The sequence below is a fragment of the Mustela erminea genome, chromosome 7 (genome assembly GCF_009829155.1).
Source record: "Mustela erminea isolate mMusErm1 chromosome 7, mMusErm1.Pri, whole genome shotgun sequence".
NCBI classification, from domain to species: Eukaryota; Metazoa; Chordata; class Mammalia; order Carnivora; family Mustelidae; genus Mustela; species Mustela erminea.
Genome location: NC_045620.1, coordinates 10,307,011 through 10,378,569, shown reverse-complemented (window position 1 = coordinate 10,378,569; position 71,559 = coordinate 10,307,011). Strand labels below are relative to the sequence as shown.

The 71,559-nt window shown below is 43.0% G+C and overlaps 3 protein-coding genes across 9 annotated transcripts in view; 1 reads left to right on the top strand and 2 right to left on the bottom strand.

Moving 5' to 3' along the window:
* The window catches only part of ADNP (activity dependent neuroprotector homeobox), a 32,410-nt gene extending 10,378 nt beyond the window's left edge, over positions 1-22,032 (bottom strand). For 2 of the 7 annotated variants that reach the window (XM_032350347.1, XM_032350348.1), the window contains exons 1-3: positions 21,941-22,032; positions 19,750-19,923; positions 18,328-18,399 (exon numbers count right to left, since the gene is read on the bottom strand). The gene's annotated coding sequence lies outside the window, so the exon portion shown is untranslated. Of the gene's footprint in view, positions 1,480-18,327; positions 18,400-19,749; positions 21,480-21,940 lie in introns of those variants that run through there. The other 5 variants (XM_032350349.1, XM_032350345.1, XM_032350351.1 and 2 more) reach the window with 4 other exon arrangements.
* A 2,442-nt stretch (positions 22,033-24,474) lies between these two features.
* On the bottom strand, positions 24,475-43,713 carry DPM1 (dolichyl-phosphate mannosyltransferase subunit 1, catalytic). Its single transcript, XM_032350353.1, has 9 exons — positions 43,262-43,713; positions 40,593-40,692; positions 35,373-35,406; positions 33,753-33,829; positions 33,642-33,667; positions 31,268-31,363; positions 28,743-28,811; positions 26,822-26,936; positions 24,475-25,929 (listed from the first exon to the last, which is right to left on the bottom strand). The coding sequence occupies exons 1-9, from the start codon at positions 43,420-43,422 to the stop codon at positions 25,825-25,827; spliced, it is 783 nt and encodes a 260-aa protein (XP_032206244.1). The 5' UTR covers positions 43,423-43,713; the 3' UTR covers positions 24,475-25,824.
* On the top strand, positions 43,706-46,031 carry MOCS3 (molybdenum cofactor synthesis 3). The gene has a single exon (XM_032350352.1). It carries the CDS (start codon positions 43,746-43,748, stop codon positions 45,120-45,122), a length of 1,377 nt encoding a protein of 458 aa, XP_032206243.1. The 5' UTR covers positions 43,706-43,745; the 3' UTR covers positions 45,123-46,031.
* The last annotated feature ends 25,528 nt before the right edge of the window (positions 46,032-71,559 follow it).

Sequence of the window (71,559 nt, the reverse complement as noted above, 5' to 3'; positions counted from 1 at the left end):
GGCAAACCCAAAAGCCAAAGCAATAGGAATTAAAGTTTAATACACACAAATCTGGTTTACTGATTAATAAAGACTGTTACTCTATGATACCACTACCATTTGTAAGTACAACCATAATCAACTAATCCAAATGTAATACAGTACCATGTTACCTCATTTATTATTCTAATCCAAAAATCAATATTAACTATGAAAAATGGAAAAAAGAGTAAAGCCTACCAAAACAAACAACTCCTACAAATTCTGAATTTGAATGTGTCTCAGTACTGAGAAGTTTCAAAATATTCTACATGAAGTACAAAGTATAACTGAGGCCAAAAAAGAAATGCATTTCACTAAAAAACACTGCTTACTCTCCCCATCCTCAGCAGCTAAGAAGCAGGACTGTGTGTCCTTCACACTTTCTGCCATCTGACAATCTGCATATTACTTACGAGTGGACTCAGAAGTCACTTTGGTTACAAATTTAATGTGTATTCAAAGACAGATCCATTATTCTTTGTGGAAATTTTATTGCTAAATTGTTTTAAACCATCTTTTTGAAAGTATTAGATCAGTTGCTGCTTAATGAAACGTCCCACAACCAGGTCACTGAGAGAGAACCACCCGACAGCAATGTTTCAGAAATACAGCAAATGTTGCAGGCTAGTTCTGAAGAGCCCAGGCATCAAAACAGATGCCCACCAACGCCCAAGTCTGAGAAGAGACATCTTGTTTCTCTATTCATTTCATAAACTCTTTGTGGGCCCAAATCCAGCAGTTCTTTTGGAACTTCTCAAGTCAGTCCTGCTTCACTTAAGAGAGATGAGCCCAGAAGGCAGCCACTGGTTTTCCCCGCCTTCTGGTTATATGCAGCTGAGTATCTCAGCAGAAACAAATACACAATGATTGGGAAATGTCGCCACCACTGAAGACACCAGTCTATACAGAAAGCACCCAGGGAGTTAAACTGCAGCCAAGGATAAAGGAAAACTCATTCTCCTATGGGCAATACATCAGGCTTTCTCAGTGCCCACCACCCACGGCTAAACAAGTTGTCTTAAGCACCTCCCTGCATGGTAGGCACCCAGTTTATATACCTACAGTTCTGGAAATGTCAGTATGTTCATAAAGGAGCTTCGTTACAAGAAACTTGTAATTTATAAAATGTGGTATTTCAGCCATGGAGTAAATCTCAAGTCTACTTAGGCTGAATTAAACAGGCATATAAATACTGAACACTGCTTACCAGAAAATGTACAAAAATGTGTTTTTTTAAAAAAAACGATTAACAACTAGGAGGAATCTAAATTAAAGTTTACACTGAAAGATGTAGAATTAAATTATTGGCATTGTTATTGGATCTGGGGACTTCTCTTTGCCCTCTCCCACAGATGGAGGTACCCTCTCTGTATTTGCTTATGGAGGTCACTTAAGATTTTGTCCATCTGGGGCGCCTGGGTGGCTCAGTGGGTTAAGCCGCTGCCTTCAGCTCAGGTCATGATCTCAGGGTCCTGGGATCGAGTCCCGCATCGGGCTCTCTGCTCAGCAGGGAATCTACTTCCTCCTCTCTCTCTCTCTGCCTACTTGTGATCTCTCTCTTTCAAATAAATAAATAAATAAAATCTTAAAAAAAAACATTTTGTCCATCTGGAGCTAGAATAACTCATTCATTCATGTGTGTTAGCATCATCAAAAGCATTTACAAAGACTCCTGTTTTTTAAGTAAAACTTCATAGAACAGGTACACAGTGTTAAAATATAAGCAAAGAAGGATCCTTCCTGCTCTTATCCTTTTGCCATGGAGCTCCCCTTCTGTAAGGGGCCACTGTTGTATCAAGCTTTTCTGCAACAAGCCAGAATTCAACTCTGTGAATGTTAGCATAATTATGGGTGACAAGATAAAGAACTAAAGGGCCCTACAGGTTGTTTTCCCCAGCCTCTTGCTTGCTGTTAAGAAAGAACTTAGGGGCACCTGGGTGGCTCAGTGGGTTAAACCTCTGCCTTCAGGTTAGGTCATGATTCCAGGGTCCTGGGATGGAGCCCCGAATCAGGTTCTCTGCTCAGCGGGGAGCCTGCTTCCCCCTCTCTCTCAGCCTACTTGTGATCTCTGTCTGTGTGTCTCTTTCTCTGTCAAACAAATAAATAATCTCAAAAAAAAACTTCAAGGGGTCCCTGGGATCAAGGCCTGCATCAGGAACCCTGCTGAGAACGGAGCTTGCTTCTCCTTCTCCTGTTCCTCCTTCCCCACTCTTTGTTCTGTCAAATAAGTTTTCTTTTCTTTAAAGAAACAACATCAAATCAACAGCTGGCTTCAGGGTTCATCAATGTTATCTATTTGATTCATACTTACAAGCTTTTACAAGAATTACTCCTGGCCCTGAAAAGTCCTCTGATTTAGAAATGTGTACAAGGGGCCCATATCATAAGTGACTGAGGGGCAGGAACCGACCGAGTAAATAGGAAATCAACTGTTTGAGATTAAGGGCTGATCCATCATTTCTGAATAGAAAGAGGGCAAAAAACAGAGTATTTAGAATAATTACTCTTAAGCAGGAAGAGCCTTTAATGTCAAAAATTGCCAGAAGATGGGCTTTCTCTCCAGATTTGTCCCCAGGTGGCTAGTCCTTTCTCTTAAGCCTCCTTGTTTGTCAGAATGGCCATTTTCACCAGGTCAGCACCATTATCCCAATACCAAGGGGAGCTCCTCCAGTCAAACCAAAAACCTTTCAGCTCATGGCAAAAAAGGGGAAAATATCCAATTTAATAGACTGGAACCACTATTCTCCTGTTTATCAATCATTTTTGAAGAACCTATACTTTGTCACTGTGCCGGGAACAGAGAGATGAAGAGGACACAGTTCTTCCCTTCCATACCCCATCATGTCTAAGGGCCAGGAACTAGAGCACACAGCAGGCACCTGGCCACTGGAGTCAAGAAGATGGCTACTGCCTGCCGAACTGCCTCTTGGAGCCACCTCCTCCATCAGCAGTGTGTGTCTGACTCAGGTCCACCAATCGGAGTGTTCTACCTCTGCCGACACTGAGACTAGTAGAACTGGATGTGTGCCCCAAACACGGCTGATAGTGATGCTGAAAAGGACTCAGGACCTGCTACTACATGGAGAAAGCAGAGGGAGGGAAAGACTCCCATTTGACAATACTTAAAGTCCTCAGTCCAGCTGTGCCTGACAGCCCCTTCCAAAGACTCTTCTAAACAAGAGCCAAATACATGACCACTTTTGCTTAAGCCTTGGTTCATGTTCCCTGCAACCAAAAGTCTTTGTAGACCCACTGGGTAGTAGGACACAGAAGAGGAAGTGAACAAGAGAAAAGATGAAGAACTTTATGTCAAGTAATTACACTTATTTATTAGGTCTAGGAGAAAGAGTAAGTTTGTTAGGAAGACAGAGTTCTTCTGAAAGATGCTTTGGATCCTGGTTTCATGAATCAAAAACAAAAACACCGAATGGTCAAACACCTCCACCATTTTTTTTTAAAGCGACAGGGAGATAGGTGTGGGTGGAGGACCAGAGGAAGAGAGAGAATCCTAAGCAGGTTCATGCACAGTGCAGAGGCCGACATGGAGCTTGATCCCACAATGCCAAGATCATGACCCAAGCCGAAATCAAGAGCTGGATGCTTAACTGACTCAACCACTCAGATGCCCCTCTCCCCAATATTTTAGAATATTAGAAAGGGAGTGCCTGGGTGGCTTAGTCGGTTAAACGTCCGACTCTTAATTTTGGCTCGGGTCATGAGATGGCCCTGCATCAGGCTCTGCACTTGGCATGGAGACTGCTAAGATTCTCAACCTCACCCTCTGCCCCTCCCCCACTCTCAAAAATAAAAATTAAAAACAAACAAACAAACAAACAATGAAAGATTTGGGGGAAAGCTCAATGACCTATTAATAACAGAGTCAACATTTGCAAGTATTTTATTAACAACTTAAAATGAGTAGTGTTTGGGTAAGCATATGCCATCTGATGAACAAGACAAAAATATCAATTTTTAAGAATGATTTAAATTCATTGCTGAATGATTCAGCCACATCCCTTCCTATTGATCTTTGTGAATTTTACCCACACCTACTGATTGGGTCCAAAACATTAAAGTTTTACTAATAATCCTGGCCAAACTTCTACTCATGTGCTTTCTTAGAAAGCAAGAGTCAGATGGCAGAAATGAAAAATCTGAGATCTGTACCCCTAGGCTAGAGATGAACTGAATACATACATAGAAGACTGATCAAACAAAGGTTTCTTTCCCTTCCAAATACCAAAACTAAAATACTCCTTTACTCCACATACCAAGAGAGAAATGAGGCAGATTGAGCCTGTCTCATGAGGAAGGATCTATAGGATGAACCTGTACAGGTGAAGAATAACAACATCTCAATGACTAAACATCACTTAAGCAAAGAAGTCATCATCTGAGAAACACAATTATAATTATTTATGAAACAAAAGCTCTGCCAAAAGGCTTGGATCAAATCAGGTGTTGTATTGACATTCTTCTGGGTCAGGAAGACAGGGGATCCCGACAGCAGATGGTTCTAGTTTAGCCCACTCAAGGCAAGGTTTGCAAGACCTGATACACCAAGAGTCATGAGGCCTGTCTATGTACACGATAAGGTTCCTTGCAAAGGGATGGAGGATGACATCACTTTGTCTGTTTTTTTTTTTTTTTTTTGGAGTAGGGAAAAGGCAGGAAAACATCTGTAAGTGTGCCCACAGAAAGTAACAAAAACAAAAACAAAAATACCCCATAAACTTTAAACCTTTGACCAGGCACAGTTAATCAAACAAACCAGGAGAAAAAAAAAAAAAGCCTCCAGATCAAACTTTTCCAGATTATCTTTTAAGCTACCACAAGTGTGGATGTTAACATGACATTTTCCAGGATATAATTCTTCATATTTTTATGTGCCTTCTTAGGTTCCCAAGTTCTTCATAAGAACATATGGTATTAATTTAACATACCAGAAAATACAGAAGTAAATATGATAGCATGCCCTAATTTCCATCACTTGCAACTTTCTTATATCTGTGAACCAAAATCTGCAGAGTGACAGCTAATGCATCAGTTGTATCAGTGAATACAAATTTACAATTTTCTTAAGAAAACGTTTCTAACACTGCACTGACAGCTAGACAGGAATGGTTACTTCTTCCTGAACACAAGCTGCTTGGCCTAAACAAATGGTTTTCAACAAGCTCCCACCCCCCCTTATAAAGAGGAAACCCTTGTTTCTGAACAACTCTTAGCTGACTTATTTAAAAAAAAAAAAAAAAGAAAAAAGAAAGAAAGAAAGAAAGAAAAAAGCGGAGGGGCTCAGAGGTTGAACTGGCCGGAAGGAGGAGGAAAACTTCCCAGTTACTAAGTATCTCCTTGAAATAGTTACTTGTCTAAATTAAGCTTCTAATGAAAATTTATGCCAAGGTGAGCTGTCTGAAATGTAGAATGAGGACCTAGTGGACAATCAACCAAAGCAGAAGTTTGATGGCTACAACAGAATTCTAAAAGTTTACTGAAAATCTCCCCTGAGTAAAATTACAGCCTGATCAGAGTATGGCTGTCAGAAGCCCACAATAAGCCTAAGGATTAGAATACAGTTTATACTTTGGTGGTGTCCTTTAAACATTTCTACATTAAGCTGTAAAGAAAAACACACATCGGAGAAAATCTTTTAGTGGGGGTGGGGGGGGTGGGATCAAAGGCTGGAAATAAGTCCATTACTAGTGAAGAAAAACAGCAGTTGTATTTTCTATGTTAATAAAAACTAAGAAGACATTTTAACTACTACAATATAGACAGTTTCATTTTTGGTAACATCATCAATCCAAATTAACACAGAGGAAATTCAGATCTTTGATATTAAATCAAGAAAACAGAGTATTCTAATGTCACACAGATGCAAGTGTTTATATAAAGATCTTATAACCTGTGCTGGGATTTAAGGATCAGATATATTTGAAGTTTCTTTAAACCACTAACTAAAAAGTACTGTTTTGTTAAGATGCACAGACATTTTAAGAAGACTGTCATAAATCTTCATGCTACCCAAGATCATACTTTTTTTTTTTTAAACGGATTTTGTGATGTCTCTGTGGAAACATTTAGGACCCATTAAAATAAAACCACGCAGAAAGAAAACATCATTTCCTTATTTATGTGCTCACTTTTCCTCCTACCACCCCCTCAACAACATACTTAATACCTGTCAATATCACTGAGTAAAACTGTGGTCACTGTAAAACACTGTTTCTTTTTATAATCAGTAAGTGCTTATCTTTCCTGACTATTCTGGGATCAGAAATAGTAAAGAGAGATACCTTATTTGTTTTCTAAGGGTGTCACTAGGTCCTACATTTAAACTAAGCCAGTTGTAAATAGGTTTATATGTGTGTATTTTGAAAAAAATAAACCCCAAAAAGCGTTTTTAGAATAGCCCTCTGATGAGTGAGCATGTTGAGAGCCCAGAACCTACATTTGGTCTGGAAGAAACCATCCTTCTCCTTCTTTACACAACAACAACAAACATAGTCCCAAACAGAAGCAACTAATCTTTCAATTTCCTATAAGCTCGGGTAAAAGTCATTGCAGATGCCAGAGGCTCTTCACAGAAAGGCAGATCTAACTGTCTCCTCTCTTTCTCAATCCCAAATACGACAGAACAAGTAACTGACAATCCAGGGCAGAATGCTCTTCTGGATTAGCAGTAAAAGTGTGCAGCATGACAGAGGTGAGAAAATAAAGTTTAGACTCCTTTCTCCTTAAGTAACAGAAAATGTGCAGTAGTGTTGAAACTAAAAAAAGGGGGGGGGGGTTATTTGTAAAGCCCAGGAGGATTAGGAAAACTACTTGCAAATGAAGACACACTTGTACTAAAAGCCAACTATGAATAATGAACACCAATTATTTTGCAAAGGTTATTGTATTAGAACACTGTTAATAAAGACAAGAAGCCAACAGAAAATGTAACCAACTTCTGTTTTCTTCTATACTCATCTACTAACTGCACTTTTACTATTCTCTAATAAAAAAAATTACAGTGGAGTTAATTGTATCAAATACAAAACTGCCTCCAGAAAAAAAGACACTTTGATTTTGAAGTTTTTACCAAATCAGTGATTAAATTCCGCAGTTTTTATACTTTTTTTTTGTGGTAAGCAGACTTGTTACTTATGAAAGGCAAAATGAGTACATTTCCCTAAATATAGCATCTGGTACAGCAATACTTCTGGCCACAGTCTATAAACAATGTGTGAATCCCTTCCACAAGGAGCCCCGCTTTAATCTAAGACACTCTCTCCGCCTGATCACAAGTGAGCGGAGCACAAACCCCGCTAGGCAGTTTGTTCCATATTGGACATCTCTGTTCACAAGCCCACAGTTCTCAGTTCAGTCTACAGAAATCGAATTCCCTAGCCACAGAACAGCCTTTCACATTTTTAAGACCCTTCCTCCTTCCCTCCTCCCAAGTCAAGCATGCTCAGTTCTTTTCACCATTACTTCTGTTATCACAGGAGCCAATCACTAGTGGATGGGCTCCAATCTGTCAACCTCTCTGGTGCCCTGAATAAACGTATTCCAGATGTGACACCATCAGAAGTCAAGTGGGACAACACTTCTCTAGTTCTAGATATTTTCTTAAAAATTGTATTATTTTTATTGTTAGAGAGAAAGAGAGAGAGAATTCCAAGCAGATGCTGCGACTGGTGGAGGGCCCAATGTGGGGCTTGATCCCACGACCCTGAGATCATGAATGGAGCCAAAAATAAAGAGTTGGGTGCTTAACTGACTGAGGTGCCCAGACAGACGCCCCTAATATATTACTATTTTTAAAAAAGTAATCTCTGTGCCCAACACGGGGCTTGAACTCATAACCCAGAAATCAAGAGTCACATGCTCTACCTGAGATATTATTTTTAAATTACTGTTCCGAAAAGGTGCACTGTGTTGGTGGCAGCCACTTTACACATATTACAACAATCAACCAAAATCTTTTATTTTTTAAAAATACATGTTGTGCTTCTCAGTATTAGGTAGTTCAGTTGGTGGGAACAAAAACCTGTACAGAATCCAAGTCTGGTTAAAGGGAAGTTAACTATCAAGTTTTTAAGTATCTTCTCAGTTAAAGGGACATGAACATTCTGATTCCAAAATGTAGCACTGTGAATCACTGAAAGAACCGAAGGGTTGCCTCATCTATACTCTTCTCATTTTACAGATTAGCAACTGAGGTGAAGCAACTGGCCTAAGGTGATCAGCTTGTCCGTGACAGACCTGGGTCTCAAGGTTATCTCCAGATCTAAAATGCTGCGCTCCTCCCACTACCCTTTTAGAGGAAGTTCTTATCTCAGACATTAAAGGTAAACAAGAGCATGTTAAATACATACACTGAAAGTGCCAGAACTTCATACTCTAAGTTGAAACAACCTCAAACAAGTTCAACCAAACTAGCTCAAGTGATGAAACAGATTAAGAATACACACACATCTCAGGTCAGATGGTCCCGTCAGATCCTGAGAAGAACTGAAACAAGAACCTAGCTCTGAGCCCACTTGCCTGAAAGTGCTCTTAACCATCACCATGGATGCCAAGAGTCAACAGATCGTCACATCAGGAAGATAATCCCGATGTATTAATATCCTGCAAAATGAAAACCACAACCTTGGTATCCCTCAACAAAACACCAGCATTTCAAAAACATATGTATCTTTTGTCTCTCTTTTATCACCTCCCCATTATCTATACTCAAAACATGCTATTCCAAAAATTGCTTGGGAAAGCAGAGGCTTTAATGATCCTTCTTTTTCTGGACAGTAGTAGGTTAGGCAGGAGGGCAGTCTTCTTTCAACTACATTTTAGGCTCCTTTTTGCAAATAAAGTTCCGTTTGTTTTTATTACAAAAGCAACTGGGAAATAAAAACATATATACACACCAAAACCTGTACACGAGGGTGCCTGGGGGACTCACAGTCAGTCAAGCGTCTGACTCTTGATTTTGGCTCGTGTTGTGATCTCATGGGTGGTGAGACAGAACCCTGCACGGGCTCCGCCCTCAGCTTGGGAGTCTGCTTGAGATTCTCTTCCTCTGCCCCTTTGCCCCCAGGCTTACTCTCTCTCAAGTAAATAAAATCCTAAAAAACCAAAACCACCAAAAAACCCCCACAAAAAACCCCAAAACCAAAAACCTGTACAGGAATGGTCTCACAGTAGTCATTAATACCCAAGAAGGACAAAGAACCCAAATCTCCATAAATAAAATGTGGTCTATTCATACAGCAAAATATGATTCAGCCATAAAAAATGAAGTACTGCTATATGCCAGAACATCGATGAACCCTGCAAAATTATACTCAGGGAAAGAAGTCAGTCACAAAAGCCCGCTTACTGTATGATTCCATTTACATAAAAGGTGCAGAATAGGCAAATCTAGAGAGTAAAGGGTAAAGTTGCCAAAGGCTAGAGGAGCCGGGGTACAGCAGGTGGCAACTGCTCATGGGAACCAGGTTCTTTGTGGGATGATGAAGATACTGCAAAAAACGGACTGCGGTGTTAGCTGCACTACTCGGAATACACTAAGAAACATTAAACTGTATACTTTAAAGGGGTGGACTGTATGGTGTATGAAGCACCTCTCGGTAAAGCTGTTACAAAAGAAAAAAGCAATTGGGCCTAATAGAACAAATACGGAAAAGGCAAGGAACACAAATAAGTATATGTAAAGAGTTAACTCAGGGCATACTTACCCTTCCAGCTTTTTATGCACATCTAATTTTTCTTTTAAAGGGAAATGAATCTTTTGTATCTCAGCATTTAGTCCTGCAGCAAGAAAACTAATGCTGCCGGAAAAGTTTTTAATTTTTAAGAACTGTGCTTTCCTTCCAATAGGTAGATGCTAGCCACAAACAGCTATTCATCATGTAGAATACGGCTAGTCTGAAGTGAACGGAGATATGCTTTAAATTAATTTATTTTTATTGTGGTAAAACACACATAAAGGAATTTACCATCTCCAGAATTTTTAGCACAGAGTTCAGTGATACTTAGTCCTAATATCATGCCACCATCACCACCACTACCCGTCTCCAGAACTCTTTTCATGTTGTAAAACTGAAGCTCTGTACATTAAATACTAACTCCCGCTCTTCACTGGGCAGCCACAATTCTACTGTCTCCTTGACTCTGACTACTCTAAGTACTTCATGTAAGTTGAACCACAAAGTACTTGTCTTTTTGTGCCTGGCTTGTTTTACTTAGCATCATATCCCTTCCCTCCAGGTTTATCCATGTTGGAGCCTGTGTCAAAATTCCCTTTCTTTTAAAGGCTGAATAACACTCCACGCTATATGTGCACACATTTGGCAGGTGATGGGAGGGACACTTGGACTGGTTCCATCTTTTAGCTATTGTGAATACTGCTGTGAACATGGGTGTACAAATATCTCTTCACACAGTAATTTTTTGGTTCCACAGTGGTTCTTCATTTACATTCCCATCAACAGTGCACAATGCCTCCTATTTCTCCACATCCTTACCAACACCCGTTAAATGTTTTTTTAATACTAGCCATCTTAACGTGTATGAGATAGTATTTCACTGTAAGTGTGATGTGCGTTTCTCTAATGATTAATGGATACTGAGTATCTTTTCATTTGTTAATTGGCTACTTCTATGTCTTCTTTGGAGAAAAATCTATTCAAGTCCTCTGCCCATCGGCAGTATGCTTTCACATGTAAAACATACTTGGGATTTCCAAGGCTTAGTATGAAAAAATGCAAAATACCTCATAAATACCTTTTCAAAAATATTGACATGTTGAAGTTATACTTTGGATGTACCAGGTTAAAGATATGTTAAAATTAATTTCATCTTTAAATTAAGTGTTCGGGCTCTCTGCTCAGCAGGGAGCCTGCTCAGCAGGGAGTCTGCTTCCCCTCTCTCTGCCTGCTTGTGACCTCTCTCTCAAATAAATAAAATCTTAAAAAAAAAATAAGTGTTAACATTAAATGAAATTAAATGTTAAAATGTGGCTAGTGGAAACAGACGAACCTTGAAGACCTGCTAACTGAAATAAGCTGATCGCAAAAGGGCAAATACTTTTTGTGCTTCTACTCATATGAGTACTGAAAGTGAAATTCAGACAGAAAAATGTGGTTGTCAAGGGCTGGGTAGAGAGGAGAATGGAGACTTGGGTGTTTAATGGGTATAGGATTCAGTTTTGTAAGATGAAAAAAGTTCTGGAGATAAACAGTAGTAAAGGCTGCATGACAATGTGAGTGTACTTAATGACAAAGGACTTTACACTTAGAAGTCATTAAAACCGTAAATTTTGGGGCACCTGGGTGGCTCAGTGGGTAAAAGCCTCTGCCTTCAGCTCAGGTCATGATCCCAGGGTCCTGGGATCAAGCCCCACATCCGGCTCTCTGCTCGGCAGGGAGCCTGCTTCCTCCTCTCTCTCTGTGTACTTGTGATCTCTGTCAAATAAATAAATAAAATGGTAAATTTTAGGGTGTATTTTACCACAATTAAAAATATTTTTTTTCAGTGTGGCTCCTGGAAAATTTAAGGCAACAGTCCTGAATATGGAACCAAATAAGGTTTGCTCGTAGTTTTACCAGCAGGATGGAGTGGGTTCAAAATGAGAGGCATTTATCATTGATGACTCTGCCAAATCTATGAACATTAAGCATCTGTTAAGACTTTTTTTTTTTTTGAACAGGACAGATCCTCTAGAGCAAGACCTGGATGTAATACAGGAACTTTGAAGGACTTTATAATTTCCAAACCATTCTGGACAATATTAAATGAAAGACTCTATGGTAACATTATTAATGGCCGCCAAACTGTTGGATATTTAAAAAAAAAAAAAAAAATCTTAGAATTCACTTTCCTGGCAGATCTGCTCTATTCGAAGACGCCAGGAAGAGAGGAATGTATCATTTCTGTCAATGTCAAAGGCTCCAGTTCACTCGGCCTTAACTAAGAGTTAATCCAGCTGAGGTTACTTTAATAAGTTCAACGGTTTTTAAAGATTTTATTTATTTGACAGACAGAGATCACAAGTAGGCAGAGAGGCAGGCAGAGAGAGAGAGGGAAGCAGGCTCCCCGCTGAGCAGAGAGCCCGATGCGGGGCTCGATCCCAGGACCCTGAGATCATGACCTGAGCCAAAGGCAGAGGCTTTAACCTACTGAGCCACCCAGGCAGCCCAGTTCAACTGTTTTTTTTTTTTTTTTTTAGTTTTGCAGAAGGGAAATGATTCTGGAGAATGTAGTGGTACAGAAAAGATTTTCAAAGAATTTCCATGTATTAAATTTTTAAATAACCCTTAAGTTTCTTCCAAACAGTTTTAAGGATAGAACTGTACAAGGGGAAAGGTCCTAGGAAAAATAAATTAGGAAACCTTTTCAAAGGTAACACAATGATGGAAACTTAATTTTAACAAGTTTTGTTTTCTTTCATGTGGGTGGCTCATTAATATCAAACTAAGAATTTCATGGGAAATAAACAGCCCCATTCACCACATTACCAATCTCCAAAATTATAATTACACTGTGATTTAAAATTTGTTTTATTTTAAATGCTTATCACAAGTGATTTCAGATTTATCAGACTATGACCTGAAATTATGATTGATAGTGTGGTAAAGAGGTATTTATGTCTGTAAATTATATCCACTATGAATTATTTTTCAGCAGAGATTGATTTTTCTGATTTCAAATGATGGAATTACAAACTTAAATATTCAGTAAGACAAGGGTGCTATCTCACTATCCAAAGCAAAGAAGAGTCTATTAAAAAGACCCTGCTTAGCTTTTTTGTCTTTTTTCCCCTCTTGCTAGATACTAGATATCTAGCATCTACAGCAGTGGCTGACACATAGCAGGCACTTAATAAATATAGACTAAACACCAGCCCCTGCCTAGAAAGGACTTACAGAGATGACACCCCATAAACAACCACAGGAAAAGCAGCAAAGTGTCAGATGTATCATGAAGTAAATGCTCTGAGGTTTTATAAGAGGGAGAATTCATTCTCCATAGGGGAATGCAGGAGAAGGTGGAAGCAGATGCTAAGCGGGGCCACTAGTTTAGTTGAGAATCTGCATTCACTGCAAACAAAACAAAACAAAACAAAACAAAACAAACTTGCTGGTACAGTTCCAGAAGTGGGACAGCAAGGAGTTCTAGAAACTATGTAGAGTCCAGAATGGCTGCTATGCCAAGCTTCTAAGTAATAAGGAATGACAGGGTTGGAAAGGCAGCTTGGGGATAGGACAGAAGTCTTGAGTGTGACACCAGAGCCTGCAGCTGTATCTGGTAGGCACTGAGGAGGTGCTGCAGTCAACGAAGCAGAGAAAGGATACAATTCTATGGGCACTTGAAGAGAATTAAATCCAGCCGTTTGGCAGATACTATTACAAAAGGTCTAGGAGAAGTCCATGCAGAGTGCAGTATCGGACCTCGGCAACCGTCAGAATCACCAGAAGGAGTTGACAACCACCGCAGACCCACCCAATCTGAAAGGTCTGCACAGAGCCTTAGGTGTAAGACAGTAAGATACTGAAATGACGGCAAAAGGAAGATGAAGTTCAAGGGTGAAGCCTACAGCCTACATCAACATTTCTGTTTTCCAGTAAAACTATACTGTTTTCATGAATAAAAATTTAGCTGACCTGTTAGCCACATGTAAAATTTTTACCTCACAACTTCAAATTTCTATTAACAAGTAGGGGGACACAACACACTAAAAGCTTTCCTCTGCTCAGAAGAAAGACAGTACAATGTAGTAATTAAGAACACAGTTGCAGAGCTGGGCAGATCTGTGTCCTTACTTAATCCTCACTCTGCCACTTACTAGCTTTGTGAACCTAAAAAAGTTACTTAACCTCTGGAGGTCTCCTTCCTTATGGTATATGTGGAAGGACACTATTCTATTGTTCAATTCCAATGTCAGAAGGATTAAATGAGATGCTGCCAGTTAACACTTAAAGCAGTTATTATTTTAAACCACATCAGATACTAGTCACTTTGAAAATCATAAGCTCACACTGTTATAATCTTTTAAAAAATATGGACTATTAATCCTGATCATCAGATGTGGTTGCTATATATCTGTTCTAAGACACATTACAATGTGCATTCACACACATAATACTTTACATTTGTGATTAGCATATTCTTAACCTTATAAACTCTGTGGCACTTAAAATGCACATGCAATTTAACATCTGCAAGTACCCACAATAAACCTAGTGACTTACAGTCACACAGAAACATAAAGGTATGAGCTAGATTTTGCATAAAAAAATATGTGGGTTACTTCTCTTCTAAAGACTTTTCAAACTAAAAGACTAGTGTCTACAACCAGAAACTATTATGTTGCGGTTTATCCTGTTACTTGAGAGAATTTAGAGGAGAATCCTAGTGGTGACCACCAGAATTTAAAGAACACTAATGGAACCAAAGGCTTTCAGGGTTTTGAGAATGTGCTGAAACGATGACAGAACACATGCATGGAAGGAAAGACGATGCTGGAGAGACGAGATCAAAGCCGAGGAACTGAAGGTGTGCTCCCTAACCCTTTATTGATTTTACATACTGAAGTTCACAAAGAATTTTACCTGAAAGGGAGAAAGATGCCTCACAGCTCACCAAAAAAAAAAAAAAAAAAAAAGAGAGAGACTATTTCTAACAACTTCATCTAGCTTTAGAGAGTATGAGATGGGGAGCATTTCCCAATTTACTCCATTTTAAACAAGCATTCCAGCAAGGCAGAGACACACCACAGGGAATGACTGCAACCCTTTGCTGCCCACATACCCCACAGCTGAGCACTGTTGCTGCCAATACAGGTGGACAAACTGGCTTAGGAGAAACGTGAAAGTGGGAAATCAATTCACCAGTAGGCCCAAGAAGACATCCAGACATATCCATTTTAATCATTCCAGGAGCATGTCACTGGTCTGGTCATCTAAAAGGTGTAGGACACAAAGTAGTGGAATTTTCAATTCCTTAATGAGAAAACTTCCATGCTCTATCACAACTACTCGGAAATAATTTTCCTGGAGTAACGGAAAGGAACTTTTCTCATTCATGAATAACAGAATTATTTACCCAAATCACCTCAAGTTTTTCTGAGCAATCTCCTAGAAGTCAAGGCCTAATAGGCAAAGCTTTCTCTGTAGCAGAGCTATTATTTGTGCAGCAGTCTTTGCCACTTGGTGGCTCGACTCTTACGGTTTCTGCAGAGTAGTTTTTCTTGGGTGTTGTTTTTAAGCCTACCTGATTTTGGACCAGGACTTTGAGCCAACTGCATAGGACACTCCCAGTTCTAGTTCACTCCTTTCACAAGAGCAAGAATTGCAACTGTTGACCTACGTTTACAACCCCTACCCCCAATTTAAAACTTTAATGCCTTCTTCCATATTTCTGCTAGACAGAAGTCTCTTCAGATGTAACAGATCTGAAGAGAAACCACTCATACAGGTTCTCAATTGTTGCCAGTCCCCACCAGAAAAAGCTGCATGTTTCAATGCAAGTACAGGCTTCCACTAACTCTTAAATGGAGACCAGAGGGTTCAGAAAATGGAAAGGCAGAAGGGCAAAAGCCAACAATTATCTGTCTAAACAAAAATGACTGTCCAGAGGAAAGAAAGAACAAGACTGCCCTCAACCAAAACATTCGAAAAGCAACAGGACCATAAACAAACTTACTTTCTTTCTTTCTTTTTTTTTTTTTAAGATCCTTGTACAGGCAACTTCAAACCAGACATGTGCTGCTTCAAGTGACCACCCCTAACACAATTTTGCTGGTCCTCTCTTGCTCGGGGTTTGGTCAGCCTCTCTGACTGTCAAGCGCACGCAGGATCCTTGGGTCTTCACGGACACAGAAGCATGAAGCAGCATTATCATTACGAAACATTCATGTGAACCCTCATTATTAGCCAAAGAGCACATGCGAACCCTACAAAAGCCTGTGTCCAAGCACAGGCCTGGCATGGACACCCTCTGTGTCTCACTTCAACACCGCAAGCTGAAGTGCCTTGACTTCCCCACTTGTGAAACAAGGACGATCTTGAGAAAAATTCAGAATGGTTTATAAAATGTTTGCCAAATAAAATGGGCATCATTTATATTACCCTAAAGGCTAGCAAAGAGGCCTTTACACTCATGGTTCTCCGTTCTTAAAGGCATCAACCAAGTCATATGAGAAGTGACACATAAAGACAAACAACTCATAGCTGAGTGACTCAATCACAAATCTATATCCTTACTGGAGAGGGAGTTAGGATGTGTAGGGATTTATTTTTAATTCTAAGGGATGGTCAAACAATGCATGAGCCTCCTATAGATTATGTGCATGTTTTGGAGTTAAATCTTAAATCTTAAACTGTGGTACATGTTCAGGGCAGTCTTCCTTAGTAAACTCTATCAAGAGCACTTAGGCTTTCCTTTTAATTTCCACACCTTTATTTCAGGAACATTGCTGCAATTCTGGAAATGTTATTATTTCTCAAGCTGTGGTCTTAGAACTAAGCTAGGGATCAATAAAAGCAAGGAAGCTTGAGTGTGCATTTCCAAAGAACTACAACCAGAGGACAAGTGAATGCAAACATGGAGATGAGAGAACCCAGAACTGAAATAGTGAAAAGAACTTTGCATTTTACACTGATTAGAAAATGTGTGCTCTCAATCAAAACAGTTCCTGTATATAGTTGGCGCACATTTTATCTGTGACTTCCTAATATAGACAAAACATCACATTATAATCAAGTTGATATATATATATCCCAATCTGAGAAGCCTGATAATATATGAGGAGAGCCTTCTTCCAGTGGAACAAGAATATGGATTCTCATTTAAGATGACTCCTTAACTGCAAGATAACAAAGGTAGCTCACAACCAAAACACAGGTCTAAGGAGTACTAAGACACAGAAAGACTGAGGGAGCACAATCATCCTTCCCCTCACTTTGTAATTAGCAGCATCAGGCAAACAATATAAAAATCATGAAGTCACGATGAACGGTGGCCACTCACGCTGGGCAAAACAAGGATGGCTTCTTTTATAAAGTATCTCAATGATTAAGGCAGCAAGTACCAATGAGTAAAGAAGAAACAACTTCTGCATTCAAAGTATCAATTCAGTTAGTGTGGGGCTTTGGTTCTCACCAGTTTCAAATGTCAAGTATCCAAACTAACAACATAAAATGTAGAACTGACAGTGATACACATCAGCAAAATATGGCGTTTGTTCTAGACTTAACACCACAAGCTCACTAGAAGTGTGCACGATGCTAATAACATGTCAAGCTCTGTGAGTCTAACTATAATTATTTACTTAGCGTAACAACATTGGACTTAATGTTCATGCCTTTTAGGCAAATAAATGGAAGTTAAACTCCCATGGGAAATATTTTATCTTCTAGAAGACATAAGACTTTAAAGTAAAAGCCCTTTTGGAAGTTTAGGATGAACATGTAGATTATTACACAGCAGTTTCGGGCATTTTGGTGTAAACTACAAATTAGTTTCTAATCTCACAAAATTTTCCATTTTTTGGCTACTTTGACAACATTTTGTAAGTTATCTAAGATTTTAATAGGTTATTTAAAGAAAAACTACAATATCTAATTCCGACGTTTTTTCTGTAGTTAAATGTACTGTTTCCCAACCACATTTCTGATGGTGGGACTTTGTATTTAGTTACAGTTACTTCCAACTCTAAAAAGTCAGTTGTATTTTACGTGTATATATGTCCACACCAATTGATGGAGTCAACCTGCCGAAGTCTATTACAACTTATGCAATTTTGTTATTTATATATAGTTCCCAAAAGACAAAAATACTACTGATACTGAGATTTTTCTTTTCTCTCTCTAGCCAATTATTGATCCCTACTTGCTCCTTTGTAACTCATCAGCTCTATCTTCCTCATTAATTTCCACAATTAAACATGTAGCCAGCATGTGTACATCACCTTAAATGTATCAACCAACAGATTGCTGAATACTTAAAATTTTCAATACTAGAAATTATGCTTAGTAGTACTTTTCAAATTTTGTGAAGTTACAAGGAAAGCAACAATTTAACACATTGTGCACTTTACTTAATTATACTTTTAATAATCAAATTGAAGTAATAAACTTGTTCATATATGTTAGAACAAAAAACAAGTCATTTTTACTTGGTAAAAGCCAATTTAAGCTGATTATCTGGTAGCAACTACATGTTCATGAAAAGGCCTATTCTGATCAAAGAATCTTTAAGGTTTTTAACAGCTTAGCAACTCTTGAGATTGGGTCATCAAAATAACAATAATTGAGAACTTACTTGACACTTAATCTGTTCAACATGGTGACGTTTTATTTTTAATATAAATAGTATTAGAACTTTTCCTGCACTCTGGTTTAAGGAAAAAAAAGAGAAATTTAAGCAAAACAAATTCACAGTGGGTATGTTTACAACCAATGACCTCCAGGACAGGCAGGGCCAGATGTCTTTAGAGATTCAGAGCCCAATCTCCTATATTTTCGATACAGAGACATTAAGAACCAAAATCAAAGATTTAATTAGTTCAATGTCTAGTAGCCTCTGATAAGGTAATTTTAGGAAATTTTCAACAATGGCCAAGATAAGGAAGGAACTTCTACTTAAAGTTTAATTAAACAGAATACCCATCCCCACCCTCTGGTTAGTAGAGGCTTTTTACCGTTCTTTAAATGAACTCTCACAGTTTACCTAAATTCCAGCTTTCAAGCCCAACTGTTTCACTATTCATTCATTCACTCACTTTGATGCCCAAACCAGGAAACCTTGAAACTGCAAAATACATGCTAAGAGCTCATAGCAAGTTTTCCTGTAGGGGGAAAATGGCTATTACCACTAAGGATATCAGTTAACACTGTATCTTATGTATAATTTGCCGAATCAAACAGAAGGACCTTCACAAATTTCATTAATCTCAAACGCACCTCAAATAAGTTGTTTCCAAATTACTCATTTAAAAACTCATATAACTATATATCAAAGACCAAGTACAGGTCAAAATTATTTCCATTTAACATATACTAAACAGTATTTAAATATTATAAATATCACCAATTAGATTTAAAATCGGATTCTTGCATTTACTAAAAAACTTCAAAACCAATATAGTTAAGTCTCCATCGGAATACCTGAACCAAGCTGCCTCCTTTTCACTCACCAAAATGTTACTTAATAGCAAATGTTCCAGGAAAATTCTCCCTTAAGCACCAACTGGTTAACTATGTATCAAAGAATACACCCATTCAATTCCCCATAAATTTACCTTGGTGTTATCTATATAAAATACTTGCAACAAAGTCTTACAAGTACCCCAAGTATCAACAACCACTGTCAATCATTGGTAGCAAGTACATGTTCATGGAAAGGCCTGTTCTGATCAGAGAATCCGTAAGATTTACAGAAGCTTAGCAACTCTTGAGATTGGGTCATCTAGATAACAATAATTGAGAACTTAAGATACTTTATACACAAGAGTGCAGAATGTAAATGATTAAAACAGTATTAGCAACTTAAATTTTCTCTTAAACAAGCCGTAAGTCATTTCTCTGTTCAGAACCCATGACTGCAACCAGCTCTAACCGGTTCCTTGAGGAATGTGGCTAGGCTGAAATTTTGGAAGTGTTGGCTTTGGTGGTGACCAAGGAGGAAGAAGTCTCTGGATTCCCTGTTGCTGCAGTTCCCACCCTCCAAAATGAATATACCCACCGGTGTGAATTGACAATGTGGTCCAAAGAGCAAGGCAGGAACGGAGTCCAGATCCTCAAAATGGTAGTACAGGGCATAACCACTAGGCCACCTATCAGTTCAGTACAAAAAGTACAACCCTGTGCATCATGGTGCAAAAGCTGGGGCCTAGGTTTCGCATTGTGCATCTCACACCTATGGAAATAACAAGAGGAGTAAAATCTATAGAAATCAACACTCCCTAAGAAGGTGGGTGCTCACAGAAGACCGGTGTCAATGCTTTTGCAAAGGTGGCTGGCTACTAAGAAAATGAATGGCAATTGCAAGTCCAAAGTTAGAAGACGACAAAATTTTACAATCAACTCTGTTGAGTTTGACCATGAAGAACTCAACGTGGGTTTAATGTTTACCAACAAGGCTTTGCAAATCATGACACCCATCTACATGCTTATGAAAATTACTACCCCACTAAAATCTAGCATCTTTCAAGAATGATTTTTAACTCTCAAAGAGTTGGAAAGATGTGGGCCATGAAGAAAGGAGGTAATCAGCAATACCCCCAAACCCGTAACTCTCAGGTTTTAAACTTTCCCCTTTACCATCTGACCTTGGAAAGACATGGTGACACATTCAAAGCTTAAGGTGGAAGAATTCCAGAATTCCAAAGAATAGGAAATCTTGTGTACCAATGATGTGCCAAGAACAAATGTGGATTGTCTGAGGGTCAACAGTTTTGAAAAAGTAAAAAGAGAACTTCTAAAATGCAGGGTGGATTCTTTAAAAGAAATAAAATCACCGCTCTTGACTCACTTAATCCTTCGCCATGTTGCTGTCAGCTCACCAACTAAGAGTGCGAGAGTGTGTGTCTTGCTGGGTCCATTTTCCCATGGTCTGTAGAAGGCGCTGTGAAGCACATCCTGTTCTAGCTCTGGGGCCCTTCCCCCCTCTGCAGCCTTACCCAGTGCAGGGAATGCGCCCCCTACTGACTCCAACACTCATCGCCTTTAGCCGACTTGGCTGCGGTGCATTTTGGGTGGGGGCTGGTATTTTCTTGATGGCCATAAACCAGAAGCAACAATGCAGATTTATAAAGAAACTGTATCAAGCTACCCAGGAGTTTCCCCTCCTCCCCTCTGAAGGTTCAAGACACTGGCACGAGAAGCATCAGGGATAGGAATTGGGTGTGTGGGGATGGACAGCATTAAAATGGCAAACACAGGAAACAGTTTGGTTCTTTTTCCCTCCTAAGCCTTTGTCTGAGAAATGGGGTTATGGCAAGAACTGCTCAGAGGAATTGGTGAACGCAAGAACATCAAGAAGACTTAGTGTGGGTACATGTGTGGCTAAAAAGGATATTAGACCTTAGCGCCTGATCTTGGGCAGAAGAGGAAGAGAAGCAATCGCGCCTTTTCCAGCAGACAGGCATCCAGGTTGGGGGGGAGGGGAGGGCAGGCAGCCCAGAGGAAAGAGAGGTGAATAAAAGGGTGCTCAAAGAACTCCTCCCCATTCATTGCATTAAAAAAGAAAATCTTTTCGCAGCTTTCTGGATTTCCATTTTTTACCATCTTATTGCAAAGTTGGGGCTCAGAATGTTCATAAGAGGTCGTGCTGACCAGGCAGCTGCGACTGAGAAAAAGGGGTGGTGGTGGACTCCGTGCTTAGGACAGGAGGGTAGCTGGCATGTTGGGGAGGAAGGGTTGCACGGCGGAGGCAAAGACTTTCCACTCCGTGCCATGCATGCTCCCCGCCCCCCAATCCGTCCCCCCCTCCCCCAGCTAAGGGTGGGTAGACCAGGCAGAAGGCTCGTCCTAGGCACTGGGGGTGTGCGTGGGGGGCTCGTTTGGCGGGGGGGGGGGGGGAGCGGGAGGAAGGGATTAGTTCCAGGGATGGGAGCAGCTCTGTTCTTGCTGGGGGCGGGGTGGAGGGAGATGCCATCAGCGGCACAGGCTCCGGGGGCCAGGCTGGCTGCTGGCCTCGGCGGGCTCACGGGGCGGGGAAGGGAGGTCGGGCTGCAGGAGGAGGCGCCTGGACCCCGGAGCAGAGCCCGGGTAGCGGTCCGCGCCGGGGCGGGCGTGCCGTCAGCACCAGAGTATGCAAAGGAGCGTGTGCGGCTGGAGGGCTGGCAGTGGGAACAACAATGCGCCCGCGGGGCCAGCTCGGCGGGAGCGGGGCCGGGCCGCGGGGTCGGCGCGCGGCGGCCGCCGGGGCTTACCTTGACTCGGCCTCGAGGCGCGCGCGGGGCCGGCGTGCTCGGGGGCCGGGCGGCGGCGGCGGCGGCGGGCGGATGGCGGCGGCACGGCGGTGGCGGCGGCGAGGGCGCGCCCGGGGCCTCGTCGCGCTCTGGCTCGGCGGGCTCCGGCTCGCGCCGCGGCCGCGGCTGCTGCCGGGGGGCGCGGCGGGCGCAGCAGAGCGGCGGGCGGCGGCAGCGGCGCGAGCGGCTCCCTCCAGTCCCCGCGCGGGCGGCGGCGGCAGCGTCGTCGAGCGGTGCAGACAAAGGAGGGGCGGAGGGAGGAGACGGAGGGTGTGGGAGAGGCGGCTTCACCGGCGCGGGCAGACGGGCGGCGGCGGCCGCGCTCCTTTCGCTCCTCAGCAGCGGGGACCGAGAGAGGGAGCTGTGTCTGAGGAGACGCCAAAATCCCCCTTAGCGCTGCCCGCGGGAGGGGGAGGGGGCACAAGATGGCGGCGGCCGGGGGGGCGGGAGTTCAGCTCATGGATCCCGGCGGGCGGCGGAGGGGAGACCGGGCCGGTGGAGGCGGCGGCGGCAACGGGCGGGGGAGGGGGCTGATCCCGCGTCTCCCCTCAGCAGACAATACAAGCGCCTCGGAGCGAGTCCCCGAACCTGCCCTAGCCAAAATGGCGGCCGAGAAAGAGCGGAAGTGACGTAAATACCTCATTAGCATAAGAGGACTCATTGTCCAGCTAAGTAGGGGGGGTAGTGGGGGACAGTACCCCTTCCCCCCATGTCCCCCAGGGACAACTCTCTCACTGCTACCTGTGCTCGCACCTAACTTTTTTGGGGGGAGGATGGTCCCAGTACCCCCACCTAAGGGAAATTATATAATCCCCACAGAGGGGGAACTCTCGCGAGAACCAAGAGGATTTTTGCCATTGACCCACTAGGAGGCGCCGCGGATAATGGCCGCAGTGCGCTTCCAGGGCCCGTGTGCACGGCGGGCGCCTTCCTCTGGCCGCAGCGCCGGCGGCGGAGGCACCAGCAGCGGGCCGCAGCACGCCCTGCACTCAGTCAGGTGGCCGTGCTGGGGATCCCTGCGCGGGCCCAGCTGGGCCTGGACTACATCTGGCGGGAGGGGGCGTGCGGGCAGCCCAGCCGCTCCACGTGCTGGGAGGCCTGCGCTCTCACCCGCCGGGCAGCAGCGGGAAGGGCAGGGACACCTGGCCGGTTATGCGCGATGCCTCCTGCCTTATATGAGGTGTGAGGGCCTCGTGCTTCACACACCGACTGGAGATAAGCCACGAGCTCATGGAGCCCTGGTTCCTTCCCGGTGGGGCGGGTTACTTAGTGCACAGGGGCTGACAGTCTTCCAGGTTGGTGATGGGCTCTTCTCTTTGGCCTGAAGAAAACAAATGGGAACCCTAGGGTGTGGGGCCACCGGACTTGTGAAGCCGAAAGATGAGAAATGATGTTGCTGATGGGCCTCCACAAGATGCTCAAAAACTACACTTCAACTGTGGTCCCAGGGACACTTCCAGTGGTACCACAATCTGGACAGCACAAGATAGCACATGCACAGTCTGTGCAAACTTAGGTCAATTCCAACCAACACATTACCTCGTTTCTGAATCCACCTTTTGGAGTAGAGTGCATCTGAGAGTGTGTCATTAGCTAACCATACTGAAGAGTCATGAACACCATCAGGAAGGATTAACCAAGCCTGTTTTCTTAAAGTGTGTGCTCTGTAAATACACTGATCTTTGGCTGTTTCTCTAAATTTCAAGTTAAAATAGTTTCAAATCATACTTAACATCCCCAAAGATTCGGATGTAATTGAAAGTAGTACTAGTTGTGGTTACACATAGCTCAGTGAAGACTTCAGTTAGCAGGTTTAAACAAGCCATTTCATCCAACACAGAATTTCATTAATTTCTGAAAGCCAAATCAGTATTTCAAGGGGAAACAACAACTGGAGAAGTTAAAAGAAAAAGGGTGGTGGTGGTGGTGGTGGTGGTACCAAAGCATTTGATTTAGAGAAACAAAGATGAAGAATCTAATTACATGTTACAGAAGACAGGCAAAAGCAACTATGAAATAAGCAAAATTTATCACAAGTTCAGTTGTCCTTAGATATACTTAGATTTCATAGAGTGGTAATACAAATAAATACAAAGGGAAAACATCTGGATTTCATCCTTGACCTAATTTAAAAATTAGAGATGCTAGGTTCACATATAAATGTTTTAAGATTTTTAGTGCTTAAATCATCAGATTTACTAAGAAAATACCATCTAAATAGTTCAGATCCTTTTCTAAATAACTGCTACATGATGAAAGTCTCACTGTTCAAATGCTTTCTCTACTATCAATTCCAGTAGTGACAGTGTTGTGACTGGAAGAATCAAAAAGATTAAAAAGGCAAAAGATAGCTATCTACTCTCCTGGGGTTTGAGAAGGCAATACTTCTAGAGAGTTCTCTGAGGTATTTACTTAATCTCTGCTCCACGTACTCGACAATAAAAACTTTGGGTTTAGATGAAGAAGAAGAGAATCTAAACACTCAACAACCAAAAAAGGGTATTATATTTCTATTATGTTCGGTAATTCTACATCAAACAGTGATGAATTTTCTAGTTACTATTAATGATGAAAGAAGTCATTTCCCCCAGGAAGGTGGGTCCCTGGTGTGCTGGCTGACTACACAGCTCTGTAAAAGGGAAACAGAATAGTAGAGGTCCTTATTGGAATGTGTCCTATGGATTCAACTATGGGAGTAGGTAATGTTCAAAATGACACCAAAGGTTTTATAGTCTGGTATCAATTTCTGGTAGGATCTGTTAGAAATGCAAGGGAAAAAGCCGATTTTAAATTTCTTTAGCATCCAAATTAAGCCAGGAAAATGTAATTAAGAATACTGTTCAATAAATATGCTTATTAAATAACTTAGAGGGGTCTCTTCCTTTTACTTGCAAAGGACAATCAACTTGATCTTAAGCTTATTTGCTCAAAGTATGCCTTCCCCCAAATTTAAAAGGTACTATGAGTTCCATAAGCTATCCTACAGTCAGAAATTTATCTTTTTTTTTTTTTTAGACACTTAGGTTAGAGAAGGTAGGTAAACAGAACATTTGTGCTGGCTTTCATCAACAGCTTAAACTTAAGGAGCATTTTAACCAGCGGAACACTTACAGCTTAGCAAGAGGTTTAAAAATTACTATAGCAAATAAGTCTCGAAGTCATCAAAATACTGATGCCTTAATGTCATCAGTATTTTTTTCTTACTGATAGAAGTTATTGCTCAGGATAGAAAAAACAGTAGCTATGCAATCAAGAGATGTCAAGTTTCCAATTCACAGTATGTTAAATAGACTTGCTGTGACAGATGAAATGCTTCATCACTTCAAGAGCTACAAACAGCCCAACTCTAAATTCATGACCTAAACATATTTTATCCAGTTTAAGAAATCTGAGATACATTTTTGAAGAAGGGGCAGAGGTGTCTACTTATTCATTAATACAGAAATAGCCATATATATTTCATGAATATAATTAACATTTTTCTTGCTTCTGACACCTATTACAAAGAGCTATGAGTCCAGTTCTTTATATACTTCAAAATCTTCCCCATGTACAAAATTCTGCACATACTCTAATGAAAGCAGCAATATTTTCTGAAAAAAGAAATAACCATGTACATTTATTTACAAGTCTTAATATAGCAAAATCAAAATGAAAATTGAGAACACTGCTCATTTTTCTAATTGCATTTGACATACAAAATGGAGTTTCTTCAGAAAAAAGATTTGTATGAAATTTACCTTACCTTATGATTTATGCTCTAAGAGTACATTTTATAAAAATCAGCAACCAGGCTTCTTTTATGTTTAAATGAAATCAACATAAGTATAATGAGTAACTTTCTTTTATGTAGTAGCAAAGAGGGTCAATAATCCTTTCAAGAAAGAGACTATTTCATTTCCTCCCAACTTGGATTCACCGTAAACACGATCCACAAATGATATTGGAACCTAGTTAAAAAAACACACATTAAGTCAGTCTTCAAAAATATTAAAAAGGAAGTTAGCAAGCATACACCAATGCAATACAAACACGCTCTGTCTTATGATAGCCCTTCAAGTAAGTTCAGAAGTTATGTGTTATATATAGTTAAGCTGTTATAGCAACTGTACGTCCAAATCTTTAAACATTTTGTTACCTAAAAAAAGGTCAAATGAACCAAATCTAAAACCATCTGAAAAGCAAAGATCCTGAATATTAAGCTGTTGACTTTTTCAACCAGAATTTCAAGAAAAAAATTTATACTCCAAAGTAAAAGCCTTTCACTACATTTTTTCAGTAGTCCATTCAATTTATCTGTTACTATGTTTTAGTGTTAAATTAAAAATTCTGACACTTTCATGGAGACATGGCATTCTAATTATTTTCTTGCTATGAGTAGGAACATTAGTGTTAAAGGAGGAGAGCCGTTCCTAAGAGATCAACAGCTAGCTGTATATATTACTGACCACCTCCCGCCCCCATTAACTCCTGTCCTCTTCATGGAAAATGGCAAACGGATTCATCATTAGAGTGGTTCTTGGCTATGGAAAGAGGAAAAGGAGCAAACACACTCATCCGACAGTGCTGAGTGGTCAGAAGAAAGGGCAAGATGCAGAACCTACCAGTAACTTTTAATTCTTTAAAAGGGAATGATGCCTTCTATTAATGTTTTAAATCCTGGTGGGGTCAACGTAGTTAATTCGAAAGTGAATTTTTACCCTTTAGTACATGGACGTTCCAAACAACTAGAAGCCTCCCACATTTATTTAGTAGTTGTGCAAGTTAAACTTTTTATTATAGTCTAAACCTACTGTTTCCTTAGAAGGGATACGGCATTCTATTTACCAGCAGTTTGCCTACCTCGCCAATAGTATAATTCAACTGTCTTGCCCGAACAATCATCTCCATCTGGAACACATAGCCTTTAGAAACACATTTTTCTATTAATTTCTGTAGAACTTCTTTTCGGTATAACCTGTGAGAAAGTAAAATACATATGAACACCTAGATAAATACACTTGCTACATGTATCCTTTATGAAAGTCCACTGGTATTTATAAAACCTACAACTTTTCAATAGCTCTTTGCATGCGGAAAAACTGTCACAGCTTATGATTAGGATACACTTGTCCTGAGCGGAATGGTCATGCAATCTTTGGTAAATAATTTAGAATAATTTTGAAAATGAATTCTTAGTATCTTTTAGGGAATTATTTCCTTACCATACTACCACTAATTATAAAAATAGGATAAAGTGAGTCATCTGAAGTAGAACCACCATTTTAAGCTTTTAAATTTTGAAGTTGAATGAAGAGAAGCCATTCCAAATATTCCAACAATCGAGCTGACAGACGATGACAAGTAGATGACAAGAGCAAACCCAGTAATTAACAAGTGTTTCCTCATAAATGTCTGAGCAGCTTCTATTTCCCAAGATGTACTAAATAAATTCCCTGAGATAAACACAGTGCCCTTAGGGGACTTAACAGGGAGCTCCTGAAGAAAGTGACTGGGTTCATCCAGAAGACTTCCCAGCTCCTGTCTCTTACACTTTGTGAATCTGATGTGCTCCACATTTGGCCTGTGTATCTGCCCACTGCAGGTCTCTAACTGTGACCTCAATTGGTGATAGCTGTATCCTACCAGGACCGCCTCAATCCTGCAATGCCTAGATTCCTATCTTAACTTTGTGTGTCAATTCTGACAAAGGACCAAAGAATTAACATTATTTAATGGAAAAAAGCAAATGCCAAGTAATACATGGTCATACAATACAGTTCATCTTCTATAGCAAGACTAAAATTAAAAATATCACCCACCAAAACAAACAAAAATTACCCTTCCCCCAACCTGGAAGAAGGCTTTGTTCTAATTAAATGATAATTTTTTTAAAATTAAAAATACAGAGAGCAAGGTAACTGCAAACACCCTAACCATTAACTATTTTAAGTTTTTCTGTGGACAGAGCAACAATATTCATGTGAATTGCCGAAAGTTGCTGGAAGAAGTGCTGTTCTTTGGAGCCTATCACCAACGATAGCAATGTTCTGAATAAGAAGTGGATTAAGAAGCCACCTGGGCCCCCTAAGGCCCCCACTAGGGGCTGAGCACCAATGTGAATATTAACAAGCACACTAACCTAAGCCCTACCTTTGATGCTCTTTAGAAAGTACATTTCCCTTAAGAAGATGCTCAGGCCTCAGGGCACCTGGGTGGCTCAGTGGGTTAAAGCCTCTGCCTTCGGCTCAGGTCATGATCCCAGGGTCCTGGGATCAAGCCCCGCATTGGGCTCTCTTCTCAGTGGGGAGCCTGCCCCCCCCACCTCTCTGCCAGCCTCTCTGCCTATTTGTGAACTCTGTCAAATAAATAAATAAAATCTTTAAAAAAAAAAAAAAGAAGAAGAAGATGATGCTCAGCCTTCATTAGCAATTTCTTAAAGATTTTACTTATTTATTTATCAGAGAGAGAGCACAAGCAGGCAGAGTGGCAGCCAGAGGCAGAGGGAAAAGCAGGTTCCCCACTGAGCAAGGAGCCCGAGGTAGACTCAATCCCAGGACTCCAGGATCATGACCTGAGCCAAAGGTAGTGGCTTAATCGACTGAACCACACAGGCGTCCCTCATTAACAACTTTTAAGGAATTTCAGTCTATCTTTGTATGCTCTGGCACAAAAATGTGGTAGAAATTAAAAGCATTTCTTAAAAATAAGTCACTGTATGCTAAGAAATTCAGATAAGAAGTTGTTAATAACAGAAAATATATAATTACAGTTTTCACTGTACCTGAAACTTCCTGTTAAATCCGATGCTCCTGGTCTGAGCAAAATCTGAGTTATAAAATTGGCCCCGCGGCTGTTTAAATAAAACAATTAGATTTTCTTTATATATTTTCTAAACAACAGAAACACAACCAGGGTCAGAGTGCTAAAACCATTATACTAATTTCAGAAATGCAACACAGTTTTATAAACACGTCAATTTTATAGAAATTTTAGTTAGTAAAGGATGTGATATTCTCATTTTTGAGGAAATGGGGACTTTTATTCTCTGAATGTGACACTTAGAGAGGACCTATAAAACAATCATTCTTCTAAACTTTAAGGTAAGAAAGATAATGGATTTTTACTTCAATTTGCATATTTGCTACCAGTCCTCATTTAGAATTATGACCATTTCTCAGAAAGCAAAAGGAATCAGGGATTTGGAGTTTCCTTTTCAGATTCTAATAAGCACAAGGGATCATGGGTTTCAATCAGGCAATAGGTCAGTCTGCATAATAATGGCACTTTTTTAAAAAAGAAGGTATGCAAGTAGGCAAGAGTTTTGGTTTTTGGCAATCTCTGGAAATTGAACAAAATGTTCATTTTGAAACTGTTTTCTTTCTACTTGGGCCACTATAACTAAATACCACAGACTGCGTGGCTTAAATGAATTTATTTCTCCCAGTTCTGAAGGCTGGGAAGCCCAAGATCAAGGTGCAGGAGACATGGTTCCTGGTGAGAACCCCCTTCTTGGCGTACAGAGGGCTGCCTTCCTGCTGTGTGCTCTCACAGAAGAGGCAACAAAAGCCAAGCCCTCAGGTCTCTCCTGGAAAGGGCACTAATTCCACTATGAGTGCCCCATGGTCACTAAATTTAATTACCTCCCAAAGGCCCCACCTCCAAATACCAACAATTTGAGGGTAAAGTATTTTAACAAATAAATTTTAGCAGAGACATCCTGGCCCTAACAATGACAAGGTATGTGCTTCAAACAAAACTAAGTATCAGTTTCAAGCTATTACTAATACCAATGATTAACATTTCAAAAAGATCTGAAGTGCCCTTGGAAAAAAGTGACTTTTGTATTACAGCTATTTTAGTGAGCTCCGACTGAGGGAAAAAAAAAAGTTTTCTGAGGCAGTCTGGAAAGAACAGTTTCTCTCCAAAGCCAAGGTAACTACCAAGGCCCTCCCTAGGAAAGATTATTTTTACACAGATAACATGGTTAGGGCTATAGCTGGGATAATAGCTTACAAAAACATTTTCCCAATAACAAAATTCTAGGGCATAGTTTACCTCTCAGAATGGGTTTAATCAAAGGAAAGTGAGCGTGTATGTATGTATATATGTGTATGTATACATACACATTTGTACCTCAAATCAGTGAATGTATCTCTAAATTGGGATTTTTAAATTAAAATGCAGTAAGAGTCAGATGGGCTTGGATTAAAATTCTAGTTCATACAAATGAGTCCATGGGCAAGTGATTACATAATCTTTCTCAGGAGTATATATTTCAGTCAGTGCAGACATTAACAACTAATGACAAACACACCTCAATACAACTTGGGACTCCTTAATTTTAAAGTGGGAGCTGTGATGACCAAATTCAGAGGGCCTGAGAGATTACTCACTCGTTGTTCTCAACACTGGCTGCACAATAGAATCCTCTGGAGAGCCTGTGAAAAATACTGATGGTTCTGCCCCACCCGTGGAGATCGATTTGCATGGTCTACAGTGTGTGTGTGCACAAGAAAGGGAAAATGACACGGAAGAGTAGTGTACGATTTTCTCTCCACGTGATTCCAGTATTTGGCAGGATTAAAAACCACTGTTTTATCCAATCCCTTCATTTCACTGAACATTGAGGCTCTTACAGGTCTTAAATGACTTTCAAAACCAAGGTTCCACAGTTAAGAGGCAGAACTGTGATTAACTTAACAAAATCTTCAGTAGGAATGAAAAGGGTCATAAAAAACACTAATGTTAGTAAATATTAGTAAAGGCATACCTTTACATCTGTAGGGGTATGCTGTCATATATTAAGCAAGAAGCTACATAGATCCCTTATAGATTTCATCTTCTCAACCACCACAAAAAGGTGAAAGAGATTAAATAAGGTCAGAAATTCTTTGTGAGTCTTCCAATCAAAAAGTAAGATACTCCTTCCCTATCCTTTGATTATGGACCCTCTCTCTTTTGTGTGTGTGTGTGTGTGTGTGTGTACACAAGACTACTCAGTCCCAAAATACAGATGAATAGTTCACTTAGAAGCTGAAGGTACAGAATCAATTTTGCTGAATTAGACCATTTCTAACAAAGGTTCAAAAGCTTATGCTGATTTTTCCTTAGTGACAAATACTCAAAATAAAATACTTTAATCATAGGAAAATTGGGACACAAGGAGCTATCTGGGAGTATATATTGAAGTTAACAATCCGATCCCAGAAATCCCAAGGCAGCATGGGGAGTAATCCAAATACCTGTCACAAACACACTCCTAGTAGGTACAATAAAGACTACAGAAACTGCAGCACATGTCTATACCTGATTATTTTTCTTTTCAAATCCCAGCCGTATACACCTCCATTTCCTTTGTAGCGAGTTCCAGAGACAATGTCAAAATTACCCTCCTTCTGCTTCCTGAAGAAATAAATACATTAGCTGTCAATTAGAAAAAGTTATTGAGCATTCAATATTTATTTTCACGAGCTACACAAAATAAGCTTTTAAGATTTGCACAGGAAAAACTGCCAAGAAAACAGATGAACTATACCACTGAAAAATCCTTCAATGTAAGAAGACCTGATATTTTTCCTTTATTAATTTCTAAAACTAAAAAATAGCAGTACTTGCTGATGGTACCATGTGAAACCATCCTAAAATGTAATCCCCCTCCATTCTGTTCTTGGCCCTATTAATAAGTAAACAGTGTTACAACAGCCTGGTAACCCTCCAGACCGTTCTCTTTGCAGAAAAATACAGACAAAGCCCCAGGGATTTTGGTTGCTTTAACAAAATTAGAAACCAAAAAAGTATATTCTGCAACTTGCTTTTTGTCAGTTAATGATATACATAATGGAATCATGGACATCCCTGGAGGTCAACAGAGAATTTCCCCATTTTTTCTAATAGCTGCAAAAATTTCCCATGGAACACTGGACCCGTATACTTGTATGGTTGTTTTCATGGTGGGTCTCCCAACCCCCAACACCACAAACACAATGAACAGTGTGACAACGTTCTTATAAACGTACATCCTGGTGCTTATACAACCCAAAGTGGAATATAAGAGAATGCTAAAACAAAGCTTACAAGTATTTTGAACAGTTATCACCAGAAATTACTTTCCAAGAAGGTTGTAGCAACTCACACTTCTCCAGCAGTATTTGGGTGTGTCCACTTCCCACCATCTTATCCGTGCTAGATGTGTTGCTCTATTTAAGTTTGTAATTATGACAAAATAATGGATAATAAAATACTGCCACAATTATTTCACTTCATGTTTCCCTGCCAACATCTCAGGGTATCTTCCCTCGGGCTTCATAGCCATTGGTGTTTCTTCTACATTGGGCTTGTTTCTAGCTTTCACCCATTTTTCTATTCCCCTGGTTCCATTTCCTTCTCAGGTCAAAGGGGCTCTTGGGAATTAGATATATAAGCAGAAAGGTATCTCTGAGGCGACCTTATGCAGAGATCAAAGGATGAGAATAGCTAGCTATTAAGGAGCAGGGAAAGAGCATTTTAGGCAAAGAACACAGTGCTCCGTGTGACACAGAAATGGAAGGAGCATGCCTGCCGCAGAGGGGGTGGATAGGAGGGGCACAAGATGAGCTCAGAAAGGGACGCAGGGGCCAGATCACGTAGCTGTTTGAGGGGCAAGGAAAAGTTTCTTTTTAAAGTTTCTCTTTAATGAGAACTCACTGAAGTAATCGAAACAGGAGAGTAACATTATCTAATTCTGTTTTAGTATATTTAGCTTACACTGAAAACAGTTTCCAAATTCTTATTCTGAGAGGTTTCATGTTGTCTTGGATTCTTTTTTCTTAAGGTTTTATTAATTTATTTGACAGAGAGAGAGAGAGCGCTCAAGAAAGAGTAAGCATCAGCAAGGGGAGGGGCAGAGGGAGAGGGAGCAGCAGACTCCATGCCGAGTAAGGAGCCTGATACGGGACTCAATCCCAGGACCCTGGGATCATGACCTGAGCTGAAGGCACACACTTAACAACTGAGCCATCAGGTGCCCTTAGATTTTCTAAGAATACAACCATACTGCCTGCAAATAAATACCACTTTGTATCCTTACTTAATATTCATACTAAATTCTTATTCTTAACATCACTTAAAATGTCCACATATAATGCCAGCTGGCATGCCTGCCTCAATGCGTTTATTAATGATTCAGCATTTCACCATTTAGTAAGATGTCTGTCTTAGGATTGGATTGTCTTTATGAAGTTTAAATGGTTTCTTTTTATTTCTGTTTTCAAGTTTTATTAGAAGTGGCTAGTACAGTTTATCAAATACCTTTAAGCACCTACGGACTTAATCATGCTGCTTTCTTTGCTAACATGATAAATTATGTGGATGATTTCCTGATGATGAACCATTCTGGCATTCTTGGAATAAACCCTACTTGTTCATGGTGTTTTACCCTTATGATGCAGGGCTTAATTCCATTAACATGGAAGTCACCTTCCATCTTTTCCTGTGGTCTGGGAGAATTTAGAGTCCCTAAAATACATCATTTAGCCAGGAATCTATAGCCATGAGGCTCAGATTTGTATGTTGGTTTCATTTCTGACAGCAAACTTAACATAGCATGTGCATTTTTAATTAGTAAAAAATGAAAATAAGTCAAATATTGAAGTAAGATAAATAATTTGAATCACAATTCTTTCAAATATTAAAAAATACCTACCTAATGAATTCAGGAATAAATTTTGGCTGAAATTTAGAAAAAATAAACATTAAGTCAGTAAAATAGGCTTAGACTACCACGAATAGCCAAAGAAAGAAACACACCACTTACATGGTGTGAGAGATCAGCATCCATAATAATGATGTAGTTTCCTGTGGCATGTTTCATTCCATGAATATATGCAGTTCCTGAAAATGAAAATATATCCACTGAAGAAAGCCATCAGAAATGCTTACATATACATGTGAAATTAAGCACCTGAAAAGCATAAATCAGTCCCTTAAAGGTGATACTAAACTATAATTAAATCCTATTTATTCTCAGTCAAAACCATCTCTCCATTCCATTCTTTCATCTGCCACTTCACCTTAGTCCCAGGCACCACCTTCTGAAGCTCAGCTCTCTACCTAAAAGCGTTTCCCTGCTTCTGCTCTTCCCATCACTCCTGGCCCGTTTCCACAAAAGCTATCCCAAGTGTAGTCTCCACTGTAACCTGAGTACACTAGAGGGATCTGGTATTTGGGGTCAAAGACACAGCCAACAATTACTTAGCTCCCTTCATGCCTAAAAGTCCCCAGGGACCTGAAAGGTAAGGGTAAGTGGGGATTTGGGGAGTCCCACATTCCCTAGTTCCAAACCCCCACAGTATCTTATTAGCAATGGTGAACTTGTCTAACTTCTTTTGCTAAAGAGTGAAGATCACAGCTTTTTCGATTTCCACGGACACATAGGGAATTCCTGATTGCTTTCGTGGCAGTTTCCATTATTTCAATCTCAAAGAACCTCTGGGTTCAGATACTCAGAACACTTGATGATGTCAGAGAAATGGTCTTCAAGACAGCAGCAAATAGTCACATTTTTAAGAACTGTGCTTCCTCCATGCTCTGCCAATTTTTCAGTAAAATTATACTACTTCTTAATCTAAGCAACTGTAACCAGCCCAGAAATAAAGGTACTGAGATACTCATTTCAGAATGATTAAGTTCATCTAAGATTTTAAAGACTAGAAAAGTTTTCTTTTTAAAAAATAGTTACTTTTTACTACTTATAAAGAAATGTTCAAAGATTTATAGCTAATACAGCATGCTGGTCCAAAACATTTACTCTCAGATCCCTTCTCTGGCTCTGCTCTACCCTGTTCTACATTGCATAGAACTATAGTTCCCACATACTCTCCTCAACTGGTGGTCAGATAGCTTCGGGAGGCAGGAGGGATAGTTTCCAGGAGAGAGAAAAGGAAAACTCTGTGTCCCCCCTCCTACTCTGCCTCCCAGCACTGACTGGGTATCTATCCTCTATGGCTCTAGCTCCTGCCACGTATCCCCTACTTCATCCTTCCAGCCCCTTCTAAATAGCCTGGGTTCCTAGGCTCCAAAAACACCATCTGCTCCTACTGTTGCTCCATTCTAGGGGTGGTAGCAACCTCTTGCCACTACCAGCTTGAGTGGCCTCACTGTTCCATTCCATGTGGCCTCTTAGCATTCCTTCACCTGTGTAACCAGATTCTTAGTATTAAATTCCCTACACTGAAAGGCTGACAGTGGTTTCTGTTTCCCCAAGTGGACCCTGACTGATATGTGCAACTCAAGTTAAACCATATACGCATCATTAAGATCATTAAAAACCATCAGAGGTCACTGTATTTTGGCTTTCTTCCAAATCTGGAAAATACACACTGGGTAAGCTTACCAAGGCGAGAAGCAAGTATGAGGGTCGAGAGGTTCTACTTACCCAGGCCCAACTTTTTCTCCCGTGGTCTTAGAAGCTGCAAGAATAAGAAACAGCATTTTAACACAAATACTAAAAATAATCTAATAAAAACTCTTTTTTAGGTGTCTACTTCTTTTAACAAAAATATAGCTGCATTTATTAGAACTTAAAGCAGAGTATGTTTAACATTTTTTTGCCATGGTACAAAAGTATTTAGTAACAAATCAAATAGCTTAGTAAGTTGGAAAAACAGTATTCTTTTAAACCCAACTCTGCAGGTCAAATTTTAAGCATTTTTTTTCCTGGTGCTATTCACCAGAAAACAGTAGGTGAACAATGTTATGGCTATTACTTTATAATTTTGAACAACAGCTGTTGATTCCTTCTCCTAAGAAAACCGAGGATTTAACTCACTTATCCTATACCTTCATGTATTTGATAGCCTCATCTGTTTTCTCAATCCCGTTTGTGACTTTATTATTTATTTATGTTCTCGATCTACTCCCACCCCTCTGCTTTTTATTTTTTTCAGTCACAAAAATAATACAGGCTTATGGTTACAAGTCAGACAATATATGGTCATACATTAGTTAAGGCATTCAGGTCAGTTGCAGGTATGTGCCATTACAAATATTGCTACAATAAAGATACTTGTACATATATCCTTTTGTAGGGGTCCTGTCATTTCTGTAATTAGCATCCCAAAAGTTGAATCACAGTGGCTGAAAAGGTATGCATGCTTCTTTATCTGGATTCCTTGTCTGATTTTAAATGCTGATAGCACTCCATCAACTTATCCTGACTTTATGCTTGGAAGACCTCATTACATTCTCTACTGGCCCAATGATATGATTTTAGGGTTACAGGCTTAACAATAAGATTTTTTTTTTCTCTTACTTTTCGTCGATCATTTAGTCTTTCTATCCTTTTTTTCCCCTTCATATATAAACCTTGACTTCAGGTTCAGCTTTTTTTCTTTGGAAATTTCTGAAGAAAGTAGAATGCCAAGATTTTGATTCTAAGTTTCTGAGGTATGGGGCTCACATGAACTCACTACCAAGCCTATCTACACCCCTTCTACATTTTCCAGTGTAAATCTCTTAAAGTATTTTCAGTTTAATTCAACCAGGATAGACTTTTTTTTTAAACTACATGTGAACTGCTGTAGGTCTTGGGGAGGAACAAAGATAAAATGCATTCCTGCTCAATGAGCTCTTATATAGAAGAAAACTAGACATTTAATCAATCATGTATACTAATTATAATTCACTGGACAAAATCAAACAAGATATATCTGGTTTTATTTTTGTCACTGATGATTACTGACAAAACACTGACCTGGTATCTGCTCTAAAAAACAAGTTCACCTTAGATTTTCTAGAATTCTGTTTCAGTTCGAAAAATCTTTTTTTCTGAAGTTTTTTAAAATATAAACCATGCTGCATGATAAAGTACTATGGAACAGTTAAAAGAATGAGATAATTTAGCAATAAAAGATCTCTTGGCTACTGTTAAAAATCAACAGAATGATACAGGGAGATTGCATTTATGTTGAAACACAAAGAATGCCACATTGCCTAGTTTGACAAATACAGACACATACACAGGCATGCACAAAGATCTGAAGCAAGCCACACCAAGCTGCCAGACTGGGGTGTCCCCTAGAAAAGGAACTTGGAGGGGGACCACAAAGGCAACGTCAGTTTTATCAGCAACTTTTTCACTGAAATGCAAGGCTCACCTTTTTTTTCCATTTTATTTATTTTATTTTTGGCCATTTACAGTTGTGAGTTTATGTTTTTGTAAGAGATTTTATTTATTTGAGAAAGAACAAGAGAAAAACCAAGTGGCAGCGGGAGGGCGGGGAGAGAAGCAGATCCCCTCCGAGTAGGGAGCCCAATGTGAGATCTATCCCAGGACCCTGAGGCTATGACCCGAGCTGAAAGCAGATGCTTAACCAACTGAGCCACCCAGGAGTCCTGAGAATTATGTTTTCGTACATTTGATTAGGGTACTGATCTTTTTTTTTTTTTTTTTAAAGATTTTATTTATCAGAGAGAGAGAAAGAATGTACAAGCAGGGGGAGCAACAGAGGGAGGGGGAAAAGCAGGCTCCCTACTGAGCAGGGAGCGAGAGACAGGGCTCAACCCCAGGTCCCTGGGGTCATAACTGAGCTGAAGGCAGATGCTTAACCAACTGAGCCACCCAGGTGCCCCAGGGTACTAATCTTTTTGTTAGAGGTAATATTTTGGTACTTAGGGATAAATGATATTTTTTTTTTTTTTTAGGATTTTTTTATTTATTTGTCAGAGAGAGACAGAGAGAGAGCGAGAGAGCACAAGCACAGGCAGAGAGTGGCAGGCAGAGTCAGAGGGAGAAGCAGGCTCCCTGCGGAGCAAGGAGCCCGATGTGGGACTCGATCCCAGGACGCTGGGATCATGACCTGAGCCGAAGGCAGCTGCTTAACCAACTGAGCCACCCAGGCGTCCCGATAAATGATATTCTTAAAGTAGTCAAATCTTTCAATCCTACAGTTATATTAGATGTTTTTTTAAATTAATGAACATGCATTACATTTTATTAAAAGAACAAGCTGTATAAAGACTAACCTATGAAATAACATAGGTGACTTAAACTAATCTCTAGTTGGAGGCTGAAACAGACGGCATACATCAAACATAACAGAAGCACTCAACATGGAAAGGCTGAAGCCCCATCTCCTATCCCTCTGCCCTATAAGCATAGTTAATAGTTCAGGGTACGTGCCTCCAATTGTTCTTCAGCCCCACCTCCGCTGTTAGCTGTGTAACCTTGGAAAGTGCCTTAAACTCTCGTTTCCTCAGAGTTTAAAGAAAAAAAACTTCCTTCATTTTTTTGAAACATTCATTTCAGCCACTTTGAAAGACTAGCAAACAAAGCATCTGTGAATATTTCCAGATATTGTAAAATAACTTCAGTAATAATTTGTCTCCATTTTCTATCCCAACAAACCACACATATCACTTCAGAGCAAGTAAGCGCTATCCAAGGCATGGCCTGATATTGTCTGGGTTGGGGAGACGGGCAATTTTCTATTTTAAATGATTTAAAGGTCATAAACTAATGAAGGAACAGGGAAATTCCCAGGTAACATAGGAAAATCTAACAGTGAATGTAATTTTTTTCCTCATTATTTTGAATTTTATTGGGTTGGTGGGAAAAATGGAACTTCTTGAGGGCCATGTAGTTTTAGAATTTGAAAAGGTCAATTTAATAGACTTATTCTAATATCAATCGATTATACCTCAAGGTTGAATCAAGTTCTATGACAAAGGTATTCAAAATATTGTCAGGTTGATATTCCCAGATTAAATAACAACACATAACTCAGAGTAGTCTATACAGTAACAAATGTGATTCAGTGCCTTGGCTCTCACCTCTTTAAGAAAAAGTGGGGAGCTGCTGGCCAAAAAAAATGAACCTGACATCATCAGAAGTCAATGCTAGAAGGTTGGAAATCTGTCAATTTTTAATCTCCTCCTGTGTATCACAAGATATTTAGAGAACTGGAGATGTGACAGACATTTGAGTTGCCCATGTGTGATATGGAAGGAATTACTAGCACAGAAAACATTTACCATGCGTGTAATAATAACACATGTCCCTTAAACTCTTCTATTGACCACCATCTACTCCAACTGAATAGAAATTATTTCATTATCAGGATTAATGAAGAATGTGGGTGCCTGGTAAATTTTTTTTTCCCCCCCTAATGCTTAATTACCTTTTCTTAAAATGCAAGTATCAATAAAGCTTCTCCAAGAGACTTTTTTTGTTTATGTCTATATTGATGGTTCTCTTTTGGGAGAAGAGGACAATTTTGCCCACAAGGGCTCATCTGATGATATTTTGGTTGTCACCCTGGGGAGAGGGGCTGCAAATGGTATCTAGTGGGTAAGAGTCCAGGGATGATGCTAAATGTCCTCTAACATACAGGACACTGCCCCCACCCCAGCACCAACCAACCCCAATCCCCCACCGCAAAGAATTACTAGGTCCCAAATGTTAACGGTGCCAAGACTGAGAAATTCTTGTCTATACATATTAAAAAATACCCAATGCCTAGAATGTGTATTTTTTTTTTTTGAGATTTTATTTATTTATTTGACAGACAGAGATCACAAGTAGGCAGAGAAGCAGGCAGAGAGAGAGGCAAGCAGGCTATCTGCCGAGCAGAGAGCCCGATGCAGGGCTCGATCCCAGGACCCTGGGATCATGAACTGAGCCAAAGGCAGAGGCTTTAACCCACTGAGCCACCCAGGTGCCCCTAGAATGTGTTTTCTAATTAAATCTGGATTTAACTGCATGCTTTTGGCCCAAGATTTATCTAAAGTTGAGCTCACAAGTATTTTCAAACATTTACAAAATAAACCATTATAAAAATAAACCAGTGATGAAAAATAAAAATTATAAAGCCATTATAAAATGAATTCTACATCTGAGTTACTCCAGTAGAAAAATAACACCCTTCAAAGTATAGTGGGAAAATCTAAAATATAAGTCTCCAAGTCAATCTCCTCGCATAAGACTGCTTTACAGGTAAAACAAAAGATGCTAAGTGCTCTGAAAAATAAAAAGATGCCAAATTTCCATGAAACAATCGCCCACCCAACTATAAGCTTTTATACTTGCAAAAAAGGAAGCCGAAAGATCAAAACATATATTACTAATTGCAATCTAGTTCCATAATATTCCTTGTCAATTCAGGAGCATGCTTTAATTTTGCCCTTCAAGAGAACTTATCTGCAGGGTAAGTTGTAAAAACAGAGTTTATCCAAAGGCCAACTATTAACTTTTTAACAATTATTTTTCTTTTTTTAAGATCTTATTTATTTGAGAGAGAGAGAGAGTGCATAAGCAGGGGGAGCAGCAGGCAGAGGAAGAGGGAGAAGCAGGCTTCCCATTGAGCAAGGAGGCTGATTCAGAGCTTGATCCCAGGACCCTGGGATCATGACCTGAGCCAAAGGCTTAACCAACTGAGTCACCCAGGTACCCCTTGCTGTACAATTACTACTGATCCAACGTATCAAAGGCATGTATAATCTCAAGCACAGTGAAAATGCATCTGAATATCAAGTGTGTAAGATGCTTTTTATCATTTCAGTTTCTAGAAAAATTGACTGAATTTAAGAGCTGTCATTTCTCATTCTTTTCGCTAAACAAACATCAGTGATATGACAGAAAAATGTTCACATGACTTACAATCTTGTCTGACCCATAGATCTTCTCCAACTGTTCAGCAATGTCCCTTGTTCCATCTGGGCTTCCATCATCTATGATTATAATTTCATAATTGATTCCACTAAAATAAAAAACAAAATGAAAGTTTGTATTGTTTGGAAACAGTACTGTCTAAATAAAAAAAAATTTTAATTACTAATTCCTCACCACACAAGTGGAAATTTATTGTCACATTAATCACTAAAGGAAACCTCAATTACCAAATGAAATAAATGTCATTTAGTACTTCACCTACAAACTCAGCATGTGGCTGAAAAATGCTATAATAAAGTCCTGAAATGTTAAAAAAAAAATTCTCACACGGAAAACGTACTCTTCAATTTAAAAAAAAAAATCACAGCAATTCTATATTCTATATGATAGGATATCATGAAATTTTACTTACCAACTTTGGAAATGGAATTGTAGGACCTTAATATCAAAACTTGGTTACAAAAAAGATTTCAAAAGTACATTTAAAAGATATCTCAGGTTGACTGAGTTGCTGAGTGAATATTCTTTTAAATTTAATTCCAAATAGGTTTAAATGACATAAGGAACAAATATGAGTTCATTCTATCCGTTAAAAAACTCTCTTTAAAATGGCAAAATAATCCCTTACACCACTATTTCAAAGGGTTGTACCCATTACTTCACACTATTATATACATAAATCACGGATAATTACATAAAAGATTTCAATGTGCTTCAAAGTGAACATCTTTCTATTGGCTCTCCATTAATTTCATGTTACTGCTCTAGTGTAAAAATAAGCCAACACAATACTTGGTTGTACATGTTATCACTATGTTTTCCCCCACCTCATTTTAGACTTTTTTTTAAAAATAATATTTTGGGGAAACTTAATTGGAAAGAAAAGGAAAGCACAGCAAAACTCCCCTATAACACTGTTTCTTCTTTGCCTATACTAAAAACACATATAAGGAAAAACACATTCCGTTGTAAAAGGATTAAAAAAGTCAGCCCTGGCAAACTAGGAAGAAAGCTAACCTCAGCCTATCTGTTAAGAGGAAATACTAGACTTCAGCTTCCCACAGTGCTTTAATTTTGGCAACTGCTTTACAAACCAAAATATGTAAGATGTTGATTCTAGCTGATACGCTGAGAAAGATACACTTCAAAAACAAATGAAGTTATTCATTAGCAAATTATACTTCAATGTGCCCAGAACACCTGAGGGTAAGGTAGTTTAAAGGAATCCGGCTAAGCTGCCTTTAATTCAACTATGCCTGAAAAGAAAATCATTGATCCCTTCTTGAAACGTCCCTTGGATTAAAGCAAAAAAATATGAGACTCAGAAGACAAACTAAACAAGATCGACCATATGACAATTTCTCTCATGGGGAAAGTGCTTACAGAAACCAAAATAAGATAACTAACTAAAAGAGGAAAAAGAAATAAATTTAAAAAAAAATGTGAGGAGCCACACACATGATGATAGCTATGACAGTCAAAGAATGATAGTCAGAACAGCAATGTTTTTCACCAATCAGCATTTCCAAAAATGTAAGTTTAATAAAACCCGGGGTTGGCTTTGGTCAGGAAACAAGCACTCGGGATAATGTCAGTCCTAAGGTGGTACTATATATATGTTTATCCTGCCACCCCCCAGCATTTTGGTAATAACTGTCAATTTTAAGCACATCTGTTGACCCAGCAATTCCACCCTAAAGACTTTATCCCCAGCTCACTAGTAAAAGTACGAGCGTGTCTGTTGCAACATTCTTCCAAAGGCGTATTCACTATGCGTCCAGCACTCTTTTAAATCGTGCAAAACATGGGGTGAACAAAGTCTCTGTTTTCATCTGTAAAGCGAAAGTCAAAAAAGAAAAACGAAAAAAAGCTCCAGAAATAATCTACGTTCACTGGGATGACACGGCTCGTTAAATTATGAGTCATATGGAATATTATCGAATTAAAAAGGATAATTTTCTAAGTTGGTATGTGTGGATCTGGAAAGATCTTCAGAGGTCTATACACGATCCCATTGGTATAACCCTAAAACAAGTAACTTCGTACTAACACCAAGATATCCCGAAATCTTAAAAAAATATCGTGTAACACTTCCAAACTCAAAACTCGAAAAGCCCTAGTTTCTAACAATCACATCAAACATCCACTAGTGACCAACGAAGTTGCCCGGCCCAGCAGCAGCTCTCTAACCCACAGAGATCAAACCTCATGCTTACATAAGCCCTCAGCACGGGGGCGGGAGTGAGCGTGCTCATTTAGACTCCCGGCTCCTGCCGCATCCTGACCATCTAGAAGTAGGAGTGAGGTCAAGCTTTCAACCTCGCTCCAAGTGAAAGAGAGCCCAACCCTACTTTAAAAAAAAAAAAAAAAAAAAAAAGACAGCCGTGGGCGGGGGGAAGGGGGGGGAGAGCGGTGGTGGGGGTGTACAATTAAGAGAATGTCTCACAGAACCCAAGGGCAGGAATGAAAACCCAAGACACGGAGAGAATCCCAGAAGTATCCGCTTCTGCTTTCTCCAAGGGTGGCCCTCTCCCCAAGTCTTGCCTCAAGAGCCCAAGGAAGGCGACGCAGGGCCGCCTCGCGCAGCCAACCGCCGACACCCAGGCCGGCGAAGCCAGCTCATCTCATTCCTCAGGGAGGGCGGCCGGACACGCTACCTCTCGGAGAAGCTTTTCACCAGCAGCCATACGATGAGCGGTAGGTTCTCGCGCTCGTTGTAGGTGGGCAAAAGCACTGAATACTTGTCCTGTCCCCGGGCGCGCCCCTCCGACTCCCGCCGAGACCTACGAGAACTAGCGCTCGCTTCCTCGGAGGCCATGGCGGAACTGCGCGAGACGCCGGAAACGGAATGACGTCAACGCGCCTCGAGAAGGGGACGGGTCGGACCGTACCAAATTCGGGAAGCGGGGGGACAGGCTCTGTGGTTGGGTTCTAGTTCTCTTAAGGCTATCTTCGTGGTGCCTAGAAATATCCAGGAACGATGACTCCTTAAAGTTGAATATGAGGGTTTCTCCAGGAAGTGAATGTCTACTTATCACTTTTTCCCATGCTCCGTAAAAATTTTTTAGTTTCTTCCAGTCGCTAGAGGACGCTAAGCCGGAAAAGGAAACGCCTTTTAAGACAACTTCCGAGAGTGGCGCGATGGGGTCCAGGGAGGACGTGCTCGCCTTGCAGGCTGAAGTTGCCCGGCGGGAGGAAGAGCTGAGTTCTCTGAAGCAGAGGCTGGCGGCGGCTCTTTTGGCGGAGCAGGAGCCAGAGCGGCTGGTTCCGGTGTCGCCCCTGCCGCCGAAGGCCGCCCTGTCTCGAGATGAGATTTTGCGTTATAGCCGGCAGCTAGTGCTGCCTGAGCTGGGCGTGCACGGACAGCTGCGCTTGGCCACCGCGTCCGTGCTCATCGTGGGCTGCGGTGGGCTCGGCTGCCCGCTGGCGCAGTACCTGGCGGCGGCCGGCGTGGGCCGCCTTGGCCTTGTGGACTACGACGTAGTGGAAGCGAGCAATTTGGCCCGCCAGGTGCTGCATGGCGAGGCCTTGGCCGGGCAAGCCAAGGTCTTCTCGGCCGCCGCCTCGCTGCGCCGCCTCAATTCTGCGGTGGAGTGCGTGCCCTACGCTCAGGCGCTTACGGCAGCCACCGCGCTGGACTTAATCCGCCGCTATGACGTGGTGGCCGACTGCTCTGACAACGTGCCCACTCGCTACCTGGTTAATGACGCGTGTGTGCTAGCCGGCCGACCTCTCGTGTCGGCCAGCGCCCTGCGCTTTGAAGGCCAAATCACAGTGTACCACTATGACGGCGGGCCTTGCTATCGCTGCATATTCCCCCAACCACCTCCAGCGGAGACGGTGACCAGCTGCGCGGATGGCGGGGTGCTCGGTGTCGTAACCGGGGTCCTGGGCTGTTTGCAGGCGTTGGAAGTGTTGAAGATCGTAGCAGGTCTGGGTCCGTCTTACAGTCGCAGCTTGTTGATCTTTGATGCCCTCCGAGGACAGTTTCGTTGTATTCGGCTTCGGAGCCGCAGGCCTGATTGTGCAGCTTGCGGCGAGCGGCCCACTGTGACAGACCTGCAGGACTATGAAGCCTTCTGTGGCTCCTCGGCCACTGAGAAGTGCCGCTCTCTGCACTTGCTGAGCCCAGAGGAGCGAGTTTCGGTCACCGACTATAAGCGCCTTCTGGATTCAGGCTCCCCCCACCTGTTGCTGGACGTCAGGCCTCAAGTGGAGGTGGACATCTGTCGTTTGCCTCATGCCTTACACATCCCTTTGAAACATTTGGAACGGAGGGATGCTGAGAGCTTAGAACTCCTAGGAGAAGCAATCCGGGAAGGGAAGCAGGGCACACAGGAAGGGGCGGCTTTCCCAGTTTATGTGATTTGCAAACTGGGCAATGACTCCCAGAAAGCCGTGAAGGTCCTGCAGTCCTTGATGGCGGTTCAGGAGTTAGAATCTTCAACCATTCAGGATGTTGTGGGGGGCCTTATGGCCTGGGCTGCCAAAATCGATGGAACATTTCCGCAGTACTGAGGTGGATGGGAGATCCTGACCTGAGGCAGATGTGGACTGCCATGGTACCCAAAAGATACATTTATTTGCGGTTTTTCCAGGAATGTATGGGAGAGACTGGGATTGTCCCAAAACTGACGACATTGGACCCCTTTTTGTAAGGGGCTTTTTTGTTGTAATGCATTGGATGCTTTTCTTATTAATGGGTTGTAATACTGTTTCTGAGAACTGTCTTGTGTTTCCAGCACTTGGAAGATGCCTTGAACATGTGAATTACAGTGTTAAGTGACAGGATTCTGTGTTTTGACTGATCATTTCTCTGTTCTGCTTTTTTCCCACCTCTCCCAATCAAAAAATACTTTAAATTGTCTATTTTAATGCTTGGAAAGCTGTAGTAAACTTAGTCTCCCTGAATTGATCACAGATGATATACTTGAGGTCAATTTTTTGTTTGCCAAGACATTGTTTGGGTCTTCAATTTCAAATGATAGAATATGTTCCACAGAAATGTTTAAAATGTAAATTATTTTAATTATCTGGGAAAGGGTCATTCTGTTGAATATTTGAATTAATATAAAAGTGAGATATTTAGTAAGATAAAGGAAACCACCTTTGTAGTCTGTCAGTTTCTCTTATAAATTGCTGATTTAAAAAAATTGCAGTTTTGTACACACTGTGTACTGTGGTTTGGCTTGCTTCGGAATCTTCAAGCCCAGGTCCCAAACTTCTGCCCTCTCCTGCCCTTTATTCCTTACCCAATGTGTTATTTTTTTTTTCCTTGCTTTACTGGCCAAGTATACCAAATACAGCATTGAATTAAAGTGGCATAGTGAGCATTGTTATTTCCTTCACAATCTCAGGTGAAAAACTGACTATTTGACCAATATGACTTGTTGTTGCTTTACTGTAGCTATTACCTTTTATCAGATTAAAGAAAATTTCCTTCCTTATATAATTTGCTAAGTTTTCGTTGAATTCATTTGATGAATGCTTTTGCATTATCATGTGCTGCTTTTTTCTCTTTGGTTAATGCAGTGGGTGATATTGATTCTCTTTGGTGGCAACACACACACACAGACACACAATTTCCCCTCTCAGTAATTACCAAGTGTCCAATACCGTATTGTCAACCACATGCACATGGTGTACAACAGATTCCAGAATCCCGTGTCCTGCATGGCTGAAACTTGACACCCACCAAACCACTCCCCATTTCTCCCCTTCAGTTTGCCTCTTCTATTTTGATTTAATCTATTTTACTCCCATATTTTTTAGTAGTACAAAATGTAGGTGTTTTTATGTTTATGGATTAGACAACGTTTTCATGAAATGGCAGGTTTGCGTAACTTCTATACAAAACGAAAAGCAAAGATTTGGTCGATATCCGGGCAAGTTGAAGAATGCCTACCCTGTCAAGAGGGCCTCTGCCCAATCCAGCTGATTGTTGCGTCCAGGTCTATAATCCTCAGAAATCACAGATGTAAATGTGAAATCTTTGTATCTTTGGCTACAATTTTTTTAAGTTCAGCGGCTTGTGGACTACACAAAACCCTTGCAGGTCAGATTTCCTCGGTTTGTAACCTCTGATAGAGACTCCCTTTTTTTTTTTTTTAATCATAAAAGAGTGGTATTATTTAACAATCAAATTCAAAATTAGGATAGTCCTCACCTAACTGTGAAACACTGTAACCCATGTTTTGAATGGGCACGCCTCAACCTTTGTTGTAAAGACGGAGCAGGTTTCTTTTGACTGTTTTTCCCAAGGAGTTGTGGAACTAAATGATCGAGACCAGTGAGTAAAGATGGCTGGCCTGTGGCTTACCGTCTTACTTCCAGGACAAAAACTGCTCCGGATTCATACCAAGAAATAAAGTGGACAGATAAGGGAGCTATTTCCTATTCTAAGGACTGGTATCCTAAAGTTGAACAGTTTTGGTAGTTCCTGCAAACTTGGTTCTCAGTAGGACAGGCAACAGAAGATGACTCTGACCGCTTAAGTGGGAAAGGGGCTTATTAAAGTGAGATGAGGTGCTTCCAAGAATTTTGGAGACAGCCTTAAAGCTGTAATTCCAAGAGTGATTCCCCAAACCACGCACAGAACTGACCTCAGAATACTTTCTATGCTATGCTGCCCCATCTAGCCCTCAAGGAAACTGCTAGCATACCTCACTGTTCTCCCAGGAAGCCCAGCACGTCAGTCACGGCTCAGGGGACAGAAAACAGAATTGCTTTACATCGATTGCTCTTCTGAATCTGCCTTCTGAGGTGTGTCTGGTAGGGAGAGCCTAGTCTCAGTCCCTCCATCCTCGCTACAAGAGCAGCTGCGAATTCGAGTCTTGCCATCTATAGTCGGGAGACAGAACCCAATCTGGCTTTTTCTCAAAGTAGTGAAAGATTTTTTTCAAAAGTTGGGCTGTTAACGTGACCAGTATCTGTTACAACAGGATCCAGATTCTTTTATTCTTTGGAACTTTGTTCTCTCTGGGGATGGTGACCAGTTTTTCTACATTCAGATGGGATTTTTTTTTTTTTTAAAGATTTTATTTATTTGACAGAGAGAAATCACAAGTAGATGGAGAGGCAGTCGGAGAGAGAGAGGGAAGCAGGCTCTCCGCTGAGCAGAGAGCCCGATGCGGGACTCGATCCCAGGACCCTGAGATCATGACCTGAGCTGAAGGCAGCGGCCTAACCCACTGAGCTACCCAGGGGCCCCTCAGATGGGATTTTTAACTCGATACTTTTTCCTTTTTATTTAGCAAACATCAAGTGTACGAGTTACTATTCTTAACTCTGGGATAAAGATGAAGAGATTTTCTATTTCAGACTTTACATGAAAATGAAAGGAGACAAATCAACAAATCAGTGTTTTTTTTTTTTCATAAAAAAAAAAAAAAAAAGAAACTGATGTATTGGGGTGGAGATCTATTTTGGATAGATTAATTAGAGGAAAGCTCCTTGCTGAAGGGTTGACGTGAAACCCAGAACCTAATGGGTGATAAGGAGCCAGCTCGATTTGGGAGAACCTCCCTGACTGGGAGGAAAGCAAGTGGAAAGACCCTGAGGCAAATAAACTTATAAGTTTATAAGTTCGAGAAACTGAAGAGGCAAGTGGGTTGTGGACAGTTGAGGCAAGTGGAGCAAGGTGAGGTTTATGAAGGTTGGGAACACATCAAGAGTAGGTTGTAGGGGCGCCTGGGTGGCTCAGTGGGTTAAGCCACTGCCTTCGGCTCAGGTCATGATCTCAGGGTCCTGGGATCGAGTCCCGCATCGGGCTCTATGCTCAGCAGGGAGCCTGCTTCCTCCTCTCTCTCTCTGCCTCTCTGCCTACTTGTGATCTCTCTCTGTCAAATAAATAAAATAAAATCTTTAAAAAAAAAAAAGAGTAGGTTGTAGACCAGAAGTTTGGTTTTTATTCCAAGTAAAATAATAGCTAACATTTACTGGGTACTTACTATGTGATTAGGAACTTGAACCCAGATGGGGGTTCAGAGAGCCTGTGTTCTAAGCAATACGCTATACTGACTCCCAGTGGGAACTTTGTACTTGTTTTACACGGTTTCACTTTTGAAAAACAATCCATGCCCTAAGCATCAGGTTGGAAAGAGCTTGGATTTCAAACGCAGAAGAAATGTACTCCGACTCACTTGGCTTGCAGGCTTCTCTCTAGGGAAGGAAACCCAGATTGAAATCCCTGGGAGCCCTCTGACACCAATGTGTTACCTAGGTAATGTCCAGTTAATAATGAGTCACTTTGGTCAAGGAAATTGAGAAATAAGGTCTCAACGTGAGCCACAGCTGGTAAATAGAAGTGTTACCAAGGAAGGGGGTCAAAAAAGGGCAGGAAGTCTCCCGAGACTGTTCCCGTGGGAGAGGAGCAATTTTTTTTTTCCAAGAGTGTTTATTTTTAATTAGCTGCTCCCTCTCACGGCAGCAGAGGGGCCCCTCAGAGCCTGAATTCAGGTACGCAGCCCCGTTTGCTCTACCCAGGGGAAATTTTCTTTGCTTTTATAGGTTGTATCTTAGGATTCCATATGTAACATGAGGTAGCCCTATCCGGGTTAAGAATAAAATCTCATCATTTGAAATCATGCACCCGCCTTCAGATTCAGGATAATCCTGGAGTCAGTATGGAATATTAGGAAAGCAATGTTGCAGGGGTGGTTAAGTGTTTTGCAAACAAAATGGGTTAATTCATGCTTTCCATGTACTATAATCTCTGAGGCACTCAGGATGTGAGAGAAAAGCTAATGAAACCAGCCCAGAATTGGGGTGATAAACAGGATATCATTTACTGTGAAATTCGATGTAGTGGTACTGATTCTGGCTTTTAATCATTGCAGAAAATCTGCGTGTAAGTGGACCCGCACAGTTCAAACCCATGTTGCTCAATGGTCAGCTGTACACATAGACTGTGTCTTCCTTCCCACTCCTAACTATTCTCAGTTCCTTCCCCCAGAGACCATCTCTGTAAGCAGTCTTGGTGTGTTCCTACAAAACACCTTTTTGTGCCTATACTTTTTAAATACAAAGGGTAGTTACACTGTTTCTATTTTTTTTTAAAGATTTTATTTATTTATTTGAGAGACAGAGACAGTGAGAGAGAGCGTGAGCAGGGAGCAGAGGGAGAAGCAGGCTCCCTTCTGAGCAGGGAGCCCAACACGGGGCTGGATCCCAGGATCCTAAGATCATGATCTGAGCAGAAGGCAGATACTTAATGGACTGAGCCACCCAGGGCCCCCTGTATACTTTGTTTTTTTGTTTATTTTTTTCTTTAGAGAGAGAGTGAGCACACCTGGGGAGGGAAGAGGCAGAAGGAGAGGGAGAGAGAGAATCTCAGGCAGGCTCCATGTCCAGCACAGAGCCCAATGCAAGGCTCAATCTGACAACACGAGATCATGACCTGAGCCAAAATCAAGAATCAGATGCTCAACCAACTGAGCAACCCAGGGGCCCCTGTACTTTGTTTTTTTAAAAAGGTATTTATATGTTGGCCACTTTGTTCTCTTCTGACATAGACCAGTCTCATGCTGTTTATCCAACACTTAGAACACCATCATATATGTGCCCTGGAATTTCTTTAACCAGTTCCCCCACTGGAGGACGTTCAGGATTTTTTTTTAAGATTTTGATTATTTATTTGAAAGAGTTCACACGTAGGCAGAGAGAGGCAGAGAGAGAGAGAGAGAAAGAGAGAGGCAAGCAGGCTCCCTGCTGAGCAGGGAGCTTGATGTGGGGCTCAATCCCAGGACCCTGAGATCACGACCCGAACTGAAAGCAAAGGCTTAACCCACTGAGCCACCCAGGCACCCTATTTCAAGATATTTATAGTCTTTCTGCTATTAGTAATAGTGCTTCCAAGAATATCTTGATATCTGTATCTTTGTACAAATACATTTTACAAATAATCAAGAGTTTACTATGTACTTCAGAATCTGTGAATGTGATCTTGTATATGGAAATGGAGTCTTGCCAGATGGCACTAACTTAAGGATCCTGGGACGAAATTATGCCAGATAGATGTTGGGACCTAAGTCCTTTGACTGGTGTCCTTAGAAGAGCAGAGGGAGGGAGATGTGAGACACAGAGGCACAGGGAGGGGCGGTCCATGTGGAGGGGAGCTAGAGACTGGCATCATCCCGCCACAGGACAAAGAACACTGAGTCTCTGGCAGCCTCCAGAAGCTGGGACACAGGCCTGGAACAGGTTCTCCGTCAGAGCCTCCGGTGGGAACCTACCCTGCCCACACCTTGCAATGCATTTTGGGCCTCCAGAGCTACAAGGATAAAATCTGTTTTTATTTATTTATTTATTTATTTTTTTAAATTTTATTTATTTATTTGACAGAGTGAAATCACAAGTAGGCAGATAGGCAAGCAGAGAGAGAGAGAGAGAGAGAGAGAGAGAGGGAAGCAGGCTTCCTGCCGAACAGAGAGCCCGATACGGGACTCGATCCCAGGACCCTGAGATCATGACCTGAGCCGAAGGCAGAGGCTTAACCCACTGAGCCACCCAGGCGCCCTAAAATCTGTTTTTAAAACCACTGACATTGGGCGCCCGGGTGGCTCAGTTGGTTAAGCGACTGCCTTCTGCTCAGGTCATGATCCCGGAGTGTCTGGATCTAGTCCAGCATCGGGCTCCGGGATCAGCAGGGAGCCTGCTTCTCCCTCTCTGCTCCTGCCGTCTCTCACTATCTCTGTCTCTCTCGCTCTCTCCAACAAATAAATGAACAGATCTTCAAAAACCCACTCAATTCATGATAACTGGTTACATCCATCCTAGGAAACTGATGGAAACTCCATCCAAGCTGTTTCATTGCTGAGTGGGCTCCACCGCACCCATGGTACAGCGGCTCATTTAATTCTTCATTGGGTTATTTCCAGTCTGGGGACGGTAAGGCAGAAAGCCGCTATGAACATAAATAGATTTATTTTTTAAAATAAATTTTGCTTTCATTTTTCAAGATAAAGCCCCAGTCATATTTCTTCCCTTCCACTATTGACTCCGGAATGTGGGTCTCCCTTTTAAGCAGACTTGCTACCAACAGCCCTTTCCTGGAGCTAGCCATGCTCACCCGGCCAGGGCCTGCTGTCTTTAGCTCATCTGACTCTAAGAATTGCAACCTGGGGGCCCCAGATTTTTGGATGGGGGGGGTGGAGGGCACAAGCTAAACTGGCCAGAATTAATGTGAAGTGAAAGCCTGCTTTGGATGAGCAGAGTTTAGAAATTCAGCACCAGGACTCTCGCCTCTGCCCTGTCTTCTTCCATCGGGGATTGACTGCTCAGTCCGGCTGACAGGACATATGGAGGGCCACGTGAAAGACCTACAGACCACACAGGGTACACTTGCCCCTCGACACGCATGAGGAGTTTGGAAGAATGTTCCGGCAGCCTTGGGAGGGAAGGCTATTGAATAGAGCAACTTAAGCGGGTTGGCTGAGGTTATATTTCCCTTCTGTTCCTCAGCCAGGAGAGGCGGCAGGGCCTCCATTCAGTTTCTGTCTTGCTCCTTGTCTTCTTTTAAAAAAAAAAATTTTTTTTTTTTAGCACTTTCTCTGTGTCAGCACTGGGGGAACAGCAATAAATAAGGTAGACATACTTTTCACTCCCAAAGCTCATGTTGTGGTGGGAGAGAAGCACTAAAAAAACAAAACAAAACAGAAAACCCCCCCAAAACAAACAAACAAACAAAACCGTAGGCACATAACTAGAACCAGCCACATAATTTACGGGGCCCTTATTCAAACACGGCTGAGACTTTCCTGACAGAGACGGCAGAGGCTAAGACTGGGTGGGGCCGTGTGACCGCACCTGCGGCTGGCCTGGAGCACAATGACGGTGTATGGGCTCTTTGGTGACATCACAGCTGGGGACTGGCACCCAGGGAATAGAGGTCACGGCTGCTTCTTAACATCCTATCCGGCTCAGGACAGACTCACAGCAAAAATATATCTGACCCCAAATTTCGGTCGTGTCAAGGTTGAGAAATCCTGCTTCAGTCAATAGCAGTTTTAATATGTACCAGGAAAACAAAAGCAAAAACAAAACAGAACCCCAAACTCAGAGGGTTCTATGAATACATATAGCCTGGGGACCTGCTGTAATCTGGGAAAGGCTTCTTGGGAGAAAGACCCTTTAAATTGAGACACAAAGAATGGGTTTGAGTTAGCCAAGCTCTAGAGGAGAGGAGATGGCAGCAGCTGAGGTGGTAAGTGGGTGTGTGTGTGTGTGTGTGTGTGTGTGTGTGTGTGTGAATTCCTAGCATCATTTTCATCCCTACGGAGGTTCAAATCCAAACAAGAAAAAGAGATGGGGTTTAGGTAGTCAAAAGTGACATTTCCACCTTTATAACTCAAAAAGCTTCTTGGGGACCATGCTAAGGTGTGACCACACTTGCTAATCTGCTGTTCTGGCCATGCCCTTATCTTGCCAACAGCATCTTCCCCTCCAAGGGACAAATCTGCTCTGCTGTCACCAGAGCACCCTCCCCTCCTCCACCACACCAATCTCAGAAGGAGGAGATAGGAAGGGGCCAAGGCATATATGCCAGTATTCTGCCCCCCTGCCCCTCTGCCTCTCACCAGCTGGGTCAGTCCTTCCCTTTCCCTGGCACCAAGGGCTTGAGGGGGTAAGTGAAGGTCAAGGGAAGACAGACTGAAATCTCTGTGCGCAGTGTTCTCCACCGTGGTGGAGTACAATAACCTGGAGACCCTTGAAAAGCCCTGTTGCTGGGGCAGCATTCGAGCCCAGTGAAGCCAGAATTTAAGGGGGGGCAGGCATTGATTTTTTTTTAATGCTCCCTTCCCAGGGTTGTCAGAAAAACTACAGGATGCCCAGTTAACTTTCAGATAAGCAACACATACATTTTTTTTTTTTTTTTTGGCACAGAGAGAGCACATAAGCCAGGAGAGCATCAGAGGGAGAAGGACAAGCAGGCTCCTGACATGGGGCTCCATCCTAGGACCCCAGGATCATGAACTGAGCTGAGGGCAGATGCTTCGCCGACTGAGCCACCCAGGTACCCCAACACACAACATTTTTTTAGTTCAGGTATATCCCAAAGATTGCGTGGGACAGACTTAGAATACAAATGCATGTGTTGTTCATTGAAATGCAAAGTTAAGTAGATGTCTTGTATTTTTATTTGCTAAATCTGGCAACCCTGTGATCCCAGAGGTTTCCACCTGTAGCCAAGTTTGAGCCCACTGAACCAAGGAAGCAGGAAGCATGGGGAATCATTGTCCTCCTACATTTTCCTGCTTTTGGTTCTGCTGACCCATTAAAAGTAACTATCAAGTCTGTGGGCAACCAGGGTTGGGCTGTCTGCATGGGAGGATAATAGTTTCTCCGACCAGTCCTGCCTTCTTGAACCTAGTGCTCCTAGAGGATCCTCCTGGACTGGCTGGGTCAGCAGTGGGCTGGGAAAAGCATGGTCTTTACTTTAAAACCACACAAAGCCTACTCAGCAGTCCTCACTGAAAATGAATTCCCTATTTATTTTCCTATCTCAAATTATTTCCAGCTTTGTTATCCAGTGTAGCTCATTGAGGGTTCAGTAATGAGATTTTATATACTCCCAGAATACAAGCCAACAGTATGCTCCCCCACATTTGAAGATAAAGTCTTTATTATATTCCCTGGGATGAATGAAATGTCCATAGATTCCTTGTAACTCAAAGTGCAAATAAATTGAAGTCCAAAGGAATTAAGGACTGAGCTCCAATCCACTTGCCTTATAAGTTGTAAGACCAAGGCAATTAGGTTCCAAATTCATTTTCCCTAGTTTCTTCCTTGGCTCAGTCTCAGCCATGGGGGGTCACATTACTATGGCAGGTAGAGTGGGGGATGCTTCAGGACCCGAGGTCTGGGCTGTTTCCTCCTGAACAGGTGTAGTTCCCGAAGGATCTCAGAGGTAGAAATAATCTCCCGGGGCCCTTGTTTCAAGGTCTGAAAGAGGGAAAGTGAAACCAGCACCTCTTCAAGCAAAATGATCGTGCCACAGCCCACCTGTTGGCCTCATCCAGGCCTACATTATTATTGCTAATGGCAAGGACAAAAAAACACCAGCTTCCTCAGGATGCAATGCAGGCAGGCTGAATTTCCACACACCCACAGCTAGTAAACATAAATCCAGTTGGAAAGAGAATCAGAAAGCTTGTTCTGTAAAGGGACAGAAAGTCAACATTTTTGGCTTTGCAAGATATGTGGTCTCCCTTGCAGCGGCTCAGCTTGGCCATTGCAGTGCGAATGAAAGTAGCTACAGGCAGTATTCAGCCAAAGGGTAAGAGTGTGTTGCAATAAAACTGTATTTACAAAACTAGGTGATGGGCTGTAATCTACCAATCCCTTGATTGGGAGGAATCTCCCACCGAGAAGTTACTCTTGGCACTAGCCATTTATCTTATCTGAAGGAAGATCCATTAGCTCAATGTGATTCCTTCCTCTGAGAGTAGCCCTTAAGATGTTTCTAACTTTTTTTTTTTTTTTTGCCAAGTTTTAAGATATGAGGATCTTATTTGAGGTCTTTTCCTTCCTACTTAGGATAACCATTTACAGCAAATAATGATTTGGTTCAGGTCACTGTGTCCAGCACAGGCCTAAGTGCCTTATACTTATTTACTAATCTGATTTTCATGAGAACTCATTAGGCAGATTCTGTTATGACTCCAGTTTTACTGGGAAGAAAACTACAATAGGGAGCAGTTAGATAACTGGGTCCAAGACTATGCAACTAGAAGGTAACGTTAAAGACGGGATTTGAATCCACACAGTCTGAGCTGGTCTAAAGCCTCTTTGTTTGCTTCTCCTTTGAGCCTTGTGTTTCCAGTGCCCTAATGGGAAGCAGGAATGGGTTTTTGGTGAGAACCAATGTCAAGGTCTGGCTTTTTGTTCACAAGAGAATATTCTAGTCTGCTGCTTTCCCCCCCCCCCCTGCAGAGGTGGTCTACATTCTGCTGATGGGGCTTTTTAATTTGGGGGAGAGTGTCCTGGTGCCTTTGGCAGTTAGGGCTGCCCATGAATCTCTTCTCAGAATATCCAGTTGGCTTCCCTTGTAAGTCTCTGAATGGCTTACAGTGAAACACAGTTAAATTTTTATAGAAACAAACTTGTGAGGTGGAATATTTGTGCTTCTTGTGTTCTTGTGTTACTGATGCATTGAATAACGACCCGATGGCAAGGTCAATCACCCTACCTCTGAGCAGAAGCAGTATTTTGAAATACTTGCAACAACTGTAATGCATTATAAAAATATCCATGATTTCTATTGGTCTGTTTGTACTGCTAATCTGCTGGTCCTGAAACATAGCGTGTTGATTAATGGTTAATGAGAATAAAGATTGTTTTTTTTCTTCCCGTTCCAAGTTCAGGTATACCTTAGGTGTGTCGAGAAATCTATGGACCCAGTTAGTCTAAGAACTCCTTCTCCCGGTTTGCATTTCTCCTCCTGGTCTCATCCTATAGGAAAGGATCACTTAGAGTTTTAATGGTTTAACTCAGGGATCAGCAAACATTTTTGGTAAAGTATCAGACATTAAGCATTTTTGGCTTTGCAGGCCAAACGACCTTTGTCCCAAGTAAGCCCCTCTGCAGCTGTAACACCAGAGCAGCCAGAAACAGGGCACCTGGGTGGCTCAGTTGTTAAGTGTCTGCCTTGGGCTCAGGCCCTGGTCCCAGGGTCCTGGGATCAACCCCTGCCTTGGGCCCTCTGCTCGGTAGGGAGCCTGCTTCTCCCTCTCCCTCTGCCTGCTGCTCTGCCTGCTTGTGCTCTTTCTCTCTGTCAAATGAATAAACAAAAAAAAAAATCTTAAAAAAAAAAAGAAAAAAAGCAGCCAGAAACAGTATGTAAATGAATGCATGTAGCTGGGTTGAAATAAAACTTTATCAATGGACCCTGGGATCTGAACTTCATGTAATTTTATGTGACATGAAATATTATTTTCCTTTTGATTTATATTTTCAACCATTAAAAAAAAAGTAAAATGCATTGTGGGTTGCAGGCCAGATAAGAACTGGATTTGGCCTGCGGGTCACGGTTGGCCACCCCCTCCTTTAACTTGTCTCTCAAGCCCCGGCCTTTTCCCTTTCTGCCGCCGGCAAAGTGAGCACTGTGGGTTAAACCCATGGATTGGTTTTCTTTGCTTTCCCTCTGCTTCCTGGCCCTGTCATTTGTTTTTCTTCCATATTCTTCTGCTGGGGTTTCTTCATTCTTTGTGGGATTTCCCAGAGGGAGACTTACGACGTTAATTCTAGGTCTGCCCAGAGCATCCACAGTTAAACATGTCTTGTCCCCTTTTCTTCCTGGACGTGAGCTCTCTTCCCTGGGAGAACTTCTCCTTTCAGACCAACTTCTGTACCAGCCTCAGCTTGGTCTCTGATTCCTCTCTAACTTGTCTCATCCTAGCTGAAGTCATCCCCCCCCCCCTTTTTTTTCCTTTTTAAGATTTAGTCATTCATTGGTGGGGAAGGGCAGAGGGAGAGAGAGAACCTCCAGAAAACTCCCCACTGAGCAAAAGGCCCAACTGGGAGCTCGATCGCATGACCCCGAGATCATAGCCTGAGCCGAAATCAAGAGCACGACAGCTAACTGACTGAGCCATCCAGGCGACTGAATAAGATTTTCAAGCCTGTTTTTCCTTTGGACACAGGCAAGTCCGGTGTCCTCACCTAAATCCCTGTTACTTGAAACTCACCCAATAAAAATTTTGATTGTTTTACTAGGATGTTTTCTTTTCGAATATGAACCACTTGGTCTAGCTGTTCCTCCCTTCAAGGGGTGAGTCCCTCCTCATTCTTAATTTGGAGTCTCTCTCTTTGCAGCTTTAAAGGTTTCCCGTATCTTATCTCCATATCTGATGGCTGCTCTAGGCTGTCCAGATCGGGCCTTACTACCTGTGGTAGGCTTCTTTGGTTCCTAGTAGTAATCAGGGCTTTTCCTCTCTTCAGATAGCCCTGTAGGACATGGTAGACCTGACTGTAGTCCCTTTCCCTTTAAGATCATGGGGGGCACCTGGGTAGCTTAGTCAGTTAAGCACTTGACTCTTGATTTCGGCTCAAGTCACGAGACTGAGCCTTGTGTCGGGGTCCATGCTGAGCGTGGAGCCTGCTTAGGATCCTCTCGCTCCCTCTCCTTCTGCCCCTCCCCCCAACTCACTCACTCTCTCTCTCTCTCTCTCTCAAAAAAAGAAAAAGTTAGCCCTTCATTTCCCATTGCTTCTTCATTTTCGTCTGTCTGTCTTCTTAGATGTTGACATTTATCTCTAGGGAAAGATCTTATTTCATCCTTGGCTTCGTGAGCTATATACCCTCTTCTTTTATTAACTTTTTGGTGGAACACTTCAATCACAAGAGAGGACAGAATAGTAAAATGAAACCCCATGCTCCCCTCCCCCAACAAGTTAGCTCACGAGCAACCCACCTTCTCTTGCCTTTCACAGCTCGAAGGGAACCCAAACATGGTTGCTTCTATGGTTTTCTATTGCCACATGACAAATCACCACGGACTTGGCAGCTTCAGACTTAGGACACACACTTAGAATCTCCTAGTTTCCCCGGGTTGGGAGTCTGGGTCGGGGTCCCCTGACTGTTCCAGTCAGAATCTCACCAGCCTGAAGTCAAGATCTTGGTCAGGATGCTCATGTGGGGCTTGAAGTGCTCTTTGAAGGTCACTGGTTCTCGGCGAAATTCATTTCCTTGAAGCTGTGGTACTGAGGCACTTGTTTTCTTTCTGCTGGACATTCCAGCCATGTGGCTCCCACAGACCCTTCACGACATGGCTATTGGCTTGATGCCAGGCCAGCGGGAGCACCTTTCTCTAACTTACTCTGTCTCTGACCTCCACATATAGGTTAAAGAGCTCATCTGATTAGGTCGGGCCCAATCAAGGTAACCTCCCTTTTGGTGTTAACTTCAGCTGGTTAGGAAACATGTTTATAATTGCAACAATCTCTTTGGCTTCTAAGGTGACATATGGTGGGAGCTATAATTCTCGTATCACAGATCTCACCTATACTCACGTGTATGAGAGATTGGGGATCGTCTTTGAATTCTGCCGACCAAACTATTTCATTCATATTTTTAAAAATAAGGACTTAAAAAGAAGCAATAACCACAATACCATTATTGTATCTTAAAAATAATAAATCTAATTATGACTGGATATTAATTGGATAGTAATATCATTGGTTATCCAATAAATATTCAAATTTCCAATTGTCTCATAAATATTAGCATTAAAAAAAGTTGAATGAAGATTTAAATAATGTTCACGTATTCCAACTGGTTGCTATATGTCTTCAGTATCTTCTAATCTATAGACTTCTTAAAAAAAAAAAGATTTTATTTATTTATTTGACAGAGAGAGAGATCACAAGTAGGCAGAGAGCCAGACAGAGAGAGAGGGGGGAAGCAGGCTCCCTGCTGAGCAGAGAGCCTGGATGTGGGGCTCGATCCCAGGAACCTGAGATCAAGACCTGAGCCAAAGGCAGAGGCTTAACCCACTGAGCCACCTGGGCGCCCGATCTACCGTTTCTTCCCCACTCCGGCAGTATGCTCGTTGAACACACTGGCTGCTGTGCCCCGTAGAGTTTCCCACAGTCTGGGTTTTGCTAATTATAGCCCCATAGCATAGTTTAAAATGTTCCTCTATCCTCCTTGTATATTAGTATTCTGATCTGGTGGCTGAATCAGATTTAGGACTAATTTTTTTGGGCAAATCATCTTCATAGGTGGTAGTGCATTCCTCCAGCCGGAGGCCAGGAACGTCTGTCTATGATGTCAGCCGCCCTTCATGGCCCATGAGGATATGTTCATTGGGAGTTGCAAAGTGGTGAGTGACCTGTGTTGGTTTTTGTTTTTCCACCACTTCTGCCCTGATGGTAGGAAAGAAGCTCGTAGATTTTGAACCATCTCCATTCCTCCTCCGTTCCCCGATCAGATTTGACTTGGGGAAGCAGAGTCCCAGGAGGACCCCCATTTTGTGATTACTTCCCTCAAAAATAGTTATAAAACTGGGGGGCAGCCAATGAAGCAGAACCAACGTAGGCCTGGCAGGAATTATTTAAAGCCAGACTCTGTGATGTGGCTGAGAATTCCAGCTTGCGGACAGGGCTGGAAGCCACAATAAAATCAGCAACCATCGTCATCAAAATTCTGCCTCTTAGAGGTGAAGCTTTACTGGAACCAAACCTGGACCAACCTGGTCCAAGCTTTACTGGTCCAACCTGGATCCAGACCGGGTCAGAACCAAGAATCATGTGTCCTCCATAACCAAATTTCAAGGACTATCCCGGCCAGTGGTTGGATTCACCAGGAAGCTAACAAAGCGTAAGCTTCGGACCCCTCTTCAAGGCCCTGGATCCTACTAATTTTGTATTTAGAATTTCATAATCTTTTTCTTCACAAGGATCCCCAAATTATATGAGCATCAGGTTTTGCAGGCCTGGATCCATCCTGTTTCTACTTTTCAACGCACTTCCTCTAGGACTTCAATTCCAGCCAGGCCTTGACTATGGGGCCCTACAAATCCGTGACCTTACAGCCTTCTCACTGTGCCCTGACCCATCATTTCACTCCCTCTAACCGGTTTTAGATTCCATTGTCCATCACTACGATCCCTTTCTAGCATACTCCACACCCTTGCCCCTCCTGCTGTTACCTAACGCTGTTGGCGAAATCCCGGAGCTAACTAATCCGACTCTGGTCTATGCCCGCACACGCCCAGCTCAGCACGGCTGGAGAAGACACCGTCATGCCGACTGGCATCATTGTTCAGCCAAGTGGGGTCTGGCCGCCCACTGGGGAAAGTCCTCTTGAGAACTGAGCGGAAGAGCAAAGCAGACACAAGAGATCATCGTCTCAACCACCTTCCCAATTGCTCTAACTCGAACCTCAGGACTGACTCTCACTGGGCATTTAACGGTGACCAGCAGGGATAGGATACTCTGACTGGCCAGGTCTGGTCCCCTAGGCTCCCCTGGAGCTGGGCTGGGGGTGGGGAAGCGAGCAAGGGGAGGTGGCTCTTCTCACGTGGGTTTTATTATGATTCAGGGATGGGGAGACCAGCAGATCAGGAGATGGCAGCTGACGGTTTTTATACCCACAGCTCCCAAGTGGAGGGGGTGTGTCATGGGGGAGCCACATGGGGGAGCCCCAAGGGGGAGCCCTGGGGTTGGCGAGGTGAAGGGGTAGAGGAACATGAACAGGTGCCTTTCTTGTGGTTTCTGGAAGAAGGAACAGGCAGACAGCATAAGCAGCCTTAGGACTGGATAGTTTTTTTTTTTTTTTTGAAGATTTTATTTATTTTACAGACAGAGAGCACAAGTAGGCAGAGAGGCAACAGCGAGAGAGGTAGAAGCAGGCTCCCTGCTGAGCAGAGAGCCCCATGCGGGGCTCCATCCCAGGACCCTGGGATCATGACCTGAGCTGAAGGCAGAGGCTTTACCTACTGAGCCACCCAGGGGCCCCTGGACGGGCTAGTTTAAATCATTTTAGTGGGTTCTGGGGCAGGGGGACTGTCCCTAGTTGCTCAGTGCCTGGGGTTTACGGCAGGCGGATAGAGGCCTGGAGGATGAGAGCAGGTGGAGGCGCAGGCTGGGGGTGTGTCTCTGGAGTGGCCCGTCTGCATAGGAAAAGGGCCTCCTAGGCCAGAGTTGTTTAGTGTCTCTAGGAATCGGTGAACTTTGGGAAGAAAACCCCTCCAGGGCCAGCAAGGCCCCAGCAGATGAAAGCATAAAAAAAAAAAAATACATAATGAAAAGATATAACCAATAGAGTTCTCCGAATAAAAATCCAGTTTCCGTGGGCAGAAGTAGCAACAGATGCTGGGCAGGCAGAAACAAAGAAGACATGCTACAGAAATGCAGTTCCAGCCGCTTCTGGCCCCAAATTAGAGCCCTGCTTTCCTTGTCAGTTTCTATCCTTGGGCTCCCAGAAGGGCCGTCTTTCCCCACTGTCGGGACTGGCTGTACCCACCGGCCCCCCGGTTAGCCCTCCTTGGGTCTGACAAAGGGTGCAGGTCTTCTCCAGGCTTCTCTGCCTCGGGTCCCATGGCCCACGGGGTGCACCTGCCATCCATTCAGGACCACAGCCGGGATAAGCTGACAGTTGACGGCGGCTGCAGTTCTCACCTCTCCTGGCACTAGAACCTCTTGCTTTATTTAAACTGTCCAGGAACGGAGCCTGCTGTCTCTGGGAGTGGGGGTGGGGGGTGATCTGAGCAATTTCAGCTGTTTGTCTTCAGGCGTTAACGGGCGCGTTAGTCACCCGAGAGGCACACGGGTTGGGCCAAGTGAGAGACGCGCTGGGGCAGCTGCCACTTGGACGGCTTCTGCGGAAAGAAGACTGTCAGGTTTTGAGACACGTGGTGTGTTCAGGGGCCTTGCCCCTTTTGTTCCTGTCCCTTTCCTTACTGAGATCCTTCCCCAGGGAGCTGAGCGTTCATCAGAGGCTGCCGATCGGAAGGCACGTCCTTTGTGGGTTGTGGTTGTCACGTCTGGATGGGGAGCCGATCAACCAGTCAAGGCCCCGAGCCTGGGAGAGAGGGCTCAGCGCATCACCCTCCTCCAGCAGGAGGCTTTTGTGCTCAGCATTCATCCTTCCCTCGGCGTTAGCAGCCCCTTTGGCTCTTCAGCCAATGCCCGCAGCAGCATCTGCACGTCCACTTTGAACAGTTTTCTCTGCCACACGGTGCACTGATTTTTGGGTTTTGTGAAGGATTGGTGTGGTGGGATCATCCTGAACTTTCTGGACCCAAAGAGGCTTGGTTGGTTACACGGATCTCCCAGACTGGTGCCTCCGTCAGCGGTCTCAGCTTTGCAAATGGCAGTCCCACCCTTCCCGGTGCTGAGGTCGTAAACCTGGGCGTCCGCCTTGCCCCCGTCTTTCTCTTCTTCCCACATCCCATCTGTCCTCAGATCCTGTTGGCTCTTCTTTCAAAATACAGCCAAAATCTGCCAATTTCTCACTGCCTCCACTGGCTGGGGGACTATCCCATCCCTGCTGTCCCTGCTGTCCCCTCGCCCCACCCCTTACTCACAGCAGCCAGAGGGAATCTGTCAGCATCCAGGTGTTGTCCTGCCCCACCTGTGCTCTAAAGCAGGTCCAAGGAGGCCCTGGCTCCCATCTCACTAGAGCAAAACCCAAATTGCCCAGAGGACTGCCATCTGCTCTCCCCATGTCTCCTGCTCACTCAGCCCCTGTCATACCGCCTCACTGTTGTGCCTCAACACGCCAGATGTGTGCCCCAGGGCCTTTGCACAGGCTATGCCTGCTTTGCCCACGTGTCGGTTTTCAGGGAGGTCCTCTCTAATTAGCTGATTTAAATAATTTAAAATTAAAAATGCAATTTCGAATTACACCTCCTCTTGGCCTTCCTTGCTTTATTTTTCTCCATGACATGTCATCTTCCGTGATACCATATGCTTCCCTTGTTTATTTGTTTACCATCTGTCTCTAGAGTATCAGCACTTACAAGGGGAGGACTTGTGTCTGTGTTGTTCCCTGCTGTATCCCAGTGCCTAGAACACAGTAGGTGCTCAGTAAATATTTGTCAAGTGATTGATCAAATCTCCCTGGCTACCACCTTAGGGTCTGAATAAGGCCTTGGAAGTGTAGATGACCCTTAAAAAAGTTTTGAGGATGCAGAGGGCTCCCCTTCTGTCCACGGCTCCCAGAGGCAGTTCTCTAGACAGTGTGGTGGCTGAGGGAATGAGCAATCCATTACTTTTGCCTGTGAGTGAAAAGTTCCATTGATACTGTGTCTACACATTTTTTGAAAATGTCAGTGGGGATGAATCACGGGCTGTAGGAGTGTATGGAGCTGGCCCGAGAGCTGGTTTGATGACTCTCCCAGGAAATGTCACCAGACTCACAGTCCTACTCGCCACCAAAAGGGAAAGGCAATTTCACTGGAGATGCCTGACCCAACTCTGGCAGTCTGACAGCCATGCCAGACCTGGGCAGCATAGCTTAAGTCAAAGGCATGACCTTGGGGGACACTTCTAACTATGTGACAAGTCACTCCACTTCTCTGAATTTTCTTAAGTGTGAAGAGGGCATAATGTTCATTCCTGAAACCAGTATATATTGCACACAGAGTAGGAGCTGGAGAGGGTGAGTGAGCAAGTCAGGTAGGCACCTGTTTCCTCAGAGCTCACAACTGGTGAGAAAAATAGGTGAGAAACAGGGAAGAAAACAAACATAATAATGGCCCTGTTGAGAATGTCAGGAAGGGACTAGAACAGGACAGTGGCATAGAGAGCTGGGGTGAACTGGGTTGGGTGCCAGCGTTACTGGGACCTTTGGGAGGGGATGACACCTGTACACAGGGACTGAGTGCTGTGACAATCTGGGAGGAGGTCCTAACAAGGGCACCGGCTCTGAGGTGGGAGGAAGCTCCCTATATTGGCAGGCAGAGGCCAGTGTGCCACTGTGGGGAGAGAGGAGGGGCGGGATAAGGTCAGGGTTGGAGAGTGTGGGGACTGGAGAGCCCGTGAGAAATTTACATCTTGTGAACCTACCAAGGAAATGTCACAATATATGAAAAGCACAAGGACAGGAAAGATAAATCCTTCCTTCTGAAGTGTCTTTGCTAGAGGGTTCCAGATCCCTGCTGGAGTGGAGAGGACCCCTTGGGCTTCCTCAAGCCTGCAGACATTGCCTGGAGAAAATCACTGTCCATGGCAGTGCCAAACTGGGAAACCAGAGAGGGATCCCTGGTTTAGAGGCAGGGCGGCTGGCTGAGTCTGGGTCACCGTCTGCCCTGGGCCACACTGAGCCCTTAATGACCATTGAACAACAGAGGCATAGGCGGCAGGTTCGCGACAAGCTGCTTCACCACTGCAGGGTCACGTTTCTTGGGGCTGGCAGTGCAGAACATCACCTCTTCTGTCTTTCTGATTTCTTCTTCTCAACCAGAGTATCAGCCAGATTGCTGCTGCTTCAGCACCAGGAGGGGGCGCTAGATCACTTTAAAAAGCGTCGTGATGGAATTTATTTTTCAATTTTTATTTAACAAAAAATTTTTAAAAGATTTTATTTATTTATTATTTGACACAGCGAGAGAGGGAACACAAGCAGGGGGGTGGGAGAGGAAGAAGCAGGCTTCCCGCTGAGCAGGGAGCCCAATGCAGGACTCGATCTCTGACCCTGGCATCACTACCGGAGTCAAAGGCAGACACTTAATGACTGAGCTGCCCACAGACTTTAGCTTCATTTTTATTTTATTTGTTTATTTTAAAAAGATTTTATTTATTCATTTGTCAGAGAGAGAGATTGAGAGAGAGAGAGAGAGACGGCACAAGTGCGGGGAATGGCAGAGGGAGAGAGAGAAAAGCAGGCTCCCCATTGAGTAGGGAGCCCCACACGGGACTCAATCCCAGGATCCCAGGACCATGACCTGAGCCAAAGGCAGACGGTTAACCTACTGAGCCACCCAGGTGCCCCTAACTAGTCCATTTTGATGAAGGAGTCTTCATCCTTTCATAATTCCCTCTAGCAGTCCAGCGAAACCTATAGACATCCTCTCAAGACAAAAAAAAAAAAAAAAAAAATACATGTGCATAAAGAAAAGTACACAGGAGTATAAGAGAAGCTGATTACAGTGTATAGAAGTTCTCTCCATGGGCACCCTGGGAGTCTGGACCCTGAGATAAGCACCCCCTGCCTGGTTTCCAGTTCTGGCAGCATTGAACATCCTTATGCTTATTTCTCTAGGACAACTCTCTAGACATGGAATGGCTGGGACAAAGATCTCAATTCTCAACTGAAAGAAAGGACTGCTTTTATATTAAAAAAGGTATCATAGGGGCACCTGGGTGGCTCAGTGGGTTAAAGCCTCTGCCTTCAGCTCAGGTCATGATCTCAGGGTCCATCGGGCTCTCAGCTCCACGGGGAGCCTGCTTCCTCCTCTCTCTCTCTCTGCCTGCCTCTCTGCCTACTTGTGATCTCTGCCTGTCAGCTAAATAAATAAAATATTAAAAAAAAGGGTATCATAAAAATAATACTAGTCCTAAAGGGTGGTAGTGAGGGCAAATTAGACTAAAATATAAGGATGTTTATGTTCTGTTGGGGTCAGCAGGTAATGGACAGGTAGAAAACAAATGATAAATAATTTTAGCTACGAAGTAAATCAATCCTGGTGAGGTGGTAAGAGGGACTGACTGGGTGGGCAGCTGGGTGGTAGCTTCATACAAAAAAGAGGTCCGTGTAATCCTACAGAGTGGGTGCTCCCGGAGTTTGAGGACTGAAGACAGAAATAGCTGGGCATGTGAGGTTCTGGGAAGAGATTGTATTCCTCTTGTGCTTATTTTATCCAAGTTTTGGAACTGATGTCTAATCTGAGGTTGAAACCATGAAACTATTCTGAAGAGAGCCCACTGAGTGCCTCCAGGTGACAGAGAACTCATGTAATAGCTGGGATCATTTCTCCCTGTGGCTATGGAAGGGTCCGGAAGAACATGAGGGATCAAGGGGAACCATGGAGAGAACTTCTCCTAGAAGCATAGATGATTTAGGTTTCTTACCTTCTTTATGGAGTTCTACAAACCTGGGTCCTTAGAACCAAGGTCAGTGGGGAAAAATTCAGTCTTGACCTTGTCTTGAAGGCTGTAATTCTCGAGAAGACCTGTAGGTGGGGCTGAAGGATAAGGAACAGACAAAACTTGGCCTCCCCCTGGCTGTTACAGCTCAGATTGTGCTAAATCCAGTGCAAAAACAGAGCATATGAATGGCAGCTTCTGCTACATTAGTATGTCTGAGAACGTATGAGCGCCCCAGGAGGGAAATCAAAGGACATTTATGTTGCACCTGTTATGAGTCCAGCTACCTCAAGGTTATTTGCATGCAAGCCTCTCCCTCTTGCTTCCCACGACCATAAAAGCCAGGGGTGGTGCAGGGAATGGAGATGAGCGGATAAGGCATGGGGTGGAGGGGGGCAGTGAACAACACATACCCTTTTGTAATGTTTTCATTTCTCCATTTTGGGTAGGCATCATAAGCACAGAGAAAGCTTTTTCTATTATAAGAAACATTATAGGCTTCAGAGAACCAAGAGGCACTCTGGCTGGAGGTTGGACAGTGACTGGTCTGCCTGCTGTTGGTGGGGGCTCTGAGCCGAAGGACAGCACATGTCTGCCTAAAGGGGATAGCTGTTACTCGGCTGCACCTGGGTGCCAGCTTGGCCAGAATATAGGTCTGGTGCTTCCAGAGGTTCCAGTTTTGTGGAGAAGCCAGGAATCTAGATTGTCATAGAAAAGCTCCAGGTTTTACAAAATGTTAGCAACTCACAGTACACTGTGCAGTCCCAGTTCAAGTCTTCCAAGGGCTAAGTGCAGGCGCCATGCTACTAGTTTCCCACCTCTGGGAAGGGTTGCTACTGGTCTCTTGACTGGGGGGAAGAAGGGAGCCCTAGTGAGTGTCGCCAGGTGTCTGAAAGGAGACCTCCTGTCTGTCACGTCACGTTCCCGTTTTATCCACACTACGAAATGGCCATTCTGAGAAAGCAGGAGAGCTCAAGCCCCTGCCTGGGGTTGCTCCGTTCCGGGGAGGGAAGCAGAGCTGGGAGCCGGACCGCACTTCCTCCTTCAGAAGCCAGTGACCAGGACATGTGGAAGTCACTCACTCAAAATCAGCCTGCCTCCCAGCAGCGCTATTCACAGTCGCTGGAGCGTGGCGACAGCCCAGATGTCCATCAGCTGGCAAGCGGATAAACAGAGTGAGGTCTAGCCACACGGCGGGATGTCACTCAGCCCTAAAGAGAAACGACATCCTGACACTCGTAGCAACATGAATGCGCCTTGAAAACATGATGTCAAGTGAAGGAAGCCAGACGCAAAAGGCCACATGTGGTGTGATTCCCTTTCTGTGAAATGTCCTGGGTTGGCGAATCCGTAGAGACAGAAAACAGGCTAGGGCTTGCCAGGGGCTGGGAGGAGTGAAAATGGGGGTGATGCTTCATGGGGATGGGGTTTCCGTTTGGGGTGATGAAAATGTTCTGGAACTAGATGGTGAGTGATGGCTGCCCAACAGTGCGAATGCACTAAATGTCGCCGATGGTAGATCTTACGGGACGTGTATTTTACTACAATTAAACAAACAAACAAACAAAAAAACCCCCAACCCCCCCAGCCACTGGGGGTGGGGGATAGCAGTCTGTGGATCCGCTTCTCCTCTTGGATCGAGATGGCCTTTGTGCCTCTCAAGGTTCACCGGCAAATGTCCTAAAATTTCTGATGCAATTTGTCTCAGCGGGGCCCGAGAATCTGCATTATAGGCTCCCAGGCGAGGCTGATGCTTCAGGTCCCCGGACCACACTTTGAGCAATGTGGGTACGTTAAGAATGAACAAAAGAGGCACAGCGTTCTTAAGGAAAGCAGCCAAGCCCAACACCTCCTAAGTGGGCAAGCCAATGCCTTAGACTCACTCAAGCCAGCTACACGTCGGGGGATGCCGGGAGGACACCAGCTGATGCAAAAGGGTTAGCTGATAGTTAAGCGTTACTTCGTGTTGGGCCAAGGGTTCAGAGCTGGAATTCCGATGGTGCTTGACTTTGGGTGGGGAAAAAAAATACCCATCTTTATTTCGCTAACCTCTAACTGAAGTTAGGATTTTCTTCTACCATGGGTGTAGTGACAAACCTCCACAGTATCAGTGGTGGGCTTGGCCCATGATGGAGTTCAGGACCCGTGAAGGAATCCAAGACATGTCACTGCCAAAGGCGCGGCTTTGACGTGTTGATTAGTTGGAGCTGAAGGCACTGGAAAAACAGCAGGTGCAAAAAAAAAAAAAGGGCACTCTGATCTCCCTCTCTTCTTCTTTTTGAAAGCAGAGGATAAACTCCCACGTGAAAGATGTCTCCTCCCTGCACCAGGAGGAACGCGACATTCTTATCGCCAGAGACTGGGAGTCTTGGCTAAGAAAAATCTGCGCAAACTTTGTTAAAATAACTCATCTTCCTTTAGCCTCCCATTTATTTTAGTCGTTTATCCATAATTGTTACTCTTTGTGCAACCTCGTGTACAACAGAGGTCTTACCATTCCTTGGGTCTTATAGGCTTTGGTGTCACATAAAACTTTTATTAAACACTTAAAAAAAAAGATTTACTTATTTATTTGAGAGAGAGAGAGAGAGAGAGGAAGGAAGTGGGGCTGAGGGGCAGAGGGAGAGGGAGGATCTCTAGCAGACTCCCCACTGAGTGTGGAGCCCGACATAGGGCTCGATCTTAGGACCCTGAGATCATGATCGGAGCTGAAACCAAGAGTCAGGCACTCAACTGACTGAGCCACCCAGGCACCCCTTAAATAAATTTTTGTGCTTTCTCTCTTGTTAATCTGTCTTTTGTTACACAACCCAGCTGAGAACCTAGACTGGTATGAGGAAAAAGATTTCTGCACTGATATCTTCCTAATTCTTTACCCTTGCTACAGATAGCTTTAAATGCCGTTTATGTTCCACATTACCTCCAAATTATGATTAATTTGAAACACTGCTATATCGTGTTAATGGGCGAAAAAAGAAGCTCATCTCTTGAATGACCTGTTTGTTGGAAAATATAGTTTCATAATCGTATTTCAGTATGATGGGTTTTTATCATAATCCTGTGCATTTTATTTTCTGACCTGAAAATCCTTGTCCCGAATCTGTGTCCTTGGCACAAAATGGTTAAGTGCCTGTGATTTAAGTGCTGCACTTTGCATGTCCTGCCTTACTTAACTTTTGAAACAGTTTTTATTTAGTTAGTGTGTCAGCTTGTTTTTTAAGTAGGCTCCGCACCCAACGTGGTGCTTGAACACGCGACCCAGAGGTTAAGATTTGCACGTTCTACCAACTGAGCCAGTATGGCGCCCCCTAAAGGGCTTTAATTAATTTATATATATATATATATTCAAAACAGCTTTTTGAAGCCGGTGCTGTCCTTAAGCACTTCCTTTTTGCAGAGGAAGAACCTGAAGGTCAGAGAAGTAACTTGGCCAATGTCATCCATGTAGAAAGGCGTTAGTGGCTGAGCCTATTTAGAAAACTTCTCCTTGGGGTGCCTGGGTGGCTCAGATGGTTAAGCGGCTGCCTCCGGCCAGGGTCCTGGAATGAGCCCCGCATGGGGCTCCCTGCTCAGGGGGAGCCTACTTCTCCCTCTCCCTCTGCCTGCTGGTCTTCCTGCTTATGCTTTCTCTCTCTGTGTCAAATAAATAAAAAAACCTAAAGAAAAAAAAAAGAAAAGAAAAAATAGAAATCTTCTCCTTAAAGTTCGTGCAACCGTTTAAGTTCAAAGGAATGCTGTTGGTTCCCCCATTGTTGCCACCAAAGATGGCACCAGGCACAGAGCAGGCAGGGTCCCTGCCTTCCCTCCCTCCCCTACCCGCCCCTGGGCTGTTGCATCTGATTGGTGGATCCTCTGCCACATGCCTGTGCTCTGCTGCAAGGGAGGCTGGGAAAGTGAGTCTACTGGTAGGAGACTGGTGTTGTACCACGATGTTGGGAGGGGGTTCCTCAAAATTAGAAGGAAATTCAGAAGACAAAACAAAACCCAGTTTACTGCAAACCCTAATATGAATCTGGTTGCTCAGTGGGTGCCAACCTCTGGCAGCGCACACGCGGGAGGCCGTGGTTGGCAGATAATAGTAATTAGTAATTCCAGCACTACTAATTGAATGCATAATATGTGTCAAGCAATATTCTAATCACTTTACATGCAGTAACTAATTTTATCTTCATAACAGCCCTGTGAGATAGTTATTATCAGTAGCATACCCATTTTACAGATGAGGAAACGAAGTCTGAGAAAGGGGAAGTCGTTCCCTCTCAACCACTTTCAGTGCCGTTCATTGACTGTGCCTCGCTTGGGCTGCTACGTTGACAGCCTTGGAGTAGGTCGTGTACTCCGCAACACTGCCAACCTCTGTCATCTCCCCGTTGTGGAAATTGTCATCTCCCAATTTCCACATGCAAGCGTTGGTCTGGGCCCTGTAGTTTGACATTTGAGTTTCCAAACCCTGCCTAGTTCCCTGAGGTCTTTGGGATAGGAGTGGTGGTTGGGGGTGCCTTGCAGATTTATCTTAGTGGTCCTTGACCAGAACCTTCGGTATCCATAATTTCTTAAAAAGCCCCCAGAAGGTGCTGGTGTGAGCATGGCTTCTGGATACCTTCAGAAAAAAATCTCAGCCCAACTCAGTGTGATGAGTCCTGATTACACACAGTCCACTCATTGGATTGGCAGGCCAAGGTCGGTGCTGGGATTCAGCAGAGAGGGAGGGGAGAGACACAGCTGCTCGGGGGTGGGGTTGGGGCGGGGGGAAGGGAGTGAGGAGAGGGCGGCTGCAAGAGCATCCGGGAATTAAAAAATATATATTACTTATTTGAGAGAGAGAGAGAAAGAGCAAGAGAGCACACGCCGGGAGAGAAGCAGAGGGAAAGGGAGAAGCAGACTCCCCGCTGAGCAGAGAGCCACATGTGGGATTTGATCCCAGGACCCTGAGATTATGACATGAGCCAAGGCAGATGCTGCACTGACGGAGCCACCCAGGCATCCCCGAACATTCCACATAAAGAGAACTCTGCAAATTGGCAGTGAGAGGACCTGAAAGCTTTGGGCAGGAACTCTTATGCCCTTGATGGCAGCTGGCCTGGGGCTGGCCAGGGCCTGGGTGCAGACCCCTACCTGCCTGGAGCTTCCAAGAGGGGAAGGCGAAATGGAGAAGGAAGAGGTTGGGGACGGAAGCTGGGGCCTGGCCATCTTGACAACTCAAGATGGTCCAAAGCCTCTTAGACTTTAGCCTGAGGGCAGAGGTGTGTACTTTGTTTGTTTGTTTTAAAAGCACATGGGCCCCAGAAAGCTGGTAAAGGTGGGTGGAGTAGCAGCAGGGGTGACCAGCTTGCACAGGATACTGAGCGCCGAACCAGGAGAGCCCCAGTCAGACAGGGACAGCTGGTCACCCCAGCAGAAGCCGAGTGTCCCTGCACCTTCAACCC

Excerpts from the sequence above, each read along its gene's own strand:
- DPM1 (XM_032350353.1), bottom strand. The coding sequence starts at position 43,422 with ATGGCCTCCGAGGAAGCGAGCGCTAGTTCTCGTAGGTCTCGGCGGGAG. Across the intron at positions 40,693-43,261 it reads GTGAAAAGCTTCTCCGAGAG|TGGAATCAATTATGAAATTA; the intron begins GTAGCGTGTCCG and ends TTTTTATTTTAG. Across the intron at positions 26,937-28,742 it reads GATTTAACAGGAAGTTTCAG|GTTATACCGAAAAGAAGTTC; the intron begins GTACAGTGAAAA and ends ACTTTCTCACAG.
- MOCS3 (XM_032350352.1), top strand. The coding sequence starts at position 43,746 with ATGGGGTCCAGGGAGGACGTGCTCGCCTTGCAGGCTGAAGTTGCCCGG.